Genomic DNA, 72089 nt, shown 5'->3' on the forward strand with positions numbered 1-72089 from the left:
ATTTCATGATAGGTCCAAGCACATCAATATCCGGTATCATCATCTTCGAGACTGTGTGGTGAAGAGGATCATGTTGTTGCTGTATGTTTCGACCGAGGAATAGGATGCAGATATTTTGACTAGGGCATTGTCAAAATGCAAGTTCGAGTTCCACAGAGACAGGATTGGGGTGACAAATAATCCCTTTCTTGTTGAGAGGGAGTGTTGAAAATAGCAACAAGAAATGCTAAATATAGAAGTGCTAAAAATAGCACTGCTATAAATAGCATTTCGGGATACACTCCAATTTTAGTTAGTCCCCGAACTAAAATTGAGAATTAAAATTAGAATTTGATCTTAGTAGCTGTTTGAAAAATAATTAATTAGTTCATCTTGAGTTAATTAGTAGGAGAAAATCAAACATGAAGTCTATGTGAAGACATGTAACAGTTTTCCCTTTGATTGAGGAAGTTATCCGTTAATTAAAGTGATTAGGATGAGTTGTACTTTGAGTTGTAATTAGTTAGTTGAGTTAACTGAGCTAAGTCCAGTTAGATTAGTTCCAACAGTTTTTGGAACTGATTGTGAGTTCAGTTAGTTAATGCATGCATGCATGTAACTACTGCACTTCAGATAACTGAATATTCTCTCATAAATAACTCATGCATGGCAGTTCAGTCAGAGACCCAGTTGAGATCGGATGATGGGACAATGTACTATCAGTTGCAGGAATATTCCATTGAGGATATCTCTTGCATGCAGAAGGAATTCATTCCTTGGAGATTGCGCAGTTACTTCTGAGTTTGGTGAGTTGTGTGAGAGGTGAATTCACATAGATGACAGCCAGAGGACCCAGGAGAAACTGTGCAAGGAAATAGAAGGCTTGGAGGACTGAGGGAATGCATATGTTGTGTCTATTCAGTCTATGAGCAACATTGAGGGATTGTCCTGAGAGCTGGATAGCTTGTGAGCTAAAGCTTTGTGTAATCCGGGGATATTTCCACTTGTATGATAATATAGAGATTAGGGTTTTCTAGTTGAGGCTTTTCCCAGAGTATTCTTCTATGTTCATGTGTGATTGATTTCTCATTCTCTTTTATATGTGTTATATTTGATCTTGCTCAAAATTGATTAAGCTTCTGCAAGTTTTTTTGTAGAAGTAGATCAAGTATTTTGCTTTAGTATATTGCATTATCAGGTGATCTACAGTGAGAATTTCTACAAAACAAAGTAGTTTAATTTAAACAACTTCAAAATAATATATTCGATAGCATATTCTTCCTTAATTAATATATAGGAAATTATCTTATAAAAATTAGTACATTACTTTAAATAAACAATAAATTAATTAATTGATATAAGAAATATTCTCTCTCTTTTTTCTCCATATCATAACGAAAATATCTTATTTTATTTACACACCCAAAGGTCTTAAAATTCTCATGAAAGTGATATAATATATTCAACAACATATTCTTTGTCGATAAATATATAGGAAAGCTATTTGATACAAATTAATGCTCACTTCAAATAGAAAATAAAATAAATTATTTAATAAAAGAAACTTCTCTCTTGTTTTTGTCCATATCGCTATAAGGAAAATATCATGTTTCATTTATTTTCACGAAAGTGACAACATCTACACTTGGCAATCCTCTAACTTCAAACATGTACTACTATGATTAAAAGTTAGTTTTGTAAAAAAATATAACATAGGATTTGAACCAACAATTTCAAAATCAATGTTGTCAACTTATCTATATCCAAGATTTGTAGAAAAGAAATTTAAAATATAAGTAAAATTGTTTTTATACTCCCTAGGTAGATGTTTTCACTATCAAAAATATGCTCCCAACAATCGAATGTAGAAAGTCCTACAACCAACATAAGAATGTGATCTAAATCTATACATTCATCATCGAATCATGTAGTGTCCAACTAACTCGAAGGGTGATTTAGTATATTTTCAATGGATTGAGAATAAATTACACATTTGTACTAGGCTCAAGAATTCATCAACATCATGCTTGTATTCGGTACTAGCTCTTGTCTCCTGGATTATAAAATTCAATGAGTCTAGTTGGCAACTTATTGGAAAACCAATATGGACTGATTTTTTTGAAAATCAAGGCCAATTTTATGAATTAAGTGTAATATGGTCATACAAACAATACAATTTATCTCAAACAACAACTTCAAACTCAAAAATTTGCTAACAATTCCTTGATTGATAGCTGGTAAAATCAATATTGTCGTTAAACTATTATACGATGGATATGTAAGTACATCCAAAGCACATCTTTTCCTAGAAAGAGCGTTTGTTGGACTTTCCTGTCTTGAAAACTTTATATTTCAAATTGTATCGATCATAATCCGTTGGACCCTGAGAATATTTTCTCTCTATTCATTTACATTGGCCTCACCAAAGTGGTCTTCAGGGATATAGTAACTCATTACAGGATCCAGCAACCAAGACCTCTTTTTCTAGCCAGCAACAAGCTTATCAATAGATTTTTTTGGCTTTGGTTGAATTAACCCTCTACTTTCTACTGTCAACATTGCTGCCTTATATCCAGGCCTGCAAGGGAACATCAAGTAAAAGGAAACATAATCAAGTAAATTAGATTTGTATTCCCAATAAAAACTTTGATTTTAAAAGTGTGGAGATCATAATATGGTGATGGAGGGGATTTTAGTGGCATTGTGAAGGGTGCTTACATAACTTGAATGCCTAGATTTGATCCCAATTCATATCCATGCTCCCCAAATCGAGAAAGAGCATCCACGGCCGCAATCTTCAGATGGAGAAGAGATCTCGCCATGAGGACATCCATGATAAAAAAAGATAAATTTGAGAAATTATAAGAAGTTTGTCTTCAAATTCCAAGGATGATGTTTACAATCTAGACGATGATATATCTAACTAGGCTTATTTGGGAATGAGAAATGAACTCTTTAATGTAGTTAGGTACAACAAACACTAGTGGTTGCTTCCTTTATGCATCCACTCTCCTGAACTAGGACGAAACTCAAAGTTACTACTTAATCCTACACGATGGACTCTAAGGCTGGGGAGTTGAGGGTTTTGTGGCATGGCAGTGGTGCCCAATCGCTGTTACATGTTCAAGAAAACCCCAATGGAGGGATGGTTGATAAATATATGGAGCAGTGATATTGATCCAGGGGATGTATAGGGATTGAACCGGAGTTGCCCTGCATGTTGTTGCAATGTGCGACAGTGCTGACAAAGTTTCATGAGAGGCTGAGTTCATCAATCCTCGTACGAAAATGAAATAAAGAGTTATCTCATCCTTGTTCAACAACCTGTTGCAAAAATTTCACGCTCAATTTTCAATTTGAAATTCCAGGCGCCAAGGTATTTGAAATCCATGGTGCAGATGTAACATTGAATGCATTTAAGTTCACATCTTATGAACCACTTTAACTAGCTTCAAGGAGTCAGATTCATCGACGCACTATAAATTGGTAGAGTTGTTGATTTGCCAAAATATTGAAAGTATTAATGGAACCGACAACGGAGATGGATGGGGCCCCACTAGCCACGTCAATGAGCTTGAGAAACCTGCAATCGCCTGGCGGTATAGTTGCACAAGAGTCATGATTTGTCTTAGACTTTCAACGGGAAAAAAATTCAGGAATGGATCTGGGTGTTTGTAAAATCCTATCATTATGGATACTAAGGGATTAACAAATGAAAATTGTGTGAAGGGTAATTGTCAACAATTCCCTTGCAAAAGATGGCAACAAGGCAACTTTTCTCTGGCTCAACTCAAACATTATTTTACAATTACCATACAAGTTTAAACCAAAATTATTCAATAGAGTGCTTGAATTTGCAGGTGGTTGATAATTCTTCAATATAGTCTAGATGAATGGATCAGAGTTTCTCCCCAGTTTAGTGGGAGGTTTTTCCACAGTGGGTGACTTCAAGTTACCTTCATACTTCCAAAAACCATTTCCAACAGTTTGCTTCCAATAACTGTATGATTTCAAAGAAAAAATGCAGTTCATAACTTTCGTCGATGATCCTCCCTGAAAGAAAGCTCAAGTAATATATGCGTAAAAAGGATAAACCGAGGTAATCGGTTCATTGCTTGCAAGATTTAGGCCTTCTTCCAACAGATTGTTTAAGGTAAAATCACAGTAAAAGTGTGTGAGGTGATTGATTGGTCAATTTTTCCCCTTAACATTGTGGTGTGCAGAAAACAACCATGTTTATTCACTTGTAGTAACTGTTAACTTTTCCAAATCAAATGCTTCGAAGGTTGGGAGGTTCAATTCTTGAACTAAAAAAAGGAAGTTCCTCACATTTTCAAAATACCGATAAGCCAAGAGAGGTGCTCTATCAGAAGAAGGTAATGAAAGAGTCAGACTCTTCACCACTTGGTATGAAAAAAAAATCATGTCCACATCATTTCATAGCGAAATATTATTGATTTAAAATTAGCAAAGCAATTGTTGATTTGGCTGATTGTTCAGGCTTTACTGCTTTTCAAATTTCTAAGAAGGTTATGTACAGAGGTTACATTCTGTGTTATATATTGTAAACCCACTATTGACTCTTAAGCATCAGATTTAAGGCCATATCAACCCTCCTCTTATGTAACTTTAATTATGATAAATAAATATTTTCCATTACGGTGAAAATGTCAAAAGAAGATGGAAGGAATGACAAAGATCAAATTGTTGTGTTAATGCAAAACCAAACTCCATAATGTTGTCAGCAATTGGACTAATTAACAACTAAAATTTCAATTGCAACATGTAAGTCACCTAAGAGTTAGGTTGGGTGGTGATTCATCACTTACACAAGCATAATCTATTGGGTTGTGATTCATACGCCATATTTTGCATGTGCTTTATCATGGATATGCATAAGTAATTAGATTTAATTAATAAATACAATGAATTCAAAGAGTTTAAGAGAAACATAGGTAGGATATGCTTGTTGATTTACATTTCAATGTGTGTTATCAATCATGCGTTATCACAACTAAAACATTTAATTTCATTGATTAAAAGGAATTGGGACTCTAACAAAAATATTTATTTAACCACTATAACATTTTCCAAAGAATATCTCCCAATATTCATTTGAACATCCTAAAAATAATTCAATTCAAACATCTTGTCCAAAAAAAGCAGTTGGAAAAAAGAGTAAAGGCCATCAAAGGAAAGGCCACTCAATTTCTATCTTTTCACTGTATGATTATTTATTACACCGTAAGGCATTCCCTCTGAAAATAACTTTCCTGGCTGCCTTTGTGTCATAATCTGTGCCTTTGGATATTTTGTTAGACGATTGAGTTATTACTGTCCGTTGATTTGAATTTGAATATTGGAGAATGGTTACTACTTGGTTTCCCAACCGCACAAACGAGTCTGGCTTGTGACTCAACGTGTTTATTTTTCCCAGTCAAATAGTTAGTCTGTTGCAAGAAACACTCCAGATTTTTAATCCATTGCAAGAAATGCTCCAGATAGTTAATACCAAGGCCTTCAGTTACTGGAGATCGCAAATTTTTTCTGGCAATTTTGTCATGTGTGAATTGCGCAAGAGGAAGGGACCACTGATGGTCCAAGGCAAGGCATATTACCAGGTAATGGGACGATCCCTGCAAAGGGGAAACAAAGAGAGAATAATCACCAGCACCTGCAGAGATAGAAGCAAGGGTGCCCTCTTGGGAAAGGCAGGAGCATAGCCAGTAGCAACATCATCGACAAAAGAAGCATATAACATAGAGGAATTTACCCTGAACTAGGTTCACGCAGAGGACCAAACGCTTCAAATATACTAATCTAGGCACCTCTATTACATAGAGCAGCTTGTTCCTTGTGCCTCGCGAAGCCAGCAGCTAGGGCAGAGCCAGCAGAGGCTAAGGCAGGAGAAGCAGCCGTAGTTTTTGTATATTAATGTACTATAAGCAATAACGGTAGAGGAAGCGGTTCTTATTTGTCGATCCTGAAAAACGATATGAAATACTTGTGTACACAACTGGCATCTCTCTTGCCCACTACTCCTCCCAAGGTAATTACAACATTAGATGCCTTCCATGACTCATATTGTATCTATATCAAATTGTAACATTGCAGGTGATTTCTTTAAGATTTTTATAGGCCTAAATTATATATTTGAATTCTTCATACAGCTTGACAGATGTGGATTATACGAGGAAACCATTAATTACATTAGAAAGCTCGAAGAGGATCTCCATCAACTAAAGAGAAAGAGAGACCGTCTACTAGAAATCCAATCTGGACAAAAAACAGACAAGAACATAGACCTGAAGGTAGCCGTGGAAATTTATGAGAGGGAAGCAATTATCATAATTACTAGCCAAAGAAGGCCGAGATATATGTGGAGGATTCTGGAGGAATTTGAAAAGCATGATCTAGATCTAGAGACCTCACAGCTTTCTACAGGAGAATATTTTGTTTTTCTACACTTCCATGTCAATTTCAAAGACAATATTTACCATGATTCAGCTCAGATCCAGAGTTCTCTAGAATGCAGGCGTCGATTAACTTATTAGATTATTGCAACATCTTGTTGCTGATGTGAAATTTGTACAGTTGCGGATTGCTTTGCTGTGATGCCATGGGCGCATAACCATCATGTACTCTTGACTGTTGCAGGCTACAGTGGTTTCAGAACCAACTTCTATAATGGTATTGCTAATTCTAAGGATGATTAGTAGTAGATTTTCTGCAAAGCTTGATGACAGCAAGAAAACACAGCCAAGAATCTCCAAAATCCAATGTAACTCTTGACTGTTGCAGGCTACAGTGGTTTCAGAACCAGCTTCTATGATGGTATTGCTAATTCTAAGGATGATTAGCAGTAGATTTTCTGCAAAGCTTGATGACAGCAGGAAAACACAACCAAGAATCTCCAAAAGCCAATGTAAGAGGAAGACCTAGGTTGTACATTTATAAATACAAATTTTAAACCATCATAATTTCTCTTCATCTATGAAGTGCGTGCTTATTATTTCTACGGGCAGGGACTACTACTGAAGATAATTACAAGTAGTTAATTTGGTCACATTTATAAGCTGAAACCCAAAACCCGGGCTCTCAAGCCACTTAAAAAAATGTACATAGAGTATTTATCAATAAATCCAATCCACAAAGGAGTGCAGGGCAGGAAAAAACTGTATTAAAATGAGGCTTGATGTGATGGAAGAGGAATTAGTTTGTACTGAATATCAAAGTTGCACTACTATGAATTTGAATTCAATTTCATTTTTGCTCTGGAGTTAGCCCCTGTTTAATCATCTTAATTTCGTTTAGCATAATATGTTTTTCGGTGTCTCCACCATGTCACCCCTGTTTAACCATCTTAATTTCGTTTAGCATAATATGTTTTTTTGGTGTCTCCACCATGTCACAGATTCGATTCGTACAATACATAATGTCCTGAGTGGCTAGTTAATTGCTACACATCTTATTCTTTCATTAAATATTCCCCCACTTCATCCAAAAGGAAAAATCCACTTGAAATACCATCTTTGAAGATGAGGCAAACACTGTATTTAGATGAGGCTTGATGTGATGGAAGAGGAATTAGTTTGTACTGAATATCATAGTTGCACTAATATGAATGTGAATTCAATTTCATTTTTGCTCTAGAGTTAGCCCTTGTTTAACCATCTTAATTTGTTTAACCATCTTAATTTCATTTAGCATAATATGTTTTTTTGGTGTCTCCACCATGTAGCAGATTCAATTTGTACAATAGATAATGTCCTGAGTGGCTAGTTAATTGCTACACATCTTGTTATTTCATTAAATATTCCCCCACTTCATCCAAAAGGAAAAATCCACTTGAAATTCCATTTGAAGATGAGGCAATCTATGTTCGAAAATGTTATAGAATTTGTCAAATTTGGCATAACATAAGTGATTTCTCTTTATCTTCTAGCTTTGAATGGCATTTTGTTTACTAATTTTTATCTTTAATTATTTTTTATATGTCATGATTCTTATTGAATTTATGCCTTACGGCGTTTCCTTTGCAACATCTGGTGCAAATGCTAGTTTTATTATCTATAGGACAAAGATTCATATATTTTAAATGGAGAATATCTAATAAGATATAATGGTTATATTTTTTTAAGTCAATCTTTGTAGATGAGAACATACAATATTGGCAAACCTGATTAGAAATTTAAAGGATCTCAATCAATAAGAGATAAGAGATCCATTTATTGCATTGACTCTCATTTTTTTTATAAACAACAACACTAAATCATTTCAAAATACCAGTGAGTGGTTAATTTATGTATTGTAATATCATCCATTATAATAGTTTTCCATTAATCTAATTGGGTAAATGAGTTAAGATTTTTATTTATTTGAGGAAGCTACTCTATATTCTCAATTTGATGGTGCTATGTTCATATTGACAAGTATAATTTCACTCTAAAGTTAATCAATTAATGGGCCTAGATTACAATGTTTACTGATAATATTAGGATGATGAAATTTAAAAATGTTAGATCAAATGTGCATGTGTTGTTGAAATTACTACAATTTAACAATCTTACCACATCTCTTTGCGCCTTTTGGATAATTGCTAGTCTTCATCATTAACATGTTTTCAATACCTAACTTTTAATTAACCAAATAAATTGATTATAATTTTTCACATTGTATAAACATGTTGAAATAGAAGTTCTTTAGATATTTAATTACAAGAGACATATAAACTTTATTATTTAACCATGTCAACCAATTTTTTTGGAAAAACCTTTTCACCTCTTTTCACTAATACTATATTATTTTATTTAAACTTAAAAAAAAAACCTACATAAATTGTTTTATTTAAACTTTAAAAAAACCTACATAAATAACACACCATGTCCATGGAATATATACATTAAATGAATAATAATAATAATAATAATAATGTTGTAAATTAGGAAATTAATAAAGACTTGAAACAAAAAAAAATGATACACGTTCCATTTACAATGGATGCATGTAACTGGTGAAACTAATTGGTATGGATGTTGTGACACATAATGAGGTATGCCATGTATCCATTACATATGGGAGCCCATGTATCCATTACCACGTGCCCATCACATGTCACGCTATGTGCTATATACATTAACACTTGTCTTTCATCGTTCATTGTCCATTTACCCAAAGCATTTGGATGTAGAGGTGTAGATAACAGAATTTCTGTGCTACCAAATTCCCTGTGTGTTTTATTTCCATCAGCATTTTTTCGAGCAGAGCTTTTACCTTCATTAAAGGATTTGGTTTTGTGTGTTCAACTTTCTAGCAGTTACAGGTTCTGGTTTTGTGTGTTCAACTTTCTAGCAGTTACAGGTTCTGGTTTTGTGTGTTCATCTTTCTAGCAGTTACAGGTTCTATCCACGCTCATTACTTGGAGATTCACTTTATGCTAATCTGATTGATAGGATACTTGGAGATTCACTGTGAGGCTAATGATACTTGGAAGAAAAAATGAACGGAAACCACTTTTAGCATAGGTGAATTGGATACCTACAGCAGTGACTGACACTATTGAATTGGATAGTTATCTCGTGGTAATGACCTCTGCATTTTGGTTACCATTAAGGAAATGCTTATTATTTTCATGAACTGTTTCAGAAGTTGCAAGTCTCTTCTGAAATTTCTTGATTGGGGATTGCGAACTGTTCTCCCCTTTCTTTTCCACCCTACTCATCAACATGATTCCCATGTGGTAATATGTTTTCGAAATCTTACTTTTATCATTATTATTGTTCATGTCTAAATGGTTTGTTGATTGAGGTTCTTATTGTGTTTTCCTTTACAGGGATGCATGGGATATGGCCGCTGAAATTTGTCTTTCTCAGCTTCCAACTTTCAGGTAAGTTCTCGCCATGCTGAATTGTATATACAATCTAAATTTTCACTTATATCAAACTTGCACAACAAATAACACAAATATACCCATCTTAGATGGCGCAAACCAACATCTTCTCCTAGTCATGATATTCCTATTTCGTTTGCACTTGTGTTCATAGTTATTTTGTGAAAATGTCCTCCTTCAAGACTTTCTTCCTTCAAGATTCTCTGGACTGTGAATTTCCTCCTTTTAAATTACATTGTTCAAATTCCCTTCCTTCTTGTTTGTCTTCATAGTAAGCATCTGATCAAAACATTTGTTTTGAATTTATAAATGCGCTGCTCTTTTTGAAGGAGCATAGCACCAAGATCTTCAAGTGAAACCGTGCAAGTCTTCTTTGATGGTTCAAACACCTCAATCAACCAATCACTTTGTCAAGTCTGCTGTCAGAGCGCCCAATTCCTTCAGTTCGACAGTATCAACAACAAGAAGTTGGTTGCAAAGTCTTCCATGTGGGTTATATAATCAACAAGTCTCATTATCAATAGGTTTCAAAGCCTACAATTGTTTGCAGAAGTAGATAAAATAATCAAAGCCTACAATTGTATCAATAGGTTTCAAAGCCTACAATTGTTTGCAGAAATAGATAAATTAATCAAAGCCTACAATTGTTTGCAGAAGTAGATAAAATAAGATAATTTTGTTAACGTGCAAAAGTCCAATAAAGGACCACAATGTTGGTCAAAGTCCAATAATGGACCACAATGTTGGTCAACGAGATTAAAAAAAATAACTTAACTTAAATATAGTGGGAATGCGAAAACATCTCTTAACACAATTTGCCTATACGACACTCGATTTATTTGAGGTCTTAAATGGATACTATATTATGATTCATATAGGAATAATATGATGATTTACAGTAGAGTAAAGTTGAAGTTATAGTGTGCATCGTCATCACATTCTTCAAAGATCCTCCACAGCCTTTGCTTCACTGAAACGTTCTTTATGCAAAATGTCCAAATGGAATAGCTGTCACCATACTAGGGAGTGCTTGGTTTCTTTGAAGAATACCCACGCAACATGAATCTACAAAAATTTATAAAAATAGAACTACCACTGCTCTAACATCCATTATCAATGACAATTTTCAAGAATCGATCATGGCTTTGATAATTTAGGATGCCTTTGATAATTTAGGACTCTTTAATCAGAACTAACAAAACTAACGTGGCCTTGAATCAGGGGCAACTCCTATTTCCAACCCTATTGAAATATAAATGCGGTCTGACATGCGAGCGGCGGTCTGACATGCGAGCGGAATAGGAGTTGCCTTGCATTTATATTTCCCTCAAAGTTGACTTTGGCATGTTAGCAGCAAGGCAACTCCTATTCCCCTCGCATGTCAGACCACATTTATATTTCAATAGGGTTGGAAATAGGAGTTGTCGAATCAGGGTATCTAGTATCAAAATAGATTGTTGGAAAAAGGAGGAATGTTTAATATGTAAAGGTTTGTTTGTTGCTGCCTAACTCCACACTTTTCAGGGAAAGGTCTTATCACATGGGCTTATCACATGTTTCACAGTAGGATAATAACACCCAACCTTTTACTCTATTACTAGTGTATGTTGCAAGATACACAACCTCTTTAATAGGGTATGGTTGTCTCTATGATAATCATAAATCATAACAATTCTAGTTTCATACCCAAATCATAAATCATAAAAAACAGTAGTTATATTCATCTATTAGAATTATATTCATTGTGATATTTTCTTCAATAATTTCTAGAACTAAAATATATTTCTATATTTTAATCATTTGAAAGAAATACAAAATTCCTTATTGTTATAGACATTTTTGTGTCTTACAACATAGAGCATGAAATGTCAATAATCTAAGGGATCCAAAGTCCCTAAACATGTTGTTCCTACCCCTAGAGGAACAAGGTCAGCAAACCACAGCACTTCAGATCAGTTCTCCACTGAAAAACACTCAAAAACAGGTCAATTTTGGATCAAAGCAGCTGCTCCACTAAGCATCTGCGCTGAATGTCAAAAGCTCTATGGTGTACCTGCGCTGCATAGCAAGTGCAACAAAGGCTACCTGCGCTGGGCGTACTTTGACATGTGGAGGAATCTTTTCTCAATGTGCCAGTGCCCAGGAAGCTTCCAAAATGACACTTGGATCAAAAGATTCGCCTAATGTTGAGTTAAGAGCTTCTAAAACTCCAAGTGGAAGGTAGAAACTCCGAGTGGACTCGAGGACTGAAGAACAACTGGAGTTGAAGAGGACAACAAGTCACACATCAAGCTGACTTATCTTCACTCCAAAACTCTATATAAGGATCTCATCCCATGGGATCTGGAGGCCGGAATTTGGTGCGAAGAATTGCTGTTGGTTTACAGTTGAGAGTATTGGGTGATTGCTTGAGGGAGGTGAAGAGGAGATTTCTTTCCGTCGGGAAGGTGATGCTGGATTGGACCTCTCACGGTTGTATCACCGCCTGAACCTTACTTCCTTATATTAATAAAGCATTTGAGGTTCTTCTATCCGCATGTGTTTCAATGGTGTATTGTCTTACTTGCGTATTTGATTTATGCTAATCCTTGAATCAATTATGAATGCATGCTTCTTGTAGTCTCCTTTTCTTGTCTTGTTCGCAGGATCTCGTGTAGCTGGGTCCGTGAGAAGACTTGGAGCTGGGAGCGAGCGGCGAATAGAGGAGATTGAATCGACCATTTGCGCAAGACATCGGTAAGTGGATCTCTTCCTTTCATCTCTTGCATGTCATAAAGAAGTAACTTTAGCTAGCTTTGCTTCAGTTGTTGCTAAGGAACTATCACCCTTAGAGTGGGATAGGGTCATTCCATGTTGGATACTTTTCCCCACAACAGACTGGCGACTCCGCTGGGGATCGTGTCTTGTTGGTAGCTTGTGTTTCTTGCTATTCATTTCTTAAACAAAGGGAGTACCGAATCGAACTGCATTCGAGTCCTTCGAATGCAAAGTAGAGGGCAGCTACTCTAGCCCAGTGCTGGGCATGTTTATGATTTGAAGAGCTGGTCCACAAGGACTCTTTTTAGCTCTTTGTGATAGTGTTCATCTTCCTTTAATCATCCTCTAGTGTATACTTGACTGATAGCCTTTGATTTGGCCAAAAACCATTGATTTTTGAGCAAACTGTGACCCGGAATCTGAGAGAGACGAGAGTTGTCTCTTCAGTGCAGCTGCAGCAAAGGCTACCTGCGCTGCAACGGAGGTCCCGAAGGGGCTACCTGCGCTGCATGTCAGATTGACAGTGCAGCACCTGCGCTGATCCAGTTTTTCCTTGTGCAACTGGGATTCCCCACTGTCTGTTGCCCAGTTTTCAGTATTGTTTTTGCAGCCTATTGTCAACCTGTATACCCAGCTGAAACTACTTCTCTTTGCCTTCATTCCGCCTCAGTTGTATGAAGAAATCGTGATTGTTCTTATTGTATTTCTTGCTTTCATTCACAGTTTCCCGTAGCGAAAGTGAACTAGTCTTGCTATGACCTCTTGGATCTAGACCTATGAGAAAGTGTCATTGTGATTCTAAGAGCTAGTTTATTGTTGTTCATAGCTGCTTGAGCATTTGCTTTCGTTATATGGGTCGAATTTCAGTATTTCTTGTGTTGAAACGAGTGAATCTTAAGGTGTTCTTTTGATTATTGGACAAAAACTTGTTTGCTTTCGCTTGAAATTGAATTCGAAATTATACAACAGCTTTCTTTTTGTAATACATCAACATTAAGGAAGAAGAAAAGAAATACTTGCATTGTGCATGTGCATTTTGACAGTTTGCATGTCGATTTAGGAAAAGTGCATCAGTGTGTGCTCTATGATCTGTTTGAAAAGATGATGTCTTTCTTTTCCCTCAGTAGTTAAGATTTTCATAAGTTGAAAGAATTGAAAAAGCTTGCTTATCATTCTTAGACTGCATTTAGGAGTTGTATCATACATCACGTGGTGATCCATAAAGGCAAACTGCTAAGCAAAATCAACCTAAAACGAACTGAATTTACATAACAACGCTTTGAAACATAACGAAACACAGTAGAGGTCTAGGTAGACGTGAACTGGCGTCGTTAAACATAGTGACTTTCGATCTCTACGAAGGTGGGTGATTCCTCCTGAGGGACGATAACACTAATACGGATTTGTGCTCCCGCGTACCGTCGCGTATATTGGGAGACCCCTATAGGAACAAAGCCTTTATCCATAGGAAGCCGTGTCGGCCGCCCTACTGATCGCGATGCAGTGAACACAGCATTCACGAAGATCGACCACTCGTACCGTAAAACGTATTCTGTGGTTTCGCGAAAGGTTTGGCACACCCTCTGCCTAGAACTCCAGAGTAGTTTCTTTTGGCCTTTTTCAAACTCTATAACTGAAAAATTCCATCCGAGCATTTGTCACTTCGGGCTCGTTAATACATCGAAGGAGACTAGAGTCATCTTTAGCTTTTTCTCGACTCTTAAAAAGTGAAAAAGCAAGTTGTGTCTAAAGCGTCGTCATATAAAATTCATTTTAAACAGAACATAATCACCTCCTATTCCTGCGTTGATCTTCGAAGTTAGTCTTTTGGCATCGTAAGTTCTTGTAGAATCGCTAAGAAATCTTTTGGATAGACTAGATATGTCTGAACAACCGTCGACATCTAGGACTGTGTCGTCTGACACAGTAGCAGCAGAACCGCCTGCTGCTACTCCAACAATGTTCGCTGGTATACCATCTGTCCCGGAAAATTGTCAACAACAAGCCGAAGTCCCATCAAGGACGACGATATGGTTAGTTCCTATTTCTTCATCCGGATTATCACCTGGTACTTCTTATGTTGAAACTCAACAAATTGATCCAATGTGTCTTCAAAGGTCAATTTACCCTTTAAGTACTGGATTTCCACCATGTGGAGGGCAGTATGCTCTTTCATTGTTCCCTCCTAGAGAACAACCATATGAGATTTTACAACAGGGATCAGGTCAAACTGGAATTACATCCAGCGGTTGGGTACCAATACTGCCCCAACAACCAGGAGTTGTATATTCAATGCAACCAGTACACCCTGTGTCGAATATTACCACCACACCTGCTATGGCGAATGCGTCGCAAGTACAAGCGCTACCTGTTGTAATACAACAACCTCTTGTCTCAGCGGCTCAATCACAATCTCAGGGTAGTGCCTCCTTATCTGGAGCAACTCAGGCTCAAACAAGTACTGTGACTCCTCATCTTGGTCAATCATCCAGTATTGGTCAACAGCAAATGGTCCAACAACCAGAGCTGGTTCAATCTCAACAACCGCCATTCCATCAATCATATCAAGGACCTGAGCAACAAATCTTTGTAAGTAATGGGCAACCATGCTATAATGGTTATGCCCATCAACTTTGTCAAAGTTATCAGCATTATGCTGGTCTGCAAAGACCCATTGCTCAGGCGATACCATCTTATCCTGGATATGCTTCGCCTAACCTGAACCAACAGTTGCCCTTTATAGCAACTCTAGAACTGCCAGATCTAAACCGGCTGACGAATGATCCAATTGCTTATGCCCCTTGGTGGCCAGCGATTCCGCATAAACTTCCATCGGACATTCCTAAATTCAATGGAAATCCAGGTGAAGACCCGTCGAATCACGTCATGACTTTTCATCTGTGGTGTTCATCGAACACTCTAAACGATGATTCGATAAGACTTCGCCTCTTCCAGAGGACATTGACAGGTCCAGCGGCTAAATGGTACATTGAATTGCCAAGAGCCCCTTTCGACAATTTCAGCTCCTTAGCCACGACTTTCTTAACCCATTTTCAATTACCGATAAGGTATGAAACAGGAACAGAACTCCTTACCAACTTCAAACAGACAACGGCCACTCACATATCTGATCATATACATGAGTGGCGACGTCGTCGTAGGATGGTGAAAACTTACGTTCCCGATCAGCTGTTAGCTGAGTGGTTTATAAAGTCGTTACTTCCAGCTATAACGGAAGATGTGGCCAAGGGAGGAGTCGTAACAGAGGAGCAAGTCATTGCTCGTGCTCAATACTTAGACTTAGTATATACTCAGTCGGGCACGCTCTACGACAAAATACTTGACGCCCCTAGACCTGAATTTTCAATTCCTCCCCCTCCTAAATCAAATACTAACTCTCACGCCACTAATGGCGTGACTGGCAAACGCCAAAATTCTAGTCAAAATGCAGATGAGGAACTTCTTGCCTCAGAAGTAAATGCCATGTCGACCGACAAGGGCAAACGACTGAAGCAACCAGGGGGCAAGAAGAAAAAGAAAAGGAAATGGAAACCCCCGACAGGGTGTCATATATGCGATGAGGATCATTGGACGAAAGATTGTCCACATATAGCTGAAGTTAAGAAACTCTTCAAGAGTTCAAAAACCCCAGCAGTATTGACTGATCTGTTTCCTAACCCAGGCCAAAATCTGGTTGCTAATCAAAATGCTTCCCGATCCCAAGTGCTTATGTTGTCCACCTCAAAGCAACAGAATAATGCTTTGACAAGGAATAAAGATTACAGGAATCCAAAGCAGTTGAACAACAAGGCAAATAAACAACCTAGTAGTTCAACAACAACTTTCACCAAAGTTGTGCCACCCATCATTCCTAAACCAATGATAAAGTCGCCAAAGGGAGTAGTACACAAATCGACATTTAATCCTCGTCCAAAAATAACACAGGATTATAATATAATAGAGGACCTGGCCCAATCGTCGTCCGCTATGTCGACGCTTGAGGTAGCGCAAAATTGCACCTCCCAAGAGCAAGCTTTATTATCAGCCATAGGTGGGATTGGCCCAATGGATTCCAATCTTGTGGCCTTTGATCATAAAGGATATGACCCTCAGTTACCAGCTCAACTAGCTTTCCTTATTCAAGTGAAAGCCCTCAACAAAACTGTTCACCGAACAATTATTGATGAGGGGGCATCTACATGTCTTATGTCGATGAGTTGCTAGAAAAATTTAGGCTCACCACCCTTGTCAAAATCGTCAACGACATTAAAAGCATTTGATGGACGATCATACACTCCATACGGGATTTTAAGTAACTTGCAAGTTGAACTGGGGGGCAAAACAGTAGAAGTTGATGTGGAAGTAATCGACGGAAACCTCAATTACAACATCCTACTGGGAAGGCCTTGGATATATGCCATGGCTGCAATTGTGTCGACCTACTTCAGGAGGATTGTATTTCCTTTTCAAGGAAAAATTACAATCGTCGACCAACAAACATTTCTCCCCAACAGTTCTCAAGTTACGGGAAGCAGCACAATGATCCATGAAAGTAATCAATCGCTCCAAAATATTGGAGTAGGTCTCCTAAAAGACCCTGCCTTAATGGGTACTTTTGCCCTACCGCCGGCAAGTAATCTGGCGGAAGTAGCCACAGTGGAAACCTACAATATTAAATCTTCTATATCCAACGGATTCGGAAGATTCCTAAATATTTTGTCAGCATGGATCATCGCCCTAATGGAAATACTGTAAATACAGTGGGCCCCGAGGACGGTTCTTATCTCGTGTCAACCTCGTTAAAAAATGAAACAAAGAGTCATGAGGATAGTTCTTTACAACCTCATTAAAAAATGAAACAAATCCCCTTTTTCAAAATTCAAAGGTAAACCTTCATTCCAACCACCAAGTTGAATGCAATGAAGCTTGGGGGGCACCCTCCTTTGACATGCGTTATTATGATGCTGGGGGCATGCAAAAGAACGAGCAGTTTTGGAAAAGTTCATCCTCGTTAAAAAATAAACGCAAAAAAAAAAAAAAACGAGCAGTTTTGGCATAGTTCATGCTCGTTAAAAAATAAACGCAAAACCGAGCAGTTTTAACGCGGACTTCATGCTCGTTAAAAAATAAACATAAGCATGTGAGCAAGCTTCCCCCCAGAGTTCAAGCTCATCCAGAAAAAATGAACTGGTAAATAACCATTTGAGACCGTAAATTCATCAGCCATAAAAGCCTTGGTCGTGTTTGTGCACCGTCACCTCCACTTTTCATTTGGCCGATCATTCACATCCACTTGATTGTTTACCTATTTTGAGGAACGACTGCGAAGAGTGATCCCACCTAGCCATCCTTGTAATACTGCCGTGATTGGAAAATTCCGAGTCTTCTTTGAGCTCTTTTCACTGACTCGTAAAATATGAAAAGTTTGCCGAGTTTTGGCCTTCCAGCTCGTTAAAAAGACCGGAAGAGCTATCCCTCCTCTAGATTTTAATCTTTTTGGACCTGAGGGATTATTGCACAAAAAAGATCGAGCGCTTGTCTAGTTCGGCTCAATAAAGCTATCGAACATTCATCCCTTCTGTATTGTTTTATACTTTTTCGGACTTAAGGGATTAGATGACGAAAAAGGGCCTTTGGAGTTAACTTTATGTACCTTTTTAGACTCTCTAAAAATGAAAAGGACCGAGTTGTCTTTGTCGCTAGACTCGTTAAAAACATTAAAATAGCGACAAACTTGTCTTTAGACGAGAACGAGTTTCCCTATCGCTAGGCTCGTTAAAACATAGCGATGGGCTTGCCCGAAGGGCAGGTTATAGAACAAGCATATGTTATCCTCCTCAAGCTTGACAAAAATAAAGAGGTACTGGTCAGAAATGACTGGGGAAAAATTGGGAGAACCTCAAAGCTTAATGGTAGCAAGTCGCTCTTGAACATGACACTTTTGCCTCCGTAAATATCGGGTTGGGTTATTATCATTCACCGGTCCCTTCACCATGGTCTCACCATACCATCCATACATGGGGTAATGCTACCAATCCATCACATCAGTGTCGTTATATGTTCAAGAGATGTCATTCAGAAAGTGTCAACCGGGTCCCATTCACTACCATACATCATCTTTCATCCTTCCATGACCGCCACCCTGAATCATATTTCATAGATCGTTTTCACCATCATCACTAGCTCTGTTCCGTGTCACTGATGTGGGATTCATTAAGGCCCTCCTTTGACGGATCACTTCTTGTCGACATCAGCTCATTATCCAAGAAGTTGATCTAGGAACACCCCCTCAGTACTTTGAAGCTTGCATGCCTCAATGGCAAGTTTCTCACTTCCGGCGATAGGTATACATTAATGACCTTCGACCAGGAGACTTTGCGTGGTGTTTGACGTCAGATCCTATATTCACGCCACGTGAATTGTGCTACAGTACCTTGAGGGTCATCATCATTATCGGTGATTCCTCTCGCGCTTGTTAACAGTTTACATTATTGACTGGTAATCAAGCGATGTCTTTCCATGTTCGACTTCAAGAAATTCTCACATGGATCGACTTGTACTAGAGTGAAGATCGGACAAGTTTGAAGACCCCGGATCTAGTTTCATCCATCCAGGCTGCGATATATATTCAGGAGATAAAAAAATAGACATGTGCAGCAGATGATCATCCTACTAAAAGGATGATAATTAAAAGCAGAGAATTATCAGTCTATTATCAGACGATCGTCTGTTTATGTACAACAAATGTATTTATAAAGCTGAGCATGGGAAATGCCCGCATCAGCTAGATCATAAAAAGAAAGTATGAAAAGATAATGTATTGTATTGTATTTTGTTACAGGTCACCTCCCAACGATTGAATGAACTTCGAATCCTCCTAATAAAGCATTTCACCCGATAAACGACCTCATACTTTAGGGGGCAACTGTTATAGACATTTTTGTGCCTTACAGCATAGAGCATGAAATGTCAATAATCTAAGGGATCCAAAGTCCCTAAACATGTTGTTCCTACCCCTAGAGGAACAAGGTCAGCAAACCACAGCACTTCAGATCAGTTCTCCACTGAAAAACACTCAAAAACAGGTCAATTTTGGATCAAAGCAGTTGCTCCACTAAGCATTTGCGCTGAATGTCAAAAGCTCTATGGTGTACCTGCGCTGCATAGCAAGTGCAACAAAGGCTACCTGCGCTGGGCGTACTTTGACATGTGGAGGAATCTTTTCTCAATGTGCCAGTGCCCAGGAAGCTTCCAAAATGACACTTGGATCAAAAGATTCGCCTAATGATGAGTTAAGAGCTTCTAAAACTCCAAGTGGAAGGTAGAAACTCCGAGTGGACTCGAGGACTGAAGAACAACTGGAGTTGAAGAGGACAACAAGTCACACATCAAGCTGACTTATCTTCACTCCAAAACTCTATATAAGGATCTCATCCCATGGGATCTGGAGGCCGGAATTTGGTGCAAAGAATTGCTGTTGGTTTACAGTTGAGAGTATTGGGTGATTGCTTGAGGGAGGTGAAGAGGAGATTTCTTTCCGTCGGGAAGGTGATGCTGGATTGGACCTCTCACGGTTGTATCACCGCCTGAACCTTACTTCCTTATATTAATAAAGCATTTGAGGTTCTTCTATCCGCATGTGTTTCAATGGTGTATTGTCTTACTTGCGTATTTGATTTATGCTAATCCTTGAATCAATTATGAATGCATGCTTCTTGTAGTCTCCTTTTCTTGCCTTGTTCGCAGGATCTCGTGTAGCTGGGCCCGTGAGAAGACTTGGAGCTGGGAGCGAGCGGCAAATAGAGGAGATTGGATCGACCATTTGCGCAAGACATCGGTAAGTGGATCTCTTCCTTTCATCTCTTGCATGTCATAAAGAAGTAACTTTAGATAGCTTTGCTTCAGCTGTTGCTAAGGAACTATCACCCTTAGAGTGGGATAGGGTCATTCCGTGTTGGATACTTTTCCCCACAACACTTATGTATTTAATACCAGAAAAGTATAGATGTAAAAGATATTGAATATAAAGTTTTTTAAAGATAGGATAAGAAATTTTAGAATCATAAAGCCATTTTTAAAACACCATTCATAGTGAATCTAATTCTATTTTTCACATCTGCATAGAATTAATAACAAATATTTATGGAAATAAGACTCAATTTACTTCATAGTTTAGTTAAATAACTACCACTTCGCTGGAATGGACTAAGATGTGGAAGAACTTTGGCCTTCACAAATGTTGTTGATAGTATTACTTGTACTACACAACAAATGTGTTAGATTTTATTGGAATTTGGGAATGGAAGTAGAGCCCAATAAAGTGTCTCTAATGTTTTGCAATGTGCTTAGAATGCCCAGCATAGTAGGTCATCCTTGAGGAGATTCATTTGTGCAAAGCAAGCCCACATTTATCAGTGAACTAAGACAATTGAGATCCTTATCTTCTTCAATGCATCTATTAGTCCTCCTCAATATGGTAAGGGGATTGAAAAAATATCCGAATGTGCACAATATAGATGTGTCATCATGGTGACTTTTATTTCTTTATATATATTCAAAATCTTAGTCTATTATTATCTTTTCTTCGTTATTTGTTATTTTATTTATTTATGTATTATTAGTATTTCATTTATTATTATTATTATTATTATTATTGATATTATTAATACAAGGCATTACATACTACCCCTCTTTAAGAAAATTCATCCCAAAGTTAATATATTCATTTATTATTTGATTTATTTATTACCCCATGTTTGCCTAACACCCTCTGATGAACTAGTATACCAACAAGAATCGAAAGTTACATTACAATATGGGGAAAACCAGAGGAATCTAAAGCCTCTTTCCCAACTTTCAGAATTAGGAATACAACCTCTTTAGTTTATATCATGGCACCAAGACTCACATAGGGGCTTAGACCTCATTTGCCCCAAGGCAGGCATTCGGTCTAGTATTGAATGATGCTCGACATATCACAACGTTGGCCCAACTCCCTCTAGAACCAACTAAGGTACATAGCCTCAGGATCGAAGTCCTTACACCACGTATGTACTTTGGCATCCCAATCCAATTCTGGGCACTCGGCCTCCTCAAGATGGTCCCATAGCTCCTCAAGAGCTATACATCAAGAGTTATACAAGAAAACAAATTGGCATATGTTGTGTTGATTTAGTTTTTCCCCAACCCATATGGTTTACACATTCTCCCTCATAGGTATGGGCTCCCACAAGATCATCAAATAAATCTTCCCTCTCGGTTCGTTTGTGGAATTCGTGTGAATCACCACATCTCAACATGTAGCCAATGCATTCATTATAACATCATAATAAAATAATTCACATGCCAACTCTTGTATGCCATGACAAAAATATAAAATCATTGTTATCAAAACATTTTGAATAGTAAAAACTTCATGCTCATGCATGTCATAATATATGAATTCTTTAACCACACGCTTCACATCCTGAAATACCATCATAATAACTGGAAGCACATGTCAATATATCCTCATATCATATCATCATAAATATGAGAATCATACTTATCAAATAGAGATCAATGATACGCTATAGCATTCTTATCATGATTCATCAGGAAAATCAATCTCATTTTCTTATATAAAAAATGAATACTAATGATGAAATACACTTATTCAACATCCCTTTAGGATCTAGGTTATCTATTAATACTATTAGTTTCATTTTTTCATCAAGCTTATAATGTATTTTTCAATAGTCTTTTCTTGTTCCTTCAAGTAGAAAGTTGACAATTTAACAATAGGTGAAGTCATTTAAGTACATCGTTAAATTTCAAGTGAGTCTCATCATCTTCAACTTGAATATCTAGTCATGTTTTCTTCCCTCCCCAAGGAAATTTAGTGAATTCATCATTAAGATGTTATTGGTTGTACAATCACTTCTTAAATAATAAATATCAAAATAAAAAATTCATGATCCTTCTCAAGGTCTCCTTATAAAACATGGAAAATTTTAAGGGCTAATATTCATAGGTGGGCTAATTTTCCATGATTTTTCAAAAAAAATGATTCGTCAAATTTCCATTTTCTCTAAAATTTATTTGCCCCCATTTTATAATATACAATTATTTTACCTTAAAAGTCACTAAATTTTTATAGAGAATGATACGAAATCATTAGAAATGTGAATATTTTTAGAAAAATATATCCAAACATTTTACACTTTGCATGTTAGGGACTAGTAAGATTCGCCAAGGTTTCTAAACATTAAGAAAAAATTCCTTAAAAAATTCCTTGTTATAAAATTTCTTTCAACATTCATTCTTATGCTTCAATTGTTATCTTTAACCATTTAAACCTTTGAACATTTTCCCATTTTATCACTTGTCATCCCTAACCAATTACAAGTTTTCATAACCCCCTATCTTGTCATTTTAAAATACTACGACATTCACCAATCACTAACTTCTATATCTTTAATAGACATTTCTATTTGAGAAATATCTCAAATTTATGTTTTATCTTCTTCATTCCCAGTATAAAGGAACTCATAGGTGTATCACTACTTAATCTAATGTCACTATACTTCCTAAGTAGTACCTTAAATTAACCTTCATCATTATCATGATCATTTAGCTATAGTAGTTGATTGAAATTATTCTCTTCCTCATAAAAATTGTCCTTATTTAGACCTTATAGTGATCTTATTGGGTGCTCCATTTTTGGAAAAGCAATTTTGGAAAATTTTGAGTAGGTTTTGATCGGAAAATGGTTGTGCGAGAGATCACTGGAAAAAGGAAAATGAATGATTGAAACAACCAAATGCCGAGAATCATGGGAAAGAGGCACACAAGATAAATGAAAAGGTATTTACGATGAAATATGAAGAGGCCTCCAAAGAAGGATAAGATCACAAGAGAAATGAAAAGGAAACTATGATCGGATTTTTAGAGGCTGCCAAAGAAGGATGGACACACTAGAGTTTGAGGGAATCCAAGGTGATCAAGAACAAATAAGCGAGCGAGATCACAAGAAGAAAAGCTATAAAACCCGAAGGGGAGATGGCAAAAAAAAGAAGAATATTGGGAGTCTATGACGAAATGTTTTGTTTCTTGAAGACTTCCTTGCTCTTTATGATCTCTCTCTCTAAATTCTATTATGTAACCTGATCCAATAGCGATTAATGTTCTTTATTGTGATGAAGAGCATGTCATGATGTAATGATGTAATGATCTAGCCGTTAATGGCGTTAGAAAATTAAAAAATAAGAAATATTTTCTTTATGTTGATAATTATGTGTGATATTCTTATGTTCTTATCAACTTTCTTGTGTTCTTCTTTTATCTTAGTTCATCAAGAAATTATGAAAACAATAGAATAGAGATAAAAGACACTAGATGTAGGCTGACAACCAGGGAAAAACACTTTCTAGGGGAAAACTCATTCAAAAAATCTTATTTAATAGTTTCACACGATAATCAAAGACTCAAGACCTAGACACAAACTTCCTCCACAGCAAGTCAAGCCTTTCTTCCTTCTATAGGTAATAATTATTTCAGCAATAACTTCAACCTAGTAGAAACAACTCGCAGCAACAAACAAACTTTGATCTAGTAGAACTTCGACCCAGTAGTAGCCCAACAAAATCTTCAACCCAACGATTAGCCCAACAAAAACTTTGACCCAACAGCTAGCCCAGCAAAAACTTTGACCCAGCAGAAACTTTTTCCTTCCAACAAATAACCCAATAAATCCACATGAGTGAGAGAGAGACAAACCTTGAAACTTTGATCTTCCTTCTTCCAACGACTTTCCTCCTTCTTCTGCAACTTCACACTTTTTCTGCTCTTCCTTTTAGATATCGAACTTGTGAGTGTGAGTGTCCTCCAAACAAATTGAACTGCTCCAATACATATGCTTCTAGTGAGGTCAAATTATCCTGTTTGAGGCCGACTTGATCTCCTTGAGGCTGACTTGGTGTGGAGGTGAGAAATACCTTATTTGACACAATAAACATTTTTACATGATTCAAAATCCCAAGAAGGGTCTCTTTAAATGGACAATGACTCTAATGACTTAGTATAAATCCTATAAGTCCTCAATGGGGACTTTGACTTAAAACAAGATGACCCAAGCATGAAACCCTTGCTTTAAGAAATCATAATAATAATAAATTCTTTTTATTTCTTTTTATAAATATATTTCATTATGACTCAAATACAATTTATGAAGAACGAACCTAGTTACATTCTTCAACACTCCCTCTTAAATAGGGAGCTATTCATACATACATATACAAGTACATGGAATATCTCAAAACACATGAACCATCAATAGTTTAGGCACTTACTGTACCACAAACTAGATTCCTGACTAGAGCAATATATCTAGGTGGGACTACGATGGGCTAAAGCTTTCAGCCTCTCTAGGTACCATTAGGCTTACTTTATATCCATCACCTTAGGGAACTAGGTGTGTAATGCAAGGTCTGAGCTCTATGACCAACACCCTAGAAAATGTATTCTAGGATATGTGTAGAGATCGACCTTAGCAAAGGTATTCCTCATCATCTTCTTATAAAACATGAAAACTTTCACTGGACATGGGTGTTAGGCTATGAGAACACAACTTTCATATGCCAAACATGTTTCCAGATAGGACATTTGCATAATTGTTTTACACAAGAAAAAAATGTGCCAAAAAATAAAGAGGTAATCTCTTAAGCAAAGGGGATGGAAATTCCCTAACAATTTAGAAGATGAAAAAGAAGACCTCAAGGAAACTCATCCAAATTTTGAAGCATAGTCTCAACATGGAAGTTAGTTAAATGGTGGTGAAGGTGATAGGTCTGGATCAGTGGATGTTACCCAGAACGCTATTGAATCAACATATATCATATTACCATAAAAATGGAAGGTGGAATTTACCAATGGAAAAAGATTCAGGAGGCATAAAAACATCTCATGTATCTCAAAGCTCAAACTTAGAAAAGTATATCCCACTATAGACAAATGATAATCAAAGAGAAATAGTAACAAATTCTAATCATTGTGTTTGGTGAAAGGTAGGGGGGAAAAACGAAAATAAGGGGACTTATGTACAACTATTTTATTACATATGTGCAAAGCTTGTAACTGGGTATCAAACTGGCGACCACGGATGTGCGAAGCTTTCTGCACAAGCATGTAGAATGGGTGTATTCATATTTAAAAGGTTATTTTTGTAATGAATGAAGAATATTGCTTCTAATTTTTTCATTAGTCATTAGGGGACTTTGGAGGTCTAAAATGGGCCTCCTATATAAATTATAAAATATTAGTGGAAATAATAAAATAAGATTAGATTACATCATCAAATTTTAGAGGGAAAAAATGAAAAACTATTTTTTTCAACTTGTAATTTCAACTTATCTCCCTATGGGTTTACTCAAATTTCGAGAGGAAACACTCGTTGGATGAAAAATTTGATTCACCATCCAAGGAGTACCCATGCTACATACTTTCGATGGACCTGCTACATGAAAAATGAGAAATACATGAGAAACGTGATTACAATCACGTTTTTTCATGTATTTCTCATTTTTCATGTAGAAGGGTCGATCGAAAGTATGTAACATGGGTACTACTTGGATGAGGAATTAAATTTTAAATCCAATGAGTACTCCCGCTCAAAATTTGAGTAAAACCTTAGGGAGATAAGTTTAAAATACGAGTTGAAAAAGTAGTTTTATTATTTTATTATTTTTAATCTTTTTACTTTTTTGCTCAAAAAATGGTGAATCATCCCCCATGGTTGACATCATCATCTTTAATCCTATTGGTTCTTATAAAGTTTATTTTGATTGTACATTTTTCTTAGGAGGCTCATTTTAGACCTCAAAATTCCCCTAATGGCCGATAACAACACTTTTTCCACTTTTTCTTCAAACCATTATTAAATAAATAAATTGTGGTTTAATGTTTTATTTGTATGTTAATTGAAGTTTCATGCACCTCCACACAATGGAAACCTCCACACATTGGTTTGTGCAGAGATGCAGGGTAATGTAAGCCTTCACACAAAATTATTCTCTTCAAACATGTGTCTTCGCTTTTTTGACCTATATGCGATCTTGCCTTATCATTTCGATGATGCTCTCGATCACTTTCATGTGGATTTTCAAGTTATTAATTAATTTAAGGGTATATTTGGGCTACACTTTTGCTGCAAGCGAGTGCGCCATGTGGGTAAAAAAAAACAACTCAATTAAGCCTTTTTAAGCGCTCGATCGAATAATATCTAAGCTCTTGAATGAGCTATTTGAGGGCTTAAAGATTTCTCAATCGAGCATTAAAACAAATTCTCGATCAAGATCCTATGTAACCCAAGGATAGGGGCTCAATGGAGCCATTTTTTTTCACTTCCTTGCAAATGCATCTTGGGAATGAAAGTAAAAAGGGTGGCTCAATCGAGCCTTAAAACACAATTGAGCTATGGGATTGATCTAGATTTAAAGCTCAATAAAACCATTTCTTAACCATGTTAAGGGCTTGATCGAGGGTTTCTTAAACCCTCGATCGAGTTATTTGATATTTTACCTTAAACACTTGATCGAAAATTTTAAACACTCGATCAAGCTTCTAAGAGCCTAAAAAATAGAGTTTTAGCTCCACTTCTGTAGATCTCTTTGCAACAACATTTTGTAGCCTAGCAGACTTAGGGCAGAATTTGTCCTTAAGTCGCAGAGTTGATCATGTTTGATTCATGAAAGAATCCTCTATCCAATAGCATATGAGTTTGACACTTTCAAATTCATATGGTATTTTTCATGTAATTTTTTTTAAACATAATGCTTGAAATTTTTGTAGAAATTTGATAGAAATTGCAACTTCTCAAGATTTCACACTGAAAAAAAAGAGACACAATTCTACTCTACTGATCTGCGGAATGACAATCACAATTTAGAATAGCATGCACAGACATGTAATAAGAAAAATTATAAATACATAGTTATTTGTAGGGGAACCCAACTGGAAGAAACCCCTCAAGCCTTTTTGCATTAATCAATTGAATAGAGAAACTATTACAACTGCTAGCTCCAACTCTAAGTTCAATGTACAAAAGAATAATTGTTCTCTATGCTCAATGAAAAACTCTGGCCAACACTTAGCCAATTACATTCCCACCAAGCCTCCTATTTCCTTGTGCAAATCCTAAGGAAAATTTAGCTCCTCAACAATAGGGAAATCCCTATTTCCTTGCACAATACCAAAATATTGATCAACTGCTTGCCTGCAAAATTTTGTACACTCCACTAGTATACAAATAATTTTACATTAGCCTTAATTCCTCCACTCCAGCTGAGGAATTTGAATTCCATGCATGAATGAGATATTTTGGGTTGATTGATCAGTTAACTGATAGATCTTTGAGTTAGACTGTTGTCTCACTACACAACTGACCTTCAACTAACTCTATCAATAGTTATAGGTTAGTTAACTATATAAAACTGGAAATAACTAAAATGGATTACTTCAATTTTGCAATCACACATGCATAATTGAACTCGAAGACCTCTACCTCAAATTTATTGAGCTAACTGAGTGACAAGATCCATGTCGCACTAGTTAACTTCCTCCGAGTTAGATCTTATACTTTTGTGATCCATATGGTTGAATAATAATGTCTTTTGGATTAATCACATCATTAGGATTTGGCCAATGTTTTGAACCAACTAATGTGGTTCATCCTTAGGACACAGGTGAAAAAAACCAGTCGATCTTAAGGAATAAATAGCAAGGATGCATTAGGGTCAGGAAATAGTCGTTATAAAATTAGTTATAAAAATATTTAAAAAATATTTAGTTATAAATTAGTAAATTTTTTATATTATTTAATATATATATATATATATAATAAATAATTAAAATAAATAACCATGAGTTTTTAAAGTAATAAAACAAAATTATGTAATAAAAATGTACGAGAAAAATAGAATTTAGAATAATATGTTGACAAATAGAATTAATTAAAATATATTAGAAAATTATAAACTTAAATAAGGATGGATATAAATCACATGTAGGGAATTCAAATAATTTAAAATTAGAGGTCCTATATTTATATTAATTTGGAAAAAATCCATTGGTGAATAACTTACTGAATTACTTAATTAATGAAAAAAAGGGAAGAAACAGGGGGTTGGAATTAAGAAGACAGGGCTGGAATCCAACTCTTACTTAATTTCCAACCATCATCCTCATTAAGATTGATTGCATGCTTCTGAATCTCAATTGCATCTCTAAGCTTCCTATGGTGGAAGTGATCAACCCTAGCAATGACTTTGGAATATTCTATGCAGATATGGTGCTTATATTTCTCCGCATGTTCAGCTAGAGTTGATGAGTGGGAATGGTTGTGCCTAATGTATGATGCATGCTCTTGGATTCTCCGGTTAATGGAGCAACCAGTTTCCCCAATGTACAAAACCCCACATGAAAAATGGATCAAGTAAACCCCTTTCATGTCTCTGGGGTCTACAAGGTCCTTAACAAATCTCAGATAATTTCCAATGGTAGTGAGAGGTTTGAATGAAGCTTAAACTTTATTCTTTTTAAGGATATTGGAAATCTTGTTTGTGGTCTCTTGGATAAATGGAAGATGAACACTAGAGGTGGGATCCATCAAGGAAGTCTTAACTCTTGACTCTTTGTGGGTCCTTTGAAAGGCCTTAAGGCCTTGAGTTCTACTATACCCATTATTCTCAAATACCTCAAGAAGATGAGAATTCTCTTGCTCCAGGTGGTTCTCATCTGAAATTCTCAAAACCCAGGTTGCAAGAGTAACACATATTTCATTAAATTTGGAATTAAATAGTGGATTTAGAATTTCAAAATAACTAAAAACTCAATTCTAGTGATGTCCTTGTAATAAACTTTTTCCAATTTTAATGAAATATGTGTTGAGTGCTAAGAACTCGAATTTTTTGCATAGGAAAATGATGAGAATGAGCATGAAGATATTGTTTCGTGTGATTTTTTTACGGAAAACTTGGTGAGAAAGGGAAGCATCATTCATCCTCAAGAGGAGGATGTTATTTGTCAGGATATTATTCTAAATTCTATTTTTCTCATACATTTTTATTACATACTTTTGTTTTATTACTCTAAAAGCTCATGGTTATTTATTTTAAATATTTATTTTATATATAATAAATAATATAAAAAATTACTAATTTATAACTAAATATTTTTTTATTAATTTTAAAACTAATTTAATAACGACTAAATCTTAAAGACTATTTCTAGACCCGGATGCATCCTTTCTATTTATTCCTTAAGATCGACTGATTTTTTCACCTGTATCTTGAGGATGAACCACATTAGTTGGTTTGAAACGTCGACCAAATCCTCATGATGTGATTAATCCAAAAGACATTATTATTCCTCCAAGTTGTCGTGTTGATGTGGAAATTCGATTTACTCAATTTGACTAAGGCTAAAGTCAAAGTGATCCTTTCTTGCTACAATTTCTAACAATTTGTTGGACAGTTTCAACAAAGGATGAATAAAAATTTATAACATAAATTATATACAACAATTTTTTTTCAAAAAATATCACTGCCTTCGTTTAGGAATCATCTTCAAAAGGGTATTCTTGGTTTTTCAATTTATTTAAACAATAGATTAAAATCTTAAGCGATCATGTGTTTGCAAAATGCGATTAAAGTATTACTTTGCCAACTTGGAAAAGTAATAAAAAATATAATTTTTCATAAAAAAAAAATAATATGAAAAACTTAGTTCTCTCCGCATAGATCATGCTTGCACATCTTAAAAGATGTGCGTATGTTTGTGTAGCATAACTTAGTCTAAAATGTGTAATTTTTAACACACACACATATATATCCTAAAATGTATGTGTGTGTTCGTGTAGCATAACTTGTCTAAAATGTGTAATTTTTAATATATATATATATATATATGGAAAATTGACAGATTATACGACACTAATTGTTTTTGCAAAAAATAACATTATGACTTGTTGTAGTGGCTGCAACACCCTCCAAACTTTTGGCCTGCATCCAATTTTGGAGCCTTCCTTGGTTTTTCCTTGATGATTTCAAACACTCGGGCTCATCCCATGAGCTCATGTCGAGTCTTTACACCCTCTTTGCTTGACTGTTCACTGGTCGTCTTTTAGCATGTTAGTTGCAATGTCATGCTTGCAGTCTTGTTCTGGCTATTTTCAAGGTTTGTCTTCATGTGTACAAGTTGTGTTCACTATATAAGCATCTGTCGCACTCACACACGAATTTGTATGAAATGTCGCGCAAGTGTCGTCACGGTCATTTAACGATCTATCTCAAGTGTCGCACTTGTCACTCACACCCTTTAGTTAGTCACACTGAGCATGTTGTCTGGTTGGTTTGAGGTGTCTTGTTGTTGAGTCATGTTGAGTGTGTGTTCGCAAGGTCATGTATACATGAGTTCACTCACTCACACACTTAACCATTTTTCCAAAGATCTATCGACCGGAGCACCCTCCATCAGTGGGACCTCCACTGAGCTGCACTGCACAGTCTCAGCCCTCAGTGACCAAGCACTGTTGCCCAAAAATGCGCAGAGCTTGAGGTTGCCTCCCAGGTAGTCTACACTATGCAATCATGGAATCAACCTGGCTGACTGTCACCCAAAACAACGCAAAATTTTCCCAAGAAACTATCTCAATATGCGCTTCCTGCAAGCCTATCCATCAAGCCTCTCACTAGTCAACCAGAGAATTTGACTGGGCAGTGACCCTGAGCTTCACTCCTCCCAAAAATTGCACAAAATTTTTCAGCCTACCTACCTGCATTGACTGAAGAAATAGCACAGAAAAGGACAGACACCTATTTCTAGTCACTGCACTGGCTCTAGAAATGGCACAGTTTTGTCAAGAAATCCCCTTGCCAACCGGCCTGCCACTCCTCCTGAAAATTGCATAGTTTTCTTGGACTGTCCACCAGCTGCCTAACACCCCGCTCAGCCCAAAAACTACACATACATGTCCTACATGACTACCTCCCAAATCTATGCAGTTTTGGCTAGCAAGCTCACGCAGCCCAATCCTGGCCTCCTCTAAAAATCTACACAGTTTTCACTACCAGTGCCTCCTACTGCTAGCACTGCCTTCCCCAAAAAAATTGCACAGTTCTTCCTCCCAGCTGAGCCAAATCTTGTAGATGTCACTGCTTTCCAAGACTACTCAACCTAGCCTCTCAGTGACCTCTGCGTAGTTTTTCATGACAGTGCTTGGAGCCTCGCATCCCGGCCTAAAATATGTTATGCGCAGTTTTAGAAGCCTTGTCCTCTCTCCCGGTCACCTCCACTCGAAAGCGAAAGATGATGCATTATGGTAGACTACAGGATTTCTGGATTTGATGTCATCTCATCATGAGTGATTGTAGATATAGGTACACAGATGAGACATGGCATGACGACTAATGGGATGAACAAGGAGTGCATGCTAGGAGACTTGTTCATGAACAGATCAACACATGAAGCATGCTAAGTACCAGCGAAGGGAATACATGCACATGCAACATCAAGTGAATTCCAAGACCATCAAAGACATCGCACACCTTTTCATGTGGAGGTGAAGCTATGATACACCAAGAGCACACTCATCATTCAGCAACATTGCAGCTCAACATGGACACCACCCTTAGCATGAACATACCAGCACTATCATGTCGATTCATGTCATGAGTCATCTCAGCCACATCACTACTAAGGGACATACTATTGTAATCAATGTAATGTAACGTGGAAGTCCAAGAGACCTACATACGAAGTTGAAGAGTCACATCACTTGAAAAGTCAAGTAAGTTAAACAGTCATGAGGGAGTCGAAGAGTCACAAGGGTCAAGTTCACCCTTGGCTATATATACCCCTCATTTGTACATGAAAAAGACATTTTCACCTTGGCTCCTCCCACATAGCCTTGAGATTCTGTAGTCTTTTCTTTGAGGAGCAAGCAGTGGCTCCAAAGCCCTACTATCAGGGTTAGTGATGCATGGTGTATGGATGTGTCTTGGAACTTTCGCTTAATTTAGAAGCCTGTTAATAGGCCAGCATGTTTTCACATGTGTATTTTATTCGTTTAGAAGACTATTATTTGGGTACTTGTAATGCATGTTTCTTTAACCTGAACTAATATATTTGAATTATTTCGGTTGTTTTAGTGCGTATTATGTTGGAAATGTGTTGTATCAATTGTTAACGTTGTCTTTCCCGATTGGACTACTCCATCGGACACTCGATAGATTCATCCTTGTAAACTTGTTATAACGATCGTCGCACTCATGTGGACTATTCCGCTAGGTGTTGTACGTGCTATCTCTTCACTTTGTGTTTGTGATTGTTGCATTCGTGTGGACTACTCCGCCAGAAGCTGCACATGTCCTGATGTGTTGTGCGTCTCTAAATAAGTTGGGACTATTCCCTTTCAACTTGAGACTCACTCTCACCCTCTCCCTATGCAGTGAAAGAACTTAGACACAAGTTACACTAAGCACTCACCAGGCACACAAACCTCATTGTTTGAAGACTAAGTATACCACTCTCATGTGCTGATAAGCAAGACCTAAGGCATATCTTTAAGATAATGGAAACCGGGTCATCATACTAGATGGGACTCCTACACAAAACAGTGTGAGGTCTAGTTGGGACTTCATACCAGTGGGATCCCCTGAGTGTTGGTGGGTCCAACACCGTCAACATTTTTGGTGCTAGAAGGAGGGTCGCTAGTTGTTTATGGCTAAATGTCCTCTCACCCCCACTCATCAATCATTTGGTCAATGCATTAACTCACACTCCCTCTCACCTACAAGAAAATCTAAAGTTTTTTACTCCTCACCTCCTAGACATGAACACAAAATTTTGTATCAGCACCTATTCTCTACTCATCCCATACAACTCCTAGAGGATTCGTTGTCTCATTAGTGGAATAAGCAGTTCTTTCCACTCTCGAAGGTCTGGCATAAGCGGTTGAGAATGTAGAGGAACCTCCATTCTTTCGACAGGGAGAACAAGACACTCTCGTGATCTTGGGCTCAGGCTCAGGTGTAGGAGACAAAGGGGAAGGCAACAGAGGAAGTGGAGGCAAAGACGAACCAACAGACATAGAGGTGGAACCATCAGATTTTGAAGAAGAGGAGAAAGATGAAGAAGAAGAAGACATGGCTAACCAAAACCTGGAATGGATTACTCAAGGACCATTGGCTCTCTCGGGTGCTTTGTATAGGATGCCAGATCATTCAGAGAGGATGTTGACAAAGTATGACCTTGATAGAACCGTGAAGGCAGAATACCACTTAGACAACTTCTACCTACAACAGCATACACTTGAGGTATGTTATGACGACGTTGCATGCAGATTATTTCTATGTACCATGGATTGCTGAGCAGTGGTTTGGTATCACAACCTTCCTGTCAACTCCATCCAAAATTGGGGTATGTTCAAAAGGAAGTTTTTGGAAAATTTTATTGATGATAAGACCCCTACCATGTTGCTCAAAGAGTTGAGTAGTCTCAAGATGGAGTCAAAAGAGAAAGTGAAAGACTTCAATTAGAGGTTTTTATGCATCTTGAGACAAAAAAACATTGTGAATCCATCACTATCAACTATTTCACGTCTCTGCTGCGAACTAGTATTGCGCAGTTTGTCAAGCAGGCTGCAAAACCGACGTTACTTGAAAATTGGGAAGAGGTGATTGTCATGGAAAAGGACCTACACACGATTGGAGTCATCAAGGATGAAAAACTAGCAAAAGACTCCAAATATGTGAGAAGGAAGCCCTAGGCTGTTGTGAGTAAGGGGAAATACAAGGAAGAAAGTGACATTTAAACCCTTACTCATCTTTTCAAGAACTTTACAATAAAGGTATCTGAGCTAAAGCAATGAATGATCGAGACATCTTCTAGTAGCCAGCCTCCTAGACAACAAAAGAGGAGCATGTCATCAGGTAGGAATAGCTTCCTATCCAAAACTGTGCAGAGCTCCAACTCAATGTTCCAGATGGAAATGTGTGCGAACTCCAAGATTTTCTCATTCCATGAGGATTGCCACCTGGAAGGAACTTTCCTGGAATGGAAATGAGTTGCAAACTCAGTGTGCAATAGTTTGAGAAATGTGGTAAACAATGTGTAGTGTCAACTAGAAGACAAAGATGATGAAGAAGATGATGCATATGATGAGGCACCAAGTACTGGGCAAGTGATCAACATGTATCAATGCTCACACGCAACACAAAAAATGAACACTGAGAAGCAACCCCCAAAACAAAATGGTCGATACAATCTTAGAAGTCAAGGGGATCCCCCTACTATTGGGGAGATGCAAGAAAAGCTTGAACTATTGAGGAAGGTTGTTCCACCAACCATCCCAAAGTAGAAAGCACAAAGCAAGCCTGGGAAGATAGCTACAAACAAGAGTACGTCCATGAGTAGTAAACTTTAGAACACTCCTCTAGACAATACAAACACAAGTCTAGCCCTGGACAACTAGGTGAGTTTACCTGCTCTTGACTACAATATTGTGGAAGATATGAAGAAAACTCGTGCAAAAATATCTTTGTTCGAGTTAGCTAAGCTCAAGGGTCAGTGAGATATTCTGCTGTGCACATTGGGGAAAACATCAGCAGACAACATAGCCTCTACTAGCAAGGGAGCAAGCACATCTCCTTGTTCACTCACAATTGTGCTCAACACACTCTGGATGGAAGAAGAAAACTTGGTTTGCCCTCCATTCTTGCTCTCATTTGAATCTATTTGGTTGACTCTAGCGCATTAGCTAACGTCATGCCACTCTCCACTGCCAAGTGAATCAATTCGCAATGGAGCAAGACATCTGCACAGATCATCCAACTAGATTGAACATGCATACCAGCCATTGGTGAACTTCATGATGTGATCATCTGATTATCTCATGATGGTCGAGTTCACCAATGCATCAACATTGTCATTGTGGACATATCAGAAACATATGGCTTATTTCTTAGCAGATATTGGTCTAGCAAGTTGAATGGATACCTTGCCATAGACTACTCACACTTATGGCTTCCATACCAGGGCAAAAGCAATCAGATCTGGGTGTTATCCAAGAGATACATGAAACATAATGTCACTCCCATCAATGGTGAGAATGAACCGTTGTCTTTCGCATAGCTCATGTTCAGAAACTGCCTCTTGGAAACACAATTGGGGTGTTATCTCACACAACTAGCTCCAACCCCACCAGACACATAGTTGGGCCTCCTTCCTTGCCCAACTGATGGGAATGAAACATGTATAGTACATTGTAACACTAGTAGCATTAGCAGTAGCAGTACTAGCACATCGAGCAGTCCATGTACAGACGAATTGTGGACCATGTATTTTGATGGATCAAAGACACATGATGGCTCTAGAGCTAGGTGTGTCTTGATAGACCCAAAGCACAAGAAACACTTGATCTCAAGCCACTTGGAATTCAAGTGCACGAACAAAACTGCTAAATATGAAGCACTCATATTGGGCTTGCACAAATTCATTAGCCTCAATGTTGCTACACTCAAAGTGATAGGTGATTCATAAATCATGGTACTGTAGGTATGTAACAGCATACATTATTTTTCACCTCTTCAGAAAAATTTATGAACAAGAGGTATGGCACCTGATCTCTAACTTCTAATCTTTCAATATCATTGTTGTGCCAAGAATGCATAATGCAGTTGTCAATGTCATAGCTAACGCAACTGCTAGGATGACACCACTTAGGGATAGGTTTACTGTTGAAGTTTTGTATAAGCCTTCTATCCATGATAACTTAACTAATCTATGCATATTTTATGATGATCAACAAATACTACACTTCATCGCCAATGCTCATGTCATCAAGGATGCAGCGATTGACGAAGATAAGAACCATCAGTCTTTGCAAGCCATAGCTAATGATAAGAAATGCAACCTCATACCTAAGGGTGTGGTATCTCTCAAAATGTTCTATGACTTGCAGAACTACTTTCAAGGGACAAGGAATAGAAAAACCCACAGTTCCACCATGACGCATGAACATATCAACTTGGGAACGGAACAAGATCTGAAGTTTTCCAATCTCAGTACGTGTTGCACACTACAGGAGTAGCAAGCATTTGTCCACTTGTTCAAACAGTAACAATATGTGTTTGCGTGGACATACGATGATCTAAAAAAATATGACACACGAATAATCCAACATGTGATTTCTATCAAAGAAGGGGTCAAGCCATTTCAGCAAAAGCTGAGAAAAGTACATCCATCACTTCAACCCCTCATACAGAAAGAACTGACTAAGTTGTTGGATGCAAGGATCATTTACAGAGTTTGTCATTCTACATGGGTTTCTAAGTTAGTTCCTGTACGTAAGAAGTCAGGGGATATCCGCTTATGTGTTGATTTTCGAAACTTGAATTGCGCCTCAGACAGAGACAACTATCCCATGCCATTGATGAAACATATTTTACAGACAATATCTAGAGCGGAAATGGTTTCCTTGCTCAATGGTTTTTTGGGATAAAACTAGGTTCTAGTAGTAGAACATGATAGACTAAAAAATACCTTTCGTACCAAGTGTTGTATGTTCTCCTATAGGAGAATTCCATTTGGGCTTGTGAACGCAGGCGCAACTTTCCAGCGCACCATGGACATCACTTTTCGTGGACTTATCAGATAAAGCATAGTGATGTATCTTGATGACGTGATTGTCTTTTCCAGAAAATGGTCAGACTACATACACCATCTGAAGAAGATATTCAAGCGATGCCAAAAATATGGGATATGTTTGAATCCCAAGAAAATCGTATTTGCAGTGTCTGAGGGGAACCTCCTTGGGCACATCATTTCCAAAAGTGTGGTTCGCACCATGCACCATGTACATAGTCTGTTTACTGCTTGTTGTTTTTTCTCTTTGCTTTGCTATTTTTTCTTTGCTTTGTTTTGTTTGCTTAATATCATGCTATTTTTTGTTTTGTCAATAAGTGCTACCCTATACTGAGTTCTGGCTTTTGAATGAGTATGTGGCTAAGATCTAAAGAGTCTTGTGACACTACAGCACTTGTCCAGCCCTGTGTATGTCTTTTCTATGCTTAATTATAACCTTTAGCTGATGAAGTCTCGACGAAAAATACGAGCCGTATGTAAGGGAGTCTTTGGTACAACCATGAACCTGTGTCCACACTGGGAAACCCCATTCCTGTACTTAGTATTCTGGTCTGTGTGTTCAAGCTCATCCAACTAGTAGAAACGAAGAAGGCAAAAATCTAAACGAGAAAACCTAAATCATAGGTCTTACATGATTCTCTGAAGGAACAACCTATTCGACTCTCAATAAGTCGGGATCCCTCTTCCGACCCAAAAATAAATAAGTGCCTATGCACAGTCCTGTTTTAAAAAATACAAAGGCGAAAGAAGAGAAAGGCTTCTTGCGCAAAGAGGTGAAGCATGCAACTCCACCAGGGTAGTGACCAGGCTCGCTGGAAGTGGAGAAATATGTGTGTTCCTATGTGAATCCATCGGGGTATTGTCCAGGCCTACTGGTAGCGGAGCAACACCAGATATGAAAACATATACTATGAAAATTTTAAACTCGCAAGCCAAACTACCCTTCCCGATTTCGAAACACTATGATCAGGCTGAAACTTGTTGTGTGTTCGACTGAGTTGGAAAAAGGTGAACCATGTTTGTCCATGGGGTAAGTGGGGAAACCAAATTAACCCACACAATGATTCAATACTCCCTAATAGACCAAGGCCCTGTGTTGTCAATGGACTAAAATAGAGAAGATGGTATTCAACTAGTGTGTCACCAAGTGTTGTAGTGGCTACAACACCCTCCAAAATTTTGGCCTACATCCAATTTCAGAGCCTTCCTTGGTTTTTCCTTGATGATTGCAAACACTTGTTCTCATCCCATGAGCTCATGTCAAGTCTTTAAACCCTCTTTTCTTGACCGTTCACTGGTCATCTTTTAGCATGTTGGTTGCAATGTCATGCTTGCAATCTTGTTCTGGCTATGTTCAAGGTTTGTCTTCATGTGTACAAGTTGTGTTCGCTATGTAAGCATTTGTCACACTCACACAAGAAGGTGTATGCAATGTCATGCAAGTGTCATCACGATCATTCAATGATCTATCTCAAGTGTCTCACTTGTCGTTCGCACTCGTTAGTCAGTCACACTGAGCATGTTGTCTGGTTTGTTTGAGGTGTCTTGTCCTTGAGTCATGTTGAGTGTGTGTTCGTAAGGTCATGTATACATGAGTTCAATCACTAACACACTTAACCATTTTTCCGAAGATCTATCGATTGGACCACCCTCCATTAGCTGAACCTTCACTAAGCTACACTGTGCAGTCTCAACCTTCAATGACCAAGCGTTGTTGCCCAGAATTGTGCAGAGCTTAAGGCTGCTTCCCAAGCAGTCTGCACTGTGCAATCCTGGAATCAACATGGCTGACTATCACCCAGAAAAACACAGAAGTTGCCCAAGAAGCAATCTTAATCTGCGCTTCCCACAAGCCTATCCATCAAGCCTCTTGTTGGTCAACCGGAGAATTTGACTTGGAAGTGACCCCGGGCTTCACTCCTCCCAAAAATTGTGCAAAAGTTATCATCCTGCCCGCCTGCACTAACTGAAGAAATTGCACAAAAAAGAGGGATAGGCACCCGCTGCCTATCACTGCATTGTCTCTGGAAATTGCACAATTTTGTCAGGGAGTTCCCTTGTCGGTTGGCTTGCCACTCCTCCTGAAAATTGTGTAGTTTTCTTAGACTGTCCACTAGCTTCCCAACACCCCGCTCAGCTCGGAAACTACGCAGACATGTCCTGCATGACTGCCTCCCAGATCTACATATTTTTGGCCAGCAAGCTTCCCACATCCTACTCCTAGCATCCTCTAAAAATATGCATAATTTTGACTGCAAGTGCCTCCTATTGCCCACACTGCCTTCCTCAAAAAAATTGCGCAGTTCTACCTCCCAGCTAAACTAGATTATGCGAATGTCACTCCTTTCCTAGATTGCTCAACCCAACCTCTCGGTGACCTCTGCACAGTTTTCCCGACAATGTCATGAAGCCTCGCATCCCGGCATGATATATGCTCTTCGTAGTTTCAAAAGCCTTGTCCTCTCTCCTGGTCACCTCCACCCAAAAACAAAAGATGATGCATCATGGTAGACTAGGGGATTTCTGGATTTGATGTCATCTTGTCATGAGTGATTGCAGATATAGGTACATGGATGAGACATGGCGCGACGATGAATGGGATGAACAAGGAGTGCATGCTAGGAGACTTGTTTGTGAATGGATGAACACATGAAGCATGCCAAGTACCAACGAAGGGGATACATGCACATGCAACATCAAGCGAACTCCAAGACCATTGAAGGATCCACACACCTTTTCATACAAAGGTGAAGCTATGATACACTAAGAGCACACTCATCATTCAGCAGCACTGCAACTCGACATGGACACCACCATCAACATGAACATACCAGTATTGTCATGTCGAGTCATGTCATGAGTCGTCTCAGCCACATCACTATTGTGGGCCATATTGTTGTTATCAATGTAATGTAGCATGGAAGTCCAAGAGACCCACATACGAAGTTGAAGAGTCATGTAAGTCAAACATTCATGAGGAAATTTGAAGAGTCACAAGGGTCAAGTTCACCCTTGGCTAAATATACCCCTCATTTGTACATGCAAAAGACTTTTTCAGCTTGGCTCCTCCCACATAGCCTTGAGAGTCTGTAGTCTTTTCTTTGAGGAGTGAGTAATGGCTCCAACGCCCCACTATTGGGGTTAGTGATGTATGGTGTACGGATGTGTCTTGGAACTTTCGCTTAATTCAGAAGTCTGTTAACATGCTAGCACATTTTCACACATGTATTGTATTCGTTTGTAAGATTATTCTTTGGACACTTGTAATGCATGTTGCTTTAACCCGTATTAATATAGTTGAACTATTTTGGTTGTTTTAGTGCATATGTTGTTGGAAATGTGTTGTATCAGTTGTTAACGTTGTCTCACCCGAGTGGACTACTCTGTCGAACACTTGACAGGTTCATCCTTATAAAATTTTTATAACGACCGTCGCACTTGTGTGGACTATTCTGCTAGGTGTTGTACGTGCTATCTGTTCACTTTGTGTTTGTGACTACCACATTCATGTGGACAACTCCACCGGAAGCTGCACAGGTCCTATTGTGTTGTGTGTTTCTAACTGAGTTGGGACTATTCCCTTTCGACTTGAGACTCACTCTTACCCTCTCCCTCTTAGTGAAAGAACTTAGTCACGAGTTACACTAAGCACTCTCCAGGCACACGAACCTTGTTGTTTGAAGACTAAGTATACCACTCTCATGTGCTGACAAGCAAGAGCTAAGGCATATGTTTAAGATAATTGCAACCGTGCCATCATACTGGATGGGACTCCTACAGTAAATGGTGTGAGGTCTAGTTGGGGCTTCATACCAGGGAGATCCCCTGAATGTTGGCGAGTCCAGCACCGTCAACAGGACAACAACATAATTCTTCACAAATTGTCTTTATACTCTGAATCAAAAATCACAACATATATGAATTTTGAGGTCTTCAATTCTAAAAATTTTGAAATTTTAAAGCTACATTTCTCCCAAAAGAGTAACCCACTTCATGCATTCCCCCAAAGTAGTTTCTTTCTTCTTATCGTGCATCAATTGCAAGACTGATATGATTGAATGTTGTTGAGCATATGGAGAATGTAATTTTGTTCCTTGTTTTTTAGGTTGAATAAAATATGATTTTTCCTTCAAAAAAAAATCTCTTATACTTAACGTCTAGGATCATTTGTGCTTATTTATTCTCCTATTTATGGTGATAGGCATATTTATTCTGGAATAGGGCTTCCAAAATTTTAATTTAATTGTCAATGATTATTTGGTGGATGGTATGGATTTCACTTTATGGAATATTCTAGAATATTCTTAAAATGTCATATGATCCTGTGTCATATGAATGTGAGTGATAGTTTTTTGGCATGTGGTATAGTAAGGGTATTAGCTGATGGTATTGTAAGAAAGCCTATTTAAAGTGGAATGAATCTCCATGATAAGGGGAAGATATCTGGATATCTATTGAAGTATCTCAAGCTACTTGCCCATCATTTATTCCCCTGCTGCTTGCCCATCATTTATTCCCCTAAAATTTTTGGCTCGCTATAAATTAAGATTATATCTAACATTATTCCTTTCAATAATCATCTACCTGATCTAAGGCACCATCAATTTCTTTCTATTTTGAGAATCTAAGCAACATAAGAACCCTATAAAGAAGAAAGAACGGAAGAAATAAGAAAGAAAAAACCTAATAAGAAGGAAAGTCTAAAATAAATGAATATTTGCATCTTATTAATAATTTTTTTATATATTTTTTAAATGTTCATATGTTTAATATATATTAATTATTTTTATTATTAAATTATATATTTAATGTATATTAATTATTATTATTATTAATATAAAATTATAATTGAGTTGATTTTTAATTATTTTTTTGTGAATATGAAATTTATTTATAATTAATAATAATTTAAAATAAAATTATAATTTAGTTAATTTTTAATTATTATTATTATTAATTTCACGCCTTTAAAATTATTTAAATGTATTTTAAAATAATTTTAAATACATTTTAAAATAAATAAGGTATTTTGATATAACTTTTTTTAACCTTTTATTTATATAGTTGTGTTATTTACTTTATCTCTTGTTTATTTATTATCATTTTATCTCTTATCTATCTTTAGGATCGTTCGTGCTTATTTTTTCTTCAACATCTAAAGCAAGCAAGGCAACGAGCTTCAGATTTGTGCTTATTTTTTCCTTGTGCTTCACCCATGTTGTTTATAATGAAGAAATCACAAATATGTTATGTGTATTGCTTCAATTAATACGCATGCTTATGCTCCACCACTGCAAGTTTTCCAATCATTTCAACAAGTTCTAGTGAGATTTCACAGGTGGGCTTTTGAGTGGGACAACTCCATCCTGCTTCTCTCAGAGAATTTGAGATCAAATTTGATGTAAAATCTGCTTTCTGTCATGGCTGGACAGTGCAAGGGCGGCGTGAAAAGGCATGCTGTTCAGGCCGGGCGCATCAAAGGCGCCGTGGAAAAGCATATTGTTCAGGACGGGCAAGTCAAGGGTTCCATTGAAAGGCATAGTGTTCAAACAGGGCAGATCAAAGCTACTATGGAAAAGCATACTGTCCAGACTGGGCGTAGCAAAGCTGTTATGGAAAAGCATACTGTGGGCATTCGCTTTTCTAGTCGCCAGACATCCTTCGGCGGTAAGTAGCAGATAGATGATGTAGTAGTAGAGTTCATTTCCTCCATTATGCTTCTGTTGGGTATGCTTTAATCTCTAGTTTACTTTGTTTTATATGCTCAGAGGTACTGGATGAACATAATATTTTTATTTGATTTCCTCTCAAAGGTCTGATGATCCTATGTAATGGTCACACAACTTTTGGAATTGTCTGTCCCACATATCTTGTTGCCATTGTCATAAATTTTGTGTTCCAAATATGTCATTAGTATTGTATTTTCTTTTTTTGTTTTGTATAGAAATCACAACGACGAAGGGACATGATTCAGAGAAGGTCTTGCATTATTTCCATGGTAGACGAGTTAGGGGCCACTTTGCGGGAAATACCATTGCGCACAAAGTCATACGAGCAGGTTTATACTAGACCACATTATTCAAGGATGCACATGCCTATGCCTACAAGTGCCTAGTCTGTCAGTGATGCACCAACAGAACACGAAGGTCAGCAGACCCGCTGCACCTTGTTGCATTGACTGAACCATTTCAACAGTGGGGCCTGGACATCATTGGGGAAATATTCCCATATTCGTCGAAATAACACCACTACATCCTACATATTATTTCACGTTGTGGACATAAGTAGTTCCGCTTAAGCAAGTGAATGACCAAGAAGTCATCAGCTTCCTCCAACAAAACATCATCTCATGATTTGGCGTTCAGGTATCACTTGTTTTTGAAAATGCAACTTACTTTTTGTCTTTAAAGCTTTATGATTTTGCATTGCAATATGGTATCGTTCTTAAACACTCAGCTAACTACTACCCACAGGGAAATGGTCTCGCTGAATCTACAAATAAAAACCTTATCTGCATTATCAAGAAGACCATTTACTCTGAGTAGCGTAACTGGCACTTTTCTTTGATGAATGCTTTATGGGCTGACCGTGTAACACCCAAACCCTCTCTGAGAACTTCGCCATGCTTCCTGGTTTATGGGAAAGAAGCCATCATTTTGCCAAACATCTACTTGCCTGTGCTCCAATTGTCCCAAGAATCCCAAGGCAAGCCTTGTCTGCTAGTTCAGTGTAGGATGGATACACTTCACAAGTTGCAGGAAGAAAGGATGAAAGCAAAAGAAAAATTCACACTCCACCAAAATTGTATCAAGAGATGGTTCGATAAGAAGTCTGCACGGAATACTAACTTCAATGTGGGTAACTTAGCCTTGAAATGGGATAAGCCCCATGAAGACAAAGGAAAACATATGAAGTTCTAATCCCTATGGATTGGTCCATACACTATCTAGGAAAAGATTGGCCCACACACGTACCATTTGCAATCACTTGACGAGAGGATTGAAAACATTCCTGTCAACGACCAAGACTTAAAGCACTACTTTCAGTAAGTCGGGTTCACATCGTGCACCATGTACATAGTCTATTTACTACTTGTTGTCTTTTTGCTTTGCTTTGCTATTTTTTCTTTGCTTTGTTTTGTTTGCTTAATATCATGCTATTTTTTGTTTTGTCAATAAGTGCTACCCTCTACTGAGTTCTGGCTTTTGAATGAGTATGTGGCTAAGATCCAAAGAGTCTTGTGACACTGCAACACTTGTTCAACCCTGTGTATGTCTTCTCTATGCTTGGTTATAACCTTTGGCTGATGAAGTCTCGACGAAAAATACGAGTCGTATGTAAGGGGATCTTTGGTCCAACCATGAACCTATGTCCACACTAGGAAACCCCATTCTTGTACTTAGTCTTCTGCTCTATGTGTTCAAGCTCATCCAACTAGTAGAAACAGAGAAGGCGAAAATCTAAATGAGAAAACCTAAATCAGAGGTCTTACATGCTTCTCTAAAGGAACAACCTCTTTTGCTCTCAATAAGTCGGGATCCCTCTTCCGACCCAAAAATAAATAAGTGCCTATGCACAGTCCTATTTTAAAAAATACAAAGGCAAAAGAAGAGAAAGGATTCTTGCGCAAAGAGGTGAAGCATGCAACTCCACTAGGGCAGTGACCAGGCTCGCTGGAAGTCGAGAAATATGTGTGTTCCTGTGTAAATCCATCAGGGTATTGTCCAGGTCTATTGGCAATAGAGCAACACCATAGATGAAAACTTATACTATGAAAATTTTAAACTCACAAGCCAAACTACCCTTCCTGATTTCGAAACACTATGATCAGGTTGAAATTTGTTGTGTGTTCTACTGAGTTGGAAAAAGGTGAACCATGTTTGTCCATGGGGTAAGTGGTGAAACTGAATTAACCCACACAACAATTCAATACTCCCTGATATACCAAGGCCCTGTGTTGTCAATGGACCAAAACAAAGAAGATGGTATTAAACTAGTGTGTCGCCAAGTGTTGTAGCAGCTGCAACACCCTCCAAAATTTTAGCCTACATCCAATTTCGGAGCCTTCCTTGCTTTTTCCTTGATGATTGCAAACACTTGGTCTCATCCCATGAGCTCATGTCAAGTCTTTCTCTTTTCTTGACTGTTCACCGAACATCTTTTAGCATGTTGGTTCCAATGTCATGCTTGCAGTCTTGTTCTGACTATGTTCAAGGTCTGTCTTCGTGTGTACAAGTTGTGTTCGCTATGTAAGCATTTGTCGCACTCACACAAGAAGGTGTATGCAATGTCATGCAAGTGTCATCACGATCATTCAACGATCTATCTCAAGTGTCTCACTTGTTGTTCGCACCCGTTAGTTAGTCACACTGAGCATGTTGTCTAGTTTGTTTGAGGTGTCTTGTCCTTGAGTCATGTTGAGTGTGTGTTCGCAAGGTCATGTATACATGAGTTCAATCGCTCACACACTTAACCATTTTTCCAAAGATCTATCGATCAGACCACCCTCCATTAGCCAGACCTTCACTAAGCTACACTGTGCAATCTCAACCCTTAGTGACCAAGCGTTGTTGCCTAGAATTGCGCAGAGCTTGAGGTTTCCTCCCAAGCAGTCTGCACTACGCAATCCTGGAATCAACATGGCTGACTATCACCCAGAAAAATGCAAAAGTTGCCCAAGAAGCTATCTCAATCTGCGCTTCCCGCAAGCCTATCCATCAAGCCTCTTGTTGGTCAACTAGAGAATTTGACTTGGAAGTGACCCTGGGCTTCACTCCTCCCAAAAATTGTGCAGAAGTTATCATCCTGCCCGCCTGCACTAACTGAAGAAATTGCGCAGAAAAGAGGGATAGGCACCCGCTGCCTGTCACTACACTGTCTCTGGAAATTGCACAGTTTTGTCAGGGAGTCCCCCTGTCAGCTGGCCTGCCACTCCTCCTGAAAATTGCGTAGTTTTCTTGGACTATCCACTAGCTTCCCGACACCCCGCTCAGCCCAGAAACTACGCAGACATGTCCTGCATGACTGCCTCCCAGATATGCATAGTTTTGGCCAGCAAGCTTCTTGCATCCTGCTCCTAGCCTCCTCTAAAACTCTGCGTAGTTTTGACTACAAGTGCCTCCTGCTGCCTGCACTGCCTTCCTCGAAAAAATTGCACAGTTCTGCCTCCTAGCTGAGCTAGATTCTGCAGATGTCACTCCTTTCCCAGACTGCTCAACCCAACCTCTCAGTGACCTCTGCACAATTTTCCCGACAATGTCCCAAAGCCTCGCATCCCGGTATGATATATGCTCTTCGCAGTTTCAAAAGCCTTGCCCTCTCTCCTGGTCACCTCCACCGGAAAGCGAAAGATGATGCATCATGGTAGATTAGGGGATTTGTAGATTTGATGTCGTCTCATCATAAGTGATTGCAGATATAGGTACATGGATGAGACATGGTGCGACAATGAATGGGATGAACAAGGAGCGCATGCTAGGAGACTTGTTCGCAAATGGATGAACACATGAAGCATGCCAGGGGATACATGCACATGCAACATCAAGCGAACTCCAAGACCATTGAAGGATCCGCACACCTTTTCATGCAGAGGTGAAGCTATGATACACTAAGAGCACACTCATCATTCAATCAAGAACACTCCAACTAGACATGGACACCACCATCAACATGAAAATACCAGTATTGTCATGTTGAGTCATGCCATGAGTCATCTCAGCCACATCACTATTGTGGGCCATATTGTTGTTATCAATGTAATGTAGCATGGAAGTCCAAGAGACCCACATACGAAGTTGAAGAGTCATATAAGTCAAACATTCATGAGGAAATTCGAAGAGTCACAAGGTTCAAGTTCACCCTTGACTAAACATACCCCTCATTTGTACATGCAAAAGACTTTTTTAGCTTGGCTTCTCCCACATAGCCTTGAGAGTTTGTAGTCTTTTCTTTGAGGAGTGAGCAATGGCTCCAACACTCCACTATTGGAGTTAGCGATGTATGGTGTACGGATGTGTCTTGGAACTTTCGCTTAATTCAGAAGTCTGTTAACAGGCCAGCACATTTTCACACGTGTATTGTATTCGTTTATAAGACTATTATTTGGGCACTTGTAATGCATGTTGCTTTAACCTATACTAATATAGTTGAATTATTTCAGTTGTTTTAGTGTGTATTCTGTTGGAAATGTGTTGCATCAGTTGTTAACGTTGTCTCACCTGAGTGGACTACCCTATCGAACACTTGACAGGTTCATCCTTATAAACTTTTTATAATGACCGTCGCACTTGTGTGGACTATTCTGCTGGGTGTTGTACGTGCTATCTGTTCACTTTGTGTTTGTGACTGCTGCACTCATGTGGACAACTCCACCTGAAGCTACATAGATCCTATTGTGTTGTGTGTTTCTAACTAAGTTGGGACTATTCCCTTTCGACTTGAGACTCACTCTTACCCTCTCTCTGTTAGTGAAAGAACTTAGACACGATTTACACTGAGCACTCTCCAGGCACATGAACCTTGTTGTTTGAAGAATAAGTATACCACTCTTATGTATTGACAAGCAAGAGCTAAGGCATATGTTTAAGATAATTGCAACCGTGCCATCATACTAGATGGGACTCCTACAGTAAATGGTGTGAGGTCTAGTTGGGGCTTCATACCGGGGAGATCCCCTTAATGTTGGTAGGTCTATCACCGTCAACAGGACAAAAACATAATTCTTCACAAATTGTCTTTCTACTCCGAATCAAAATTCACAACATATATGAATTTTGAGGGCTTCAATTCTAAAAAAAATTAAATTTTAAAGCTACATTTGTCCCAAAAGAGTAACCCATCTTCATGCATTCCCCCGAAGTAGTTTCTTTCTTCTTATCGTGCATCAATTGCAATGCAAGATTGATATGATTGAATGTTGTTGAGCATATGGAGAATGTAATTTTGTTCCTTGTTTTTCAGGTTGAATAAAATATGATTTTTTCTTCAAAAAAATATCTCTTATACTTGATGTCTAGGATCATTTGTGCTTATTTTTCCTTGTATTTATGATGGTAGGCATATTTATTTTGGAATAGGGCTTCCAAAATTTTAATTTAATTGTCAATGATTATTTGGTGGATGGTATGGATTTTATTTTATGGAATATTCTAGAATATTCTTAAAATACCATATGATCATGTGTCATATGAATGTGAGTGATGGTTTTTTGGCATGTGGTATAGTAAGGGTATTAGCTGATGGTATTGTAAGAAAGCCTATTTAAAGTGGAATGAATCTCAATGGTAAAGGGGAGATTGTAACAAAGTTTGTTTAAAGTAGAATGAATCTCCATGATAAATTGTAAGAAATCTTGTTTAAAGTGGAATGAATCTCCATGGTAAAGGGGAGATTGTAACAAAGTCGGTTTAAAGTGGAATGAATCTCCATGATAAAGGGAAGATATCTGGATATCTATTGAAGTATCTCAAGCTGCTTTCCCATCATTTATTCCCCTAAAATATTTGGCTTGCTATAAATTAAGATTATATCTAACATTATTCCTTTCAATAATCATCTACCTGATCTAAGGCACCATCAATTTCTTTCTATTTTTGAGAATCTAAGCAACATAAGAACCCTATAAAGAAGAAAGAAGGGAAGAAATAAGAAAGAAAAAACCTAATAAGAAGGAAAGTCTAAAATAAATGAATATTTGCATCTTATTAATAATTTTGTTACATATTTTTTAAATGTTTATATACTTAATATATATTAATTATTTTTATTATTAAATTATATATTTAATGTATATTTATTATTATTATTAATATAAAATTATAATTGAGTTGATTTTTAATTATTTTTTCTGTGAATATGAAATTTATTTATAATTAATAATAATTTAAAATAAAATTATAATTTAGTTAATTTTTAATTATTATTATTATTAATTTCAAGCCTTTAAAATTATTTAAATATATTTTAAAATAAATAAGGTATTTTGATATAACTTTTTTTAACCTTTTATTTATATAACTGTGTTATTTACTTTATTTCTTGTTTATTTATTATCATTTTATCTCTTATCTATCTTTAGCATCATTCGTGCTTATTTTTTCTTCAGTATCTAAAGCAAGCAAGGCAACGAGCTTCACATTTGTGCTTATTTTTCCCTCGTGCTTCACCCATATTGTTTATAATGAGAAATCACAAATATGTTATGTGTATTGCTTCAATTAATACGGATGCACAGGCTCTCTGGACAATTGACAACTCCATCCTGCTTTTCTCAGAGAATTTGAGATCAAATTTGAATAACAAGTCGTCTCAAATTGCTTTTCCGAAGGACAGGATAAGGTGGGAACCACCATTGCTGCATTCCCCTTATCTATCTCTTGTTTATTTATTATCATTTTATCTCTTCAATATCTAAAGCAAGCAAGGCAACGAGCTTCACATTTGTGCTTATTTTTTCCTTGTGCTTCACCCATGTTGTTTATAATGAAGAAATCACAAATATGTTATGTGTATTGCTTCAATTAATACGCATGCTTATGCTCCACCACTGCAAGTTTTCCAATCCTTTCAGCAAGTTCTAGTGAGATTTCACAGGTGGGCTTTTGAGTGGGACAACTCCATCCTGCTTTTCTCAGAGAATTTGAGATCAAATTTGATGTAAAATCTGCTTTCTGTCATGGCTGAACAGTGCAAGGGCGGCGTGGAAAGGCATGCTGTTCAGGCCGGGCACATCAAAGGCGCCGTGGAAAAGCATACTGTTCAGGCCGGGCAAGTCAAGGGTTCCGTTGAAAGGCATAGTGTTCAGACGGGGCAGATCAAAGCTACTATGGAAAAGCATACTGTCCAGATTGGGCGTAGCAAAGCTGTTGTGGAAAAGCATACTGTGGACATTCGCTTTTCTAGTCGCCAGACGTCCTTCGGCGGTAAGTAGCAGATGGATGATGTAGTAGTAGAGTTCATTTCCTCCGTTATGCTTCTGTTGGGTATGCTTTAATACCTGGTTTAGTTTGTTTTATATGCTCAGAGGTACTGCATGAACATAATATTTTTATTTGATTTCCTCTCAAAGGTCTGATGATCCTATGTAATGGTCACACAACTTTTGGAATTGTCTGTCCCACATATCTTGTTGCCATTGTCATAAATTTTGTGTTCCAAATATGTCATTACTATTGTATTTTCTTGTTTTGTCTGATATGAAGGATAGATCCACAGACATTATCAATTTTAAGTATCATTATCATTTCTGGTTGAAGATTTAGTTCACTGGTTTTGAATTATATAAAAAATTATGTAAAATCCTTTGAGCATTAAGTATTCATATGAGTTATGTTCTAAATTTTGAGCATTAAGTATTCATATGAGTTCTGTTCTAAATATTGCACTGATAAATGTGAATTAGGAAGCTGCAGTGCTAGTGGTGGTGTTTTTTAAAGATATTTTTATTTTAATGCTCATACAACTTTTGGAATTGTCTGTCCCACATATCTCATTGCCATCGTCATAAATTTTCTGTTCCAAATATGTCATGAACAGAAAATTTAAGACGATGGCAATGAGATATGTGGGACAGACAATTCCAAAAGTTGTATGAGCATTAAAATAAAAATATCTTTAAAAAACACCACCAGTAGCACTACAGCTTACTAATTCACATTTATCAGTCTAATATTTAAACAGAACTCATATGAATACATGATGAGTCCAATATCTAGAACAGAACTCATAAGAATACATAATGCTCAAAGGATTTTACATAATTCTTTATATAATTCAAAACCAGTGAACCAAATCTTCAACCAGAAAAGATAATGATACTTAAAATTGATGATGTTTGTGGATCTATCCTTCATATCAGACAAAACAAGAAAATATCCTTCATATCAGACAAAACAAGAAAATACAATAGTAATGACATATTTGGAACACAAAATTAAAATACAATAATAATGCCATATTTGGAACACAAAATTTATGACAATGGCAACAAGATATGAGGGAGAGACAATTCCAAAAGTTGTGTGACCATTACATAGGATCAACAGACCTTTGAAAGGAAATCAAATAAAAATATTATGTTCATCCAGTACCTCTGAGCATATAAAACAAACTAAACCAGATATTAAAGCATACCCAACAGAAGCATAACGGAGGAAATGAACTCTACTACTACATCATCCATCTGCTACTTACCACCGAAGGACGTCTGGCGACTAGAAAAGCGAATGTCCACAGTATGCTTTTCCACAACAGCTTTGCTACGCCCAGTCTGGACAGTATGCTTTTCCATAGTAGCTTTGATATGCTTTTCCACAACAGCTTTGCTACGCCCAGTCTGGACAGTATGCTTTTCCATAGGAGCTTTGATCTGCCCCGTCTGAACACTATGCCATAGGAGCTTTGATCTGCCCCGTCTGAACACTATGCCTTTCAACGGAACCCTTGACTTGCCCGGCCTGAACAGTATGCTTTTCCATGGGGCCTTTGATGTGCCCGGCATGAACAGCATGCCTTTCCACGCCGCCCTTGCACTGTCCAGCCTGTCGAATTTGAGATCAAATTTGATGTAAAATCTGCTTGCCGTCTCAAATTCCTTTTCCCCACGCCGCCCTTGCACTGTCCAGCCTGTCGAATTTGAGATCAAATTTGATGTAAAATCTGCTTGCCGTCTCAAATTGCTTTTCCGAAGGACAGGATGAGGTGGGAACCACCATTGCTGCATTCCCCTTCCTTAACTAACTCAAAATTAGAATCTGTTTCAAGAAAAACAAAATAAGTTGTGAGTAGAGATGCGCAGAGAGAAATGGACCTCTTTGCCGCCAAATTAGTCCAAAATGCTATCCACCTTGGAGATTTTGAAGGCGAAGGGAAGGTTGGAAATTGCATTTAAAAGAATCCTGCAATCCTGCTATGGAATTGGAAATTGCATTTAAAAGAATCTCGCAATGGAAGTGGACAGTGCATTTAAAGTTGGGGGAATTGTAGATATAGCTGTCTGTTAGTCACAAAGATGCTCCTCTGAAAAACTCAAAACTCTTGTTGTTGTAAACATCATCGCAACATTTAGCTACAAAATCCTGACTTCTTAAAAGAAATGAGATTTATAATTTATTTAAAGATAGAAAAGCTATATGTTTTCCTGGTAGCTGTTATGACAATAAAGTTCTCAAGATGGGGCAAGATAGAATTTGTGAACTATGATTACTTAATGTTAAAGGTCGTCTGAATTGTCAAAGATGTGTGTTAATTAACTTTTCTTGTTCCTTTAAATTAAATCGTAGTATCATTTTTTATGTTGGTTATGACAAGTTTTAAAAGTGAAAGATAGACTTTTCTACTCTTCCTCTTTAAAAACTAAAAAACATAACAAATGCAAAATAATTATTGTATTTAATACCAGAAGAGTGTCACACATTCATATAGATGTAAAGGATATTGAATATAATTGTTTTTTAAAGATAGAATAATAAATTATAATCATAAACACATTTCCAAAACACCACTCATGAGTAGATATAACTGTATTGTTCACATTTACATGCAATCAATTATAAAACATTTATATGCAATCAACAACAAAGATTTATGTACAAAGAAGCATATAACCACTACTTTGTTACAATAGACTAAGATGTGGAAGAACTTTGACCTTCACAAATGTTGTTGATAGTAGCACTTGTACTACCCAACAAATGTGTTAGATTTGATTGGAATTTGGGAATGGAAGTAGTGCTCAAAAAAGTGTCTTTGATGTTTTGCAATGTGCTTAGAATGCCCATCATTGTAGGTCGTCCTTGAGGAGATTCATTTGTGCAAAGCAAACCCACATTTATCAGTGCACTGAGACAATTGAGATCTTTATCTTCTTCAATGCATCTACTAGTCCTCGTTAATAGACCCATGTCCACCACTTCTTGTACTTGGTTTGGAAAACTACTACCCACCCATTTGTGCAATGTCATTCCTTCTACAAACATGTCATGGGTGGGCTTCTTTCTAGTGAGCATTTCCAATAGCACTATTCCATAGCTGTAAACATCGCCTTTGGTTGTAACTTGTCCTCCCACTCCATATTCTGCATTCATAGATCCTCATCTTAAGTTTTTTAATTTAATTGAAAATGTTAAGTAAACATAAGAAAATCATAAGATTGCTTCATATGGGATATAGTTTAAATAATACCTGGAGGAATGTACCCGGTAGATCCTTTGAGTGCATTTGTGGAAGTGAGAGCTCCATCTTCATTATTTGCAAAACATATAGTAGCAATGCCAAAGTCTATTAAATATGCAGTCATATCTTCACCCAACAACACATTGTTGGGTTTCAAATCACAATGAATCACTTGCACAAAGCAATGATGATGGAGATATGTCATGCCTTGGGCGATATCTATTGCTATATTCAACCTTTGAATCAAATTCAAATAGCTTTGTTCTCCATCATCGGGATATAACCACTTTTCTAGGCTTCCTTTTGGCATTAATGGAAATATCAAAGCTTTGATTTGGAGATCTGAATAACAAGTTATGACCCGAATCAAATTCCGGTGTCTAACTCTACCCAAAACTTTGCATTCTCTATCAAAACTATTTTGAGCACCTTCATTTTGTAGATTGAGAAGCTTGATAGCAACCATTGTGTCGTCATTCAAAATCCCTTTGTACACTTTTCCAAAACTACCAATTCCCAACAAGTTTGCATCACTAAATTCATTTGTTGCAATGGCGAGCTCTGCATAGGAGATTCTTCGATGCCCCACATTTAATGATGGACCAGTGTCTCTCTGAATATTTCTCCTACAATTCTTTCTCCACAATATTGCAAGAAACAAACACAATACAACAATTGCTACAACAACAACCGGTATGATAACTCTTTTGAGATTCAAAACACTTTTATGTTTATGAGCATAGCACGGTGGTAGATTTACCCAAGGTCCACATAGACCAAGATTTCCCATAAATGCTGTGGCGCCAATCTTTTTGAAAACTCCTTCTTTAGGGACTTCCCCTGACAACTTGTTAAAAGAAAAATTCAAGTGATGGAGCATTGTGAGATTTGCTAGTGATATAGGTATTCCACCTGACAAATTGTTGGAGGAGAGATCTAGGTCTTGAAGACTTAGAAGTTCACTGATTGACACTGGAATTGGACCTTCAAGTGCATTGTAAGAAAGATTCAGATATGCTACTTCTTTGCAGCTTCCGACGATACTTGGAATGTAGCCAGTTATTTGATTTGCCGAAATATCTATGGCTTGAAGCTTATCGAACTTTCCTAGTTCTAAAGGTACATGGCCACTTAATAAATTGTTTGACAAGTTGAAATAGAAGGCTAAATTTGCAAGGCCTGCAAGCTCTTCAGGTATGTGCCCACTAAGCTTGTTGTATGATAGATCTAGCAGTAGTAAGTTCACACATTTCCCTAAACTTGCAGGTATGTTTCCTGATAACTGGTTATGATTAAGATCTAAATATCTTAATTGTTGGAGGTTAGCCATAGAATCAGGGATTTTTCCAGACAAATTATTTCCAAAAATATATAAGAGACCTAAACCCTTTAGCTGCCCAATTTCCATTGGGATGTTCCCTTGTAAATTATTGGAATCCATATATAACCTCTCCAACTTCTGAAGCATAATAACTGAAGATGGGATTGACCCTGTAAAAGAATTACCTCCTAAATTAAGGAATGTTAAGCTACTTAAATTTCGAATAGCAGGAGGTATTTCTCCAGCTAATTCGTTGAGACCCAAGTTTAAGAAGTAGAGTTTTGTAGAGAGGTGGCCTATAGACAATGGCAATTGCCCAGTGAACTTATTCCCAGATAAGTCTACAAATTGTAGATCGGAAAGGTTACTAAGAGTAGTAAGAATGGGGCATGTCGTGGTGTTGCCGCTAATCAGGTAATTGACGCCAAACGAAAGCACCTGGAGATGTGTCAATTTACCCAACTCCATAGGCACTATTCCGCTGAGCTGGTTCCCTCCTAAGTCAATCTGTTGTAACTTGGTACAATTGAAGAGGGATGAAGGAACGCTGCCACTTAGCTGATTAACACCCAGATAGAGTTGCTTTAACTGGGTGGTCTTCTTGGTACACAACTCCAACGGAATGTGGCCAACTAATTGGTTATCACCTATATCCAATGCTTCAAGATTGGTGCAGTTGGACAACGAAGACGGAATGCGTCCCGTCAGATGGTTATTTACCAGATAAAGAAAGATGAGCTGGCTTAGCATACCCAATTCGGAAGGAACACTGCCGTGAAGGTTGTTGTCATCTAATTCTAAGTACTGCAAAGAGGATATGTTTCCCAAGCAGTCCGGGATTGTTCCCGTCAAATTGTTAACTCCCAAGAGCATCCATACTAGGTTGGGGAGAACACAAAGTTGCGGGGGAATGTTTCCTGTGAGATTGTTATAGGAGAGAGTCAAGTTCCGTAAACTGTGGCAGCTACCCAGAGTGGGTGGAATGGAACCCTGGAGTTGATTGAGAGACAGGCGAAGCATCTTTAAGCGAGAGAGGGTTCCCAATTGATAGGGAATGTGGCCGTGCAAACTGTTATTGTGAAGATCGAGTACTGTAAGAAAGGATAGATTGGCGAGAAGGGGAGAGATTGTACCTTGTAATGCCATGCTTGACACATTGAGGGAAACGACTCTCTGTCTGCGCCTGCTGCATATGATACCCGTCCACTCGCAGAACGAAACATTCGGTTTCCAGGTAGCGGCTAAGGACTTGGTGGGATCATATGTGATTGCAGACTTGAATGCAAGCAGAGCGTGTTGATCGGAAGCATTGGTGAGACGAGGAGGATGGTGAGGGAAATGGGCGATGGGTGTGGAAAAGACAAAAGGAGGATTGAGAAAGAGAATGAAAGAAAGGGTGGCGAGGAGAAGCATTATGGTAATCTGCATCTCTTGCGTGACAGAAAGAATGGTTTGTGATGAGAAAATGGAGTTTGGTAATGTAGTAGCTATATAGCTGCTGCTGCATTGAGTGAAGAGACTCAAATTAAGAATGGCAAGAATCTTTTCGAGATGTTCAACGATGATGTTTTACTTTTACCGTAAAACAAGAGAAGGAATACGGCATCTGCACTCCATAAAAATCAATTAAATTTGAATAAATTGAACGATGATGTTTTACTTTTACCGTAAAACAAGGGAAGGAACACGGCATCTGCACTCCATAAAATCCGCACTCCGTAAAAATCAATTAGATTTGAATAATTTGAACGATGAAGTTTTACTTTTACCGTAAAACAAGGGAAGGAATACGGCATCTGCACTCCATAAAATCCGCACTCCATAAAAATCAATTAAAAGTCTATATTACTTAAAACGTTAAAGTAAATATTACTTCAATGTACGGAAGGAATACGGCATTTGCATTTCGTAAAATCCGCACTCCATAAAATCCGCACTCCATAAAAATCAATTACTTAAAACGTTAAAGTAAATATTACTTCAATGTACGGCAAAATAAATTGAAAAAAATGTAACACACCCAAAAATAGAAAAGGTATTAATCATAAATCGGTCCATAAAATTAATCATAAATCTTTCTCCTTGCCTAAATGTAACACACCCAAAAATAGAAAAGGTATTAATCATAAATCGGTTCATAAAATTAATCATAAATCTTTCTCCTTGCCTCTCAATAAACGAAAGTAAAATGTCCATCCAATTAATAAAAAATCTAACACACCCTAAAATAAATAAATAAAGGTCTATAAAATTAATCATAAATATTTCTCCTTGCCTCTCAGTAAACGAAAGTTTCTCCTTATCATTTGGTGACGAAATGCCTTCTTTTAACGAAATAAAAGTAACGAATTACCCCTTTTTTTAATCACATTACCCTTTTTAATTTTTTAAATAAATTAAAAAATATTAATAAAAATCATATATAAAAGTTTTATTATAGAAATGATAATACGGCTTTATAAATTACCCTTTTTTTATCACATTCCGTTATAGAAATTGCTATATAAGTTTAAATGTTGTATTTAAATAAATTAAAAAATATTAATAAAAATCATATATAAAAGTTTTATTATAGAAATGATAATACGGCTTTATAAAAAATATGTATGATTCTATTAAAAAAATGTATATTTTTTTAAGAAAACACATAAATGAGCACATTTACATTTCTTTATGATTTTATTAAGATAATAAGACAAAGTAAAATGTAATTTAGGTTAAAAGGACCATTTTAGTTATTTATTTTAAGTTTTTTTGGTTTGGGTATTCAATAATGGTATGTGTTTTTGTATTCTTCCATTAATTAATAGTTTTGGTTTAATAATAGTTATTTCTTGTAATATTTATGGTAATAAACAAGCTTAGTTTATAATTAGAATGAAAAGTATTATATTTTTTATGCTTAATTTATAATTAAAATAGAAATTCATTCCTTATTCTTGGAAATGTTTAGAGAAAAATTAAGATCTAAACACTCTAACCCTCTGACCTTTTGACAATGTTAAAACTCAAACACACTAAGAAAACTTTCCTCTCATAAAATGAAATATTTAGTTTCTAATAAAACTTTCCTCTAATAAAATGAAATATTAGAATATTTAGTTTCTAATAGCGAGTTTCCAATAGGTGGCTAATGATTATGATTGATCATAGGTATTTCACATATGTGCATTAGCCATACATTACAATCAAATGAATATTTGAGGAATTATAAGAAGAATGTGTAGGAGAATCTAGATATTATGAGACAAAAAGGATGAATGTCCAATTGTTGTGCTTGCAAATGATGATCTAAAAGAGGGTACATGTTGCTTCCTCGCATGGTGTGGATATGGCAAATTATTTAATGTTTAACAATATTCCAACACGCCTATTTTAAATTTAAAATAATGATTTAAAATCTAGGAAGAGAGAGAAAGTGATAGAAGGAATCTCTAGTGTGTGGGTCGGGCCTTCATATCCATGGTAGGAGGATTTCAATGAGGAGGAGGAGGAATGAGAGGAGGAAGAACAGGGGGCAGGGGACCTGTGCGATGTTACAACTGCAATCAAGAAGGACACGTCCCCAGGGATTGTCCTCTTCCAAGAAGACCTTGGTGCTCTCAATGTCGGGTTAACGCACATGCAAGAGAGGATTGTCTGAGTTGATTACGAGATGGGAAGAGCAAACCAAGCAATGGAGGATTAACTTGATCAATGCAAAACCGATGGCTACTGAAATAATTCCACTGTCCAACATAAACATAGTCACCAGGGGAGGAAAGAAGACGAGGGCTAACCAGGGTGCGCCAGACCAACCCCCTGATTGTTCGGGTAGCTTCCCCAAAGCGATCATACGACCATGGATAGCAGAAGCAATACTATAAGGAGGCATCAAAGTTGTTTGAAAACTTGGCAGAATCCTAGAAGGACAAATTGCCAGATTTGGCAAAACCCATTGTTTCCCACCTGATTGAGGAATGGTTCAGACTATTCTTGCATATTGTCGACAATGATCAGATGTTAGGGGAGTTGTGCAAGAGTCTGAAAGCAGTTCTACTAGAAGGAGAAACTAGGGAAGAAAGAATCTCGGCGAATTTGTCGGAGAAGCACACGAGAAGGGTTCAAAGAAATAAGAAGAGAACAAGCAGGGAATTTAGAATTGACACACAAGTTGCAGGATTCCAGATCAAAGATACAATGTTAGACCTGGGTTCAGACGTTAACATTCTGTCCAGGAAAACATGGGAGGCATTGGGGAAACCACAGTTGAAGTATCCACCAATCTAACTATGGATGGATAACCAATACTACATTTTTCCCATCGGAAGGCTAGAAGATGTGGAAGTAGATGTAGCAAGAGTGAAGACACACAGATTTTGAGGTGATAGATATATGGGTGACAAAGATCCTTACCCAACACTGCAAGGCATTGACTGGGCTTATGAGAATTATGTTGTCATCGATCTCAAGAAGGAGTTGATGATCTTTGAGGTGGAGGGGATACAGGTGATATAGCCACTGGATCCATACCAGGGGTCAAGATTCACGGAACGCTGGACCAACACTACCAATTAACAACAGGAAGGAGGGAGGATTTCATCAATCCTACGGTGGAGGGATCAGTCAGTTAGAAGAGTATACAAAGCTCAGAGGTTGGCTTTGAGGCTGCATGGGATGCTTGGCAGCAAGGAGCATACGAAGTTGACACGAGACGCTACGCTACGATATGCCGCATCAACTGGATTGGAACGGAGGTAAGTGATTATCCCACTTTCCATGGCATAGATTTGGTAGACGCATTTCTAAATAAGTTTGATAAAACCATAAGGGAAAGCCACAAGGTACCATTGCTAGACATTGTAATGCAAGCAATCCCAACACACTGGTGGGGAGCACACCACAAAACCCTTCATGACTATCATAAGATCAAGTGGGCCATGAGCGAAAGGTTCAAGCCAGAAGGGGACCAACTGCGAGAGATTGTATAATACAACTGTTATTGGGAAATCTAGTGTCCATTCAGAGCTGCTAGTCCCACTAAGACGGGTAGCTATCTTGGAAACAAGCAAGCTAAAGTTACTTGTGTTTTCCTTTATGAGAAGTAGATGAGAGAGAAGCAGAGAGTACCAACCTCAGTCTTTCGCTTGGATCCATGCTTATTTCCTCTCCCCTCTGATAGATCATTGCCGCTCCTCCCTTGCTTGTCCTGCTTCAAAGAGCACCTGTAAAGTAAAAGCAACATAATACCATCAAAGCACAGAGATCTACAATCATAAACAATATAGGACCAGATATATATTGACCACAAAAATGCATATATCAACTCAAACATACAAGAATGTGGAGGAAAACTCGAATAGCTTTATTGATAGAAAGAGTAGAAGAGAGGATTACAACCCATTGATCTGACCCAGTGTCATCCTCCCAGCATGAAAGCCCTTCTTCACCTCATGAAAAGCTTAGATCACCCAACACTATGATGTTCCACAAAGAAACCAACATCACTTCCTTACAAAATACAAGATTCCAGCCTCTGGATCTCTGGGATGAGGGATCCATATATAGATGTTTGCAGGTGGGCGAGTCAGCTTCTGGGAATTCGATTAGTGTCCTCTCTTTGATAGTTCTTGGTTCCACTTGGAGATTCATGATCTCTTACTCATCCCTGCGCGAATTCAGAGAGGCAAGTGTCAAATGGGTAGTTTCTAGAAGATTCTCTGGGTTTCCACCTAGCCAACTACTTTTTCCATTTGTCTTCTCTCACTCATCGCACCCCACAGAAGGGTTTTTCAGAATGCATCGCACTTTTTGCATGTGGCAGGTGAGATGCATCACACCCTTAGCACTGAGCAGTCTGTATGGTCTAGTTTTGACCAGTTCTTAGCAGTTTTTCATGGAGAAGTTCTGGGAGATGATGTAATCAGCTGACCTTGCTCCTTTAGGGTATGAAACAACACATTTAGGGACTTAGAAGCCCTTGGTTTATGGACATATGTGATTGGGGTTGCAGTGCCCAAATATGTCTATAACAGTGGCCCCCTAAAGCATGAGGTCGTAAATATTTTGATGTCGGGTGAAATGCTTTATCATGAGGATCTGAGGTTTTTCGAACTGGAAGGCGACCTGTAATAAGATACAATACAATACATTATCTTCATAATATTTTCATGATCTAGCTGAGGCAGGCATTCCCATGCTCAGCTTTATAAATTCATTCTCATGTACATAGGACAGACAACTGTTTGTGTGGTAGACTGATGATTCTGGTAGAGCCATCATCCTTTGGCTTGGATGATTATCTGTGCAGCAATGATGTACATTTGATGTCTTTATTTTCCTGAATATATCGCAGCCTGGATGGATGAAACTAGATCCGGGGTCTTCAAACTCGTTCAATCTTCGCCCGAAGTACAATGCGATCCATGTGAAAAGATGTTCTGGAGTCGAACATGGAAATACATTGCCTGATTACTAGCCAATGATGAAAGCTGTTAACAGGCGTGAGAGGAATCAACGATAATGATAATGACCCTCAAGGTATGACAGTACAATTTACGTGGTGTGAAAAAAGGGACTTAGTGTCGAACACCACGAAAAAATCTTTCGGTCGAAGGCCATTGATGTAAACCTGTCGCCGGAAGTGAGAAACTTGTCATTGAGGCATGCAGGCTTCAAAGTACTGAAAGGGTTGTTCCTAGGTTGACTTCTTGGATAATGAGCTGATGTCGACAAGTGACCCGTCATAGGAGGGCATTAATGAATCCCACATCTATGACACGAAACAGAGAAAATGATTTTACGGAGGTGAAAATGATCTGACGATACAAGGTTCAGGGTGGAAGTCATGAAAGAATGAAGCATGAAGGTATTGCAGCAGATGAGACACAAGCTGGGTTGGTGAATTCTCTGAGTGACTTCTCTTGAACATATCGGCGACACTGAAGTGGATTGGTAGGGTTAACCCCAAAAATGGATGGTATGGTGGACCAATGGTACTATGACTAGTGAATGGAATAACCAAACCTAACTCAATCATTGTGATGGAGTGAAAGTGTCATGTTCAAGAGCGACTTGCTACCAATAAAGTTTCTTCAAGTTTTCTTCCCAATTTTTCCCCAGTCAGTGCTGACCAGTACCTTTTTATTTTTGTCAAACTTGAGGAGGATAACATATGCTTGTTCTATAATTTTCCCTTCGGGCAAACCCATCGATATGTTTTAACGATCCTAGCAACAGTGAAACTCGTTCTTACCTGCATGGACAAGTTTTTCGCTATTGGTTTTAACGAGTTTAATGACAAAGATAACTTGGTCCATTTTCAATTTTAGAGAGTCTGAAAAGGGACCGAAAGGAAACTCCAACAATCCTTTTTTGTTGTATAATCCCTTAAGTCTGAAAAATTATAAAATAATATGAAAGGGATGAATTTTCGATAGTTTTAACGAGCCGAACAAGACAAGCGCTCGATCGTTTTGTGTAATGATCCCTCACGTCCAAAAAGATTAAAATCTAGAGGAGGGATAGCACTTCCGATCATTTTAACGAGTTGGAGAGGCCAATTGCTCGACAATATTTTCATATTTTACGAGTCAAATGAAAAGATCTTAAAGGAGACTCGTTTTTCGAGGAACGAGTGATATTTTCAGGTAGTAGCTGGGTCCAAGTAAGGTTTGGAACTCCTCAGTCATGGAAATGTAAAGAAGATGGCTAACAGAATCACTCATCGCAGCTGTTCCTCAAAAGGGTTAAACAATCAAATGGAGGCATATGATCGGCTAAAACAGAGTGGAGGTGATGGTAAGAACACGACCAAGGCTGAAAAGCTGATGATGATGCGTTCGCAATGGTTATTTACCGGAGGTGGGTTCATTTTTTAATGAGCTTAAACTCTGGTGGAACATATTCTCATTGCTAGGTTTAATTTTTAACGAGCTTGAACTTTGCATAAAACTGCTTGTGATAATGGTCATTGATATTCGATTCACTGTTAACACTATGTTCTTTTGACAGTCATATTACCTTTTCAATTGCTCCATCAAACTGATTAGAAATGAAAATACATGCTTGAAAATGAGTTAAAACACTAATACCCTACTCGAATTACATGAAAAGTAATTTAAAAGTAGTTTTACCCCTCATTTTACCATTTCATTTGATTTTGGGATTGTTGGAGCTCTAGAGGTGTTTTCCCCCTTGATTTTCACTAGCTGATTCTGGGAGATTCTGTGGATGATATTCGGCGCCGTCTGGACCAGGTAGGAGCTAAACCTGAGCTCTTCAATTGCATTCTTTCCTTTTTGAATTCTGAGCATGTTTTCCTGATTTTCTGAGCCTCTAGGGCTTGAACAATTCGTTCTGCCCCCATCGCACCTAGTATACATCGAAAGGTGCGATGCATATTGGGCTAGACATTGGCTAGTCAGTATGCATCTCACCCAGTACACAGCTCGGGTGCATTGGGCACAAGGAGGAAAGATTTTGCACTGATTTTTCATGGAAATTTTGCCTGTTTTTACCAAATCAGGATCCTGATTCTTCTCTTGTTTGTTTTTTAGAGATCGGAGAAAAATGGTTGTTACATGGCGAGAACGCAAGCATGAAGAAGAGGACATGGTTGCCTTACATGATCTAGGTATGGTAACTGCATTTCGGAACTGTGGTTTGCTCAAGTTCTTCTGCATGTCTAGCATGAGGCAACAAATCAACTTGTTGTAATATTTCCTCGATGCATGGGATCCTACCAACCAAGTGTTCCAGATCAGAGGCAAATCCATCCCCTTGACTGTTGAGGACATTTACTTCTTGACCGGTTTATTGAGGTGTGGTGCCCCTCTCTCACTATCAGGTTCCGCTCGTGGGGGCGAATCCGTGAGGGATTACATTCGACGATACTATAGAGAAGGATCTCAGTCGAGCAGGGATGGCAATATTGATATCCGAGATGTCACTGACCGGTCCTTGAGGACTATTTTATTCACCTTTGCCAGATTGGCTAGTAGCGCGACCCTTCACTTGGCCAACAGGTCCTATATGTAGTATGCCTTGGAATGTCTTGAACCAAAGGTATTCAGCTGGTGTGATGCAGTACTTCTGGTGATAAAAGAACAACTTACTAAGGTGAAAAACGGAAGATCCAAGAACTTTGGCTATGGTTCTATTCTAACCGCTTTTTCCTTGGAGAAGATCCCACTAATGCAGCCACAATACATTTCACTCGGTTTTCCACCACCGACTGAGCCACGGATGCAGAGATGGGTTGACCTCATGGCCCTACATGCTGGTCAGTCACAGGTTTCCTTCTCTGTTTCCTTTTTCAAGTGGTTCAACCATCATCAGATGGTTTATGCCGAGTGTCCGTATGCTGGTATGGATTTCTGGGGTGACCCAGATTTATCATTGCCGACTGGCAAGCAGTGGGGTGTTATAGGTAAAAATCTTTGACCATATCCCTATTTATTTCTTTTATAATGTTATTGTGCTTTATTTTATCGAGACTAATCAAAACTCATGTACTCATGCAGATATCAGACCAGTGCGACCAACAATGCGCCTGAGAGTAGCAGTTGCCATTTTAACAGGAGAGGTTGTAGGGAGGGTTGTCCTTCGTGACCTGGATGTGGCCGAGGCTCTTGCGGTGTTTCAAGATTAGATCGAGGGTCTCACCCTCGGTATCTCGGATGTGAGGACCGACGAGCTACCTCTGAGATTACAATGACATACCACTGGCATGCCGAGTCGATGGACTAGGCTTTTGTGCATGATTGCACAAGTGGTGACTTGTTATCACCAGCACCATTAGACTAGGGTGCCCCCTAACATTTTGAGTTTTTTGGTCATATGACCAATTTTTTCTTGGGCTCAGAACACTATACATAAACCATAAATAGTTATATATATTTTTGATTTTCGGAGCTTTATTTTGGTTAAGTTATATGATTCTGATGCAAATATTAATGAAATTCTTTTCTTTTATAAATGTTGCAAATGTCTATCTAACACATAATTTGCTAATGAATCTATTAATGTGTTTAAGTTTCTAGAAATGTGTTGATATTGAATAGAATTGAACTGTCTTTCCAAAATCTTGACCCTTAGGAACATACGATAGATAGCTGGATTCCACACGGAATAGATGTTGGTAAGCTGTAGAATGATGAGTTGTGAGTCTAGCCTGAAGACAAGTCAACGTATGCCATGTGTGATGGCATCAGAGAGGAGCTCTATCAACGCATTGTATTCAGTGATGTTTTTCGTTGATCGACCAATACATACCCCTCTGAAACTCACTAACTCGCTGCTTGGATCAAAGATGGCCCAGGCCACAGAAGATAGGTTCCGCAAACTACGACTTGCTCCGTCAGCGTATCCAACAAACGAATCCAATAGGTTTGACATCTGAAAAAAATGTAAAAGTGGATTACCTAACCAAAATTATTACTCTTAGTGAAAACAAAAATGTAACAAAAGCATATGAAGAGGTTACTACACTGAGTCAAGCATAGTAACGCTTCAAGTACAACCTGTTTCGGGGTTGCGACAGTGGAATCCCATCATAATCCACTAACTCATAGGCTCCTTTTGCTAATACACACTTAACAATATAGGGGCCCATCCATAAAGACTGGAACTTACTTGCTCCCAATTTATCGAACTCCTGGTCGTAAAGTAAGACCAGGTCACCTTCTGAGAAAACACGGGGTTTGAAATTCTTGTCAAACTGCACCTTGAATCATTTCTTATGTGCTTCATTAGCCAAGGCGGCATCATGACGGGTTTCATCTAGTTCGATTAATTCCAAGAAACGAGCCTCCTCTTCTGAAGTTCCGGGAAGAAGGTTGACTGCGAGCTTAAGGGACGAGATTTCGCACTGAATTGGTAAGCTCACTTCCAGGCCATACACCAGCTGAAAGGGTGTAAACCTGGTCGCATTTCGCACCGATGTCTAGTATGCCCACAAGGCTGAGTACAAGATTAGGTGCCAACTCCGTTTATGGACTCCAATCATCCTTTGCAGCATGCGTTTAAGGACTTTGTTGATTGCCTCAACTTGCCCGTTAGCTTGCGAATAATACGGAGTAGAGCTGTCGTGAGATAGTCCTAATTTGGTAGCCAACTCAACCATCATGTGATTGTGGAAATGAGATCCATGATCTGTGACTATAGCTTGTGGAACACCGAATCTGGAGACTACATGATTAAAAAAGAAAAGAGCAGTTATTTCGCCACTGTTGTTTAATGTAGGCATCGCCTCGACCCATTTCATAAAATAGTCAACTGCGACTATGATATACCCATGCCCCCCGGTCGAGGTGGGGTTACATGTCATGAAATCTATGCCCCATTTGGTGAATGGCTCAACAACAACTACTGGCTGTAGAGGTGTGGGTGGTATTCTGGTTTTGCGATTGAAGATTTAACAAGCATGGAAACTTGTGACTGTGGTTATGCAATCCTTGAACATTGTTGGCCAGAAGTATCCTGCTCGTAAAATATTTTGTGTCGTAGCATAACCAGATTGATGCCCCCCACATGCGCCTGAATGACAATCATTTAGGACTTTTTCGGCCTCCTCATGGGTGAGGCACCTTCACAGAACTGTATCGATACCACAATGGTAAAGTGTGTCACCGACGATCATGTAGTCTTTTGCTTGGTATCGAGTACGTCACTATTCTAAGCGAGAGGTATTAGACCTATATGTTTGGGTCTGGAGATAGATGATTATATCTCTGTTAGCCTCCTGTTGCAACAGGGTTTCATCTTTCATGATTGATATTTTTACATGCCAAATATGTCATACTTTGCAGGCTGTAGTTTTCCATATTTCCACAAAATGCCATGAAGTGTTCCAGTCCAAATGGCACTGTTGTTTTCCAATTTTGAGGAGTTGTTCCAGTTTTGAAGAGTTTTCATTTAAGGGAGGTCCAAACAGTCTAACCTTGGTCTCCCTAGGTTTCAATTTCGTATTTTAGAATATAGAGAATGCATCTGACCAAACAGTTTAATCTTGGTAGATCTGTAGTTAGGTAGAGAATCAAAGGGACCCAAATGCTTAATCTGGTCCCTGGCAGAAATAAGTGTAGATTTAGATAGGAAACATTCAAAAAGAAAAAATTGTAAAGCTGGGTCTGCAAGTCTAAGTGCACCCAAATCAAAAGAAGAAAAAATGTTAGGTGAGTAGGCTGGGTAGGTAGCTGTGAGGTTGCAGAATGATGATTTATGATCAATTTTGTGTTACAAAGTGTTTTATCTCTTCAGATCACAGTTGCAGACAATTTTTCATCTGAAGGAGCTCAAGCTGGACATCACTAAATTCCCCTTCTTCTAAATTCCCCAAGTCAATTACTAATTTCCCAAAGAGGTCAAGATCTGCTTGATTCCTCTTAGTTTCATCATTTTCCATGTCATTTGTCCTGGTGAAGATCTGCTTCACTCAAGGATTCTTTATTTCTCATCTATAAGTCACTTTTCCCTCGAGGATTAGCCTAAGGTCTCTTACCTTAGCGCCTTCTTATCATCACCATATTAATCACTAACTCTACCATATAACTCCCTATCAGTTTTCCCCTTCCCCTACTAAAACTATGTATATAAAACTCCCCTATGTAACTATCCCCTCCCTGGCAATATAGTCATATTTCTTCTAAGTCAGGGAAAAAATGGTCCAGCAAGGGCTATTTTTAACCCATCCGTGTCATAGTAGGAGTTATATGACACCTAGTCATGCTAACAACCTCTCTCCTAGCCCTAAAAACCCTCAAAAACCCACATTTCTGCCCTTATCCTAAGTTTTGTGCATAAATCGTTAAAACCCCACTCATAAACCCTCAAAAAACCCATGTTTTACCCCTTATGCTAAAGTCCCGAGCGCAAATACATTAACCCGCCCGTTTATAACCCCATAACCCAAAAAAATCATAGTTTTATACCTCCACCACGCCGTATTAAAACTGGAATATTCCATGAATATTCCCGCCCCTTATCCCTCCGTCGCCTCGTCCTCCCCGCCAACTGTTAGATCGCCTGCCCCACAGATATATGGTGGGCAGGACTTCCTGTCCCCCGATGCGCCCGAAGGTTAGCGTCCGGGAGATGGGCGGTATTGCCGCCGTACTCCCACCACACGTCACCTCCTGGGCTGTGGCGGAGCCCCCTCCCACGAAACCACCTTTGTCCAAAGCCGGTGCGCCCAAAAACCACTTACCACCCTCCCCCTGTGATGTAAACCCCACGTCACCTGCCGCATCATCCGCCTGCGTGGCCTCCTGCCACCGTACCGCCGAGTCACCCTGCCATGTGTCCCCTACCGTACTGCCACATCACCTCCGTACGTGATGACATCATCATGCTGACATCATCCTGCCACGTCATCATGCTGACATCATCGCTGACGTCATCCACCGTACGAAGTCTGTCATGCTGACGTCATCAGCAATTTTAGCGCGAAGGTCAAAAATCGCACTCCGGAGCCCCAGAATCAGTTTCTGAGGCAGTTTTTGATCCGAGATTTGCGCCTAAAATCGCACATCGCTGGATAAAGTAGGCCTGAATGGGGAATCTTTAGGGAATCTTTTCATCACGCAACCCCCCAGCAAACCCGAAAGGCGCCAAATGACCCATTTTTCTTCGCGAAGCTTGCCGAGAGGAGCAGAAGATAGTTCTACAGGAAACAGAGGTCGAACAGAGGCCATTAATTTGTGATTAGACCCATAGCAGAGGAGAAAAGCGACCCAATTCATTTGTCAAAGAGTATCAGATGGAGAAGAAGAGCCAAAGAGTATCAGCCAAGATTTTTTAGGGGCTCGAAGCAGCTGAACATTGATGAGCCCCCTAGAAAGTCAAATCAAGAGGCGTAAGCCCATCATTGCCCTCAAATCACAGTTAAAGCTTTAAATGTAGACAGACAGCAAAGAAGCAGAAACCCATACACATTTATTTCAGAAAACACTGCACCAAGCCACCGAGGACAACATCAGTTATTCAGTTTTGATACGGCAACCCTCAACGCAGCCCGAGATATTTTTATGCATTTATTTCTCGATAGGATTAGGTTAAAGTAATCATCTTTCTTTCAGACCTATTTAGGTCAAGTTGTAATAAAAGCAGTTGTAGAGAGATTTTCCCTATATATACCGCTCTCTACATTGTTTCAAGCGGTTGGTCAATTGAGAATTTTCACTATAGACTCGCATTGTATACTTGAGTTTTTTCTATAACCAAAGATTGCTGAAAGCTTGGAGAGCAAACTACCTATTGTGAATGAATGTTTTGAAGATATGAAGATGGAATTCTTGTGCTGTATCCTGAAACAATAAGTGCATCTTACCTCTGTTTTATTGTTTACCACTATCTAAATAGCAGAAAGGAAGAATAGCTTAGAATTTGTTTAAATACACTCTATGCTCAATTTCTGTTGTTTCTTTATGTTTTCCTCTGAATGAATTGGTCATGAATATGAATTCCTTCTGGCTCATATTTACCCCGATTCACCTGTGTTTGCCAATTATCTAGGGATTCTTAAATGCCCCTAGGTAGAGCTGATTGAGAGATTCTTAACTGCCTCTCATTACTTAGCATTCACTCCATCATTTAAACCTGAAACATTGTTTCATGCGCAGCTATCTTGCTCCACCTTCCCTTATTGTGACCAAGGGAATGCACCAGCAGTCCTCCTCCTCGACTCCACGCCCAATGGTTTGAAACCCTCAGACTATGCTTTGCCTCTCTACCTGAAACATCAATTTTCCCACCAAAAACAAAAACAAAAAACCCTCTGAACTTGATACCTAGCCTAAAATCCTTCTCAAAAAAGCTAAATCAGAAAGAGAGAGCCCTCTCTGATTGCAGGTGGGCTAGAACCTGCAATCCAAAGTTGGTCTGTGGCTACCTCGGCCGTATCCTTTTCCGGAGCTTAAGGACAACCTGAGTGATAACATAATGGCGACTCCACTGGGGAATCCTCAGTTAATTTCACAAAGAAGGTAAGAAATCTCCGCTGAAACCATAAATCAATCTTTCCAATTTCTATTTACCTCTTAAAACTACAGATGAAGCCTGAATGGCAGCCAAGAAGCCTTTGAAACTGTTTTTGTTTTACATTGACAGAAGTAAATAAAAGCTGCTTCAGTCAATCTTCATGCTAGTTTTAAGCTATACACAACCATTCCAAAATCTGATCTGTCCCTTGTTAACTACAAAAATATTCCCATAAAAATACCCAAAAAACAATTCGGAAGCTGGCTCCCAAGAAGAATCCACGACACACAAGGTCAAATCCAGACCCGAATCCACCAGCTGTTTTTGAGAACCCTAACATAATCCTGAAGATCCTCAAGAAGCAAGAAAGACAGGAAAATTTTGCTGATTTAAGTCCTGAAAAAGCTTACCCTAGCTGTATTCCGACTCCTGTCAAGGTTTTGTTTCGTTCGACCCCTGTTTCCCCTAGTTCATCATCCACACCTCGAACTCCTCCTTCCACACCTTCATTCACAACACATACTACCACTACTATTGTTTCCAGCGTTCCAGTTGCTCCTATTATCCCAGTTATCCCTGTTATCCCTGTTGTTCCATTAATCCCCGTTGTTCCACTTATCCCTGCCAATATGGCTAATAGATATGCACCCCTGCAACTACCTGCTAATGTTGGGGCTTTACCTCAAGAGTACCAATCTAAAATCACATATTTTGATAGTACTGGCCCTTTTACTGCCATTCAGCATACTAAAAAGATGCAAGACTATTTTGAAAACTATGAGATAGATGATGATAGCATGAGAATGAGAATTTTTGTTCAGAGCTTAACAGGTGATGTCAGAACCTGGTTCAGATCACTTGCTGCAAATTCCATAACCACCCCAGATGAGCTTTACCAATCCTTTACCAACAGATGGGAGAAAAAGAAAGACCCCTTGCACATACTAGCCAAATATGATACAATTAAAAGAGGTCCTCAAGAGACTGTTTTGGAGTACTGTGCAAGATTCAATAATGTTTACAATGCAATACCACAGAACCTAAGACCTCCCCCTGATTTGGCCTTGTACAAATTTCCGGATGGTTTTGACCCTGATACGGCATACCAGTTAAAAGAAAGAGCTCCTCAGACCCTTGTAGACATGCAAAACGTTGCTGTCAGTGTTGAGGCTAACTTAATTGCCAAGAGAAATAGAGCTAGAATGGAAAGAAGAACCACCTTTAAGGAAGAACCCTCAGCCTTTGATCAAAAGCTTGATGCTATTATCAATGGCCTACAAAGGCTAGGAGAAAGAGTAGAAAATGTTGAGAGAAAAGCATCATGGGAAGGACAATAGTCCAATACCATAAGGAATCCAAATTTTATGGAAATGCAGAACACAAATGCTGGTAGGTCTAACCAAGACCATGACATAAGACTCCCTTTTCAGGATAACTATGTTGAAGGATCTACTTCTAGTGAACCCATAGAGGACACTCACATTGAACCTAATGGATCTAAAGGGTGAGCACCAAACTGTCATGTCCCAAGAAGACCAAAATGAACTCGATTACAATCAGTTTCAAACTAAATTTGGTGAGTCCTTTGATTTTAAACAAGGATATGATACTGCTGTGTATGAAGTACACAAACAATATAAGCTGAGAACTAGGACCATTGACATTTCGGAACCTAGTAAAACAAAGGATGGCAAACAGCCCAACAAGACCAAAGGTAAGGCTGTCACAACAGAACCAGCTGATACAAATGTTCAAAACCCGCATCAAGTGACTGTAGAAGACATAACAGAAATACAGCCTTCCAAAGATCAGCCTTTGCCACCTTCTCCCTCGAAAGAAAGCTCGAATAGTGTTCCAAAAAACTTTCCTAAAACTAAGAAAATGCAAGCTATCAATCCTCATAACGCTGATAAACAAGAGCAAATCACAAATAATTTAAATGAAAAGGAAAAAATTGCCTTTATCAACAACAAGACTCCATTGGAAAAGCCATTTAATTTAGAGGCAGAAATAGCTAAGTTGAAAATATCCATCCCCCTCTCAGAACTTGCCAAACACGATGTATATAGGCAACAAATTCAAAGGTCGCTTCAAATTCCAGAAAACAAGGATGATGTAAATGTTTTGGATGATTCCCCTGAACTACTGTTTGGACTAGAAGTCAATGGAAAATCAACACATGGACCTGTCCCACCCTTTTATGTCAGTTTGCATATACATGACAAAGTTTTGCACAATGCTATGTTTGACTCAGGGGCATCGCACAATCTAATGCCCAAAGCAGTTATGGAAAAACTGAACCTTGACGTTACAAGACCTTACAAAGACTTGTACTCA

The 72089-nt window shown here is 38.2% G+C and overlaps 2 protein-coding genes, 1 long non-coding RNA gene and 1 pseudogene across 3 annotated transcripts; 2 read left to right on the forward strand and 2 right to left on the reverse strand.

Annotated features, from left to right (window-relative positions):
• The first annotated feature begins 9151 nt into the window (after positions 1–9151).
• Positions 9152–10260, forward strand: LOC149155794 (uncharacterized). Its single transcript, XR_016262570.1, has 4 exons — positions 9152–9208; positions 9432–9560; positions 9812–9865; positions 10198–10260. It is a non-coding gene; the product is annotated as an uncharacterized LOC149155794 (long non-coding RNA).
• Positions 10261–42723: 32463 nt separating this feature from the next.
• Positions 42724–50354, forward strand: LOC149155795 (uncharacterized). Its single transcript, XM_089444525.1, has 3 exons — positions 42724–42934; positions 45882–45892; positions 49989–50354. The coding sequence occupies exons 1-3, from the start codon at positions 42724–42726 to the stop codon at positions 50229–50231; spliced, it is 465 nt and encodes a 154-aa protein (XP_089300651.1). The 3' UTR covers positions 50232–50354.
• A 1003-nt stretch (positions 50355–51357) lies between these two features.
• LOC149155796 (uncharacterized) lies at positions 51358–52022 on the reverse strand (annotated as a pseudogene).
• A 798-nt stretch (positions 52023–52820) lies between these two features.
• On the reverse strand, positions 52821–56312 carry LOC149155797 (uncharacterized). The gene is made up of 2 exons (XM_089441177.1): positions 53483–56312; positions 52821–53375 (listed from the first exon to the last, which is right to left on the reverse strand). Exons 1-2 carry the CDS (start codon positions 56220–56222, stop codon positions 52927–52929), a joined length of 3189 nt encoding a protein of 1062 aa, XP_089297303.1. The 5' UTR covers positions 56223–56312; the 3' UTR covers positions 52821–52926.
• Between the last annotated feature and the right edge of the window lie 15777 nt (positions 56313–72089).

This window comes from Pinus tabuliformis, chromosome 9, assembly GCF_031772625.1.
Source record: "Pinus tabuliformis cultivar Carrire ecotype Pingquan chromosome 9, CPIR1, whole genome shotgun sequence".
Classification (NCBI taxonomy): Eukaryota; Viridiplantae; Streptophyta; class Pinopsida; order Pinales; family Pinaceae; genus Pinus; species Pinus tabuliformis.

Excerpts from the sequence above, each read along its gene's own strand:
- LOC149155795 (XM_089444525.1), top strand. The coding sequence starts at position 42,724 with ATGGCTGGACAGTGCAAGGGCGGCGTGAAAAGGCATGCTGTTCAGGCC.
- LOC149155797 (XM_089441177.1), bottom strand. The coding sequence starts at position 56,222 with ATGCAGATTACCATAATGCTTCTCCTCGCCACCCTTTCTTTCATTCTC. Across the intron at positions 53,376-53,482 it reads TACCGGGTACATTCCTCCAG|AATATGGAGTGGGAGGACAA; the intron begins GTATTATTTAAA and ends CTATGAATGCAG.